A 72,089-nucleotide genomic window follows, 5' to 3' on the forward strand; every position below is an offset into this window, starting at 1 on the left:
GTTTAAGCTCCTGAAAGGCAGAGACAGCCACAGAGGACCAATTCGTTACATCAGCGCCTTTCTTCATCAAATCGGTCAGGGGTTTAACCACACTGGAGAAGTTAGCAATGAAGCGGCGATAAAAATTAGCAAAGCCCAAAAATTTCTGAAGGCTCTTCTTCACGGATGTGGGCTGAATCCAATCATGAATGGCTTGAACCTTAACCGGATCCATCTCTATAGATGAGGGAGAAAAAATGAAGCCCAAAAAAGAAACCTTCTGCACTCCAAAGAGACACTTAGACCCCTTCACAAACAAAGCATTATCACGAAGGATCTGAAATACCATCCTGACCTGTTTCACATGAGACTCCCAATCATCGGAAAAAATTAAGATGTCATCCAAATATACAATCATGAATTTATCAAGATAATTCCGGAAGATATCATGCATGAAGGACTGAAAAACAGATGGAGCATTAGAGAGCCCGAATGGCATCACAAGGTATTCAAAATGGCCTTCGGGCGTATTAAACGCAGTTTTCCATTCGTCACCCTGCTTAATACGAACAAGATTATATGCCCCCCGAAGGTCAATTTTAGTAAACCAACTAGCCCCCTTAATCCTGGCAAACAAATCGGAAAGCAAAGGTAAAGGGTATTGAAACTTGACCGTGATCTTATTCAAGAGGCGATAATCAATACAGGGTCTCAAGGAGCCATCCTTCTTAGCAACAAAAAAAAATCCCGCTCCCAACGGTGAAGAAGATGGCCGAATATGCCCTTTCTTCAAAGACTCCTTAACATAACTCCGCATGGCGGTATGTTCAGGCACAGACAGGTTGAAAAATCGGCCCTTATGAAACTTACAGCCTGGAATCAAGTCAATAGCACAATCACAGTCCCTATGCAGTGGAAGGGAACTGGACTTGGGCTCATCGAATACATCCTGAAAATCAGACAAAAACTCTGGAACTTCAGAAGAGGAGATTGACATCACAGGAACGTCATTATGAACCCCCTGACAACCCCAACTAGTCACAGACATAGACTTCCAATCCAACACAGGATTATGTATCTGCAACCATGGAAAACCCAGCACAATAGCATCATGCAAATTATGCAACACCAGAAAATGACAATCTTCCTGATGGGCTGGCGCCATGCACATGGTCACCTGTGTCCAAAACTGGGGTTTATTTTTAGCCAAAGGTGTAGCATCAATGCCCCTTAAAGGAATAGGGTTCTGCAAAGACTGCAAGGGGAAACCACCACGCCTGGCAAATTCAAAGTCCATTAAGTTCAAAGCGGCGCCTGAATCCACGAACGCCATGACAGAAAATGACGACAATGAGCAGATCAAGGTCACAGATAACAGAAATTTAGGTTGTACAGTTCCGATGGTAACTGAACTAGCGATTCTCTTTGTGCGCTTTGGGCAGACTGAAATGACATGAGAAGCATCGCCACAATAAAAACACAACCTATTCTGACGTCTGAATCCTTGTCGTTCCATTCTAGACAGAATCCTATCACACTGCATAGGCTCAGGCATCTGCTCTGAGGACAACGCCACAGCGCACACAGTTCTGCGCTCCCGCAAGCGCCGATCAATCTGAATGTCCAGAGACATAGAATCACTCAGACCAACAGGCGTGGGAAACCCCACCATAACATCTTTAACAGATTCAGAAAGACCCTTTCTGAAAATTGCCGCCAAAGCATCCTCATTCCATTTAGTCAGCACAGACCATTCTCTAAATTTCTGACAATACAATTCTGCCACTTCTTGACCCTGAGACAGGGCCAACAAGGTCTTCTCCGCTTGATCCACAGAATTTGGTTCATCATATAATAATCCTAGAGCCTGAAAAAAGGCATCTACTTTAAGCAAGGCCGGATTCCCAGATTCCAGGGAAAATGACCAATCCTGAGGGTCACCACGCAGCAGGGAGATGACAATTTTAACCTGCTGAATGGGAACACCAGAGGAACGAGGCTTCAGAGCAAAAAACAGTTTACAGTTGTTTTTAAAACTCAAAAATTTGGACCTGTAGCCAAAAAACAAATCAGGAGTAGGAATCCTAGGCTCTAAAAGCGGAGTCTGAACAATATAATCAGAAATACCCTGTACCCTAGCAGCAAGCTGGTCTACACGAGAAACTAATCCCTGAACATCCATGCTAGCACAAGACTCCTCAGTCACCCAGAGGAAAAGAGGGAAGAAAAGACAAAGCAGACTACAGAAAAAAAAAAGGCTCTTTCTTCCCTTCTTCTGAGATGCATTTAACTCATTGTTGGCCAGTTGTACTGTTATGATCCGTTGACCTTGGAGCCGCATGAGAGACTTTCTCAGGAGTAGGTGGTACCTGTACTGACCGCAAACCCTAAACTAACACCGCAACTAGAAGTAGCCGTGGGATGTAGCTAACACGTCCTAGACACCTCGACACAGCCGGAGGACTAAATACCCCTATAGATGAAATGGGAATTCTATCTTGCCTCAGAGCAGAACCCCAAAGGATAGGCAGCCCCCCACAAATATTGACTGTGAGTATAAGAGGAAAGACACACGCAGGCAGAAAAACAGGATTTAGCAAAAGAGGCACTTCTAGCTAAATAGAAAAGGATAGGACAGAATTCTAAGCGGTCAGTATTAAAATCCTAAAAATATCCACAGCAGATAATACAAATATTCTACATCTAACTAAAGACATAGAAAGTATATCTGCATCTCCTGAGAATCCAGCATGACTGAAAAATCCAAACAAAGTCTAAGCTGGACAAAAACACAATGAATTGCACTGAATTGCAAAGCACACTGCATGTGTGCACAGAGACAAAAAACCAGACACTTATCTTAGCTGAATTGGCAGCAGGGCATGAGGAACCAGAGAGAGATGTGTCATGGTTCTCAATGGCAAGAGACCGTAGTAAAGCATACAAAAGGACTAGCTCTTGGAAGATGGGAACTCGAGCTGACTGTGAGCTAAACCTACCGCACAACTAACAGTGGCCGGGTAGCGTGCCTACATTTTATCCCTAGACGCCCAGCGCCAGCCGGAGGACTGACTGACCCTAGCAGAGGAAAATACAGACCTGGCTTACCTCTAGAGAAATTTTCCCCAAAAGGCAGACAGTAGCCCCCACATATATTGTCGGTGATTTTAGAGGAAATTGACATACGAAGTATGAAGATAGGTTTAGCAAATTGAGGTCCGCTTACTAGATAGTAGGAAGACAGAAAAGGGAACTTCACAGTCAGCTGAAAACCCTTTCAAAACACCATCCTGAAATTACTTTAAGACTCTAATATCAACTCATGACACCAGAGTGGCAATTTCAGCTCACAAGAGCTTCCAGCCTCAGAAATATTCAAACACAGAGAACTGGAACAAAAATGCAAAACAATCTTAGGACTACAAGTCCAACTTAGCTGATAGTAGTCTAGGAGCAGGAACATGCAACAGAAAGGCTTCTGGTAACATTGTTGGCCGGCATAGAAATGACTGAGGAGCAAGGCTAAATAGACAACTCCCACATCCTGATGGAAACAGGTGAACAGAGGAGATGAAGCACACAAGTGCAGTACCACCAGAAACCACCGGGGGAGCCCAGAAACCAAATTCACAACAGTACCCCCCCCCTCAAGGAGGGGGCACTGAACCCTCACCAGAACCACCAGGGCGATCAGGATGAGCCCTATGAAAGGCACGGACCAAATCGGAGGCATGAACATCAGAGGCAGTCACCCAAGAGTTATCCTCCTGACCGTAGCCCTTCCACTTGACCAAATACTGAAGTCTCCGTCTGGAAACACGGGAGTCCAAGATCTTCTCGACAATGTACTCCAACTCACCCTCAACCAACACCGGAGCAGGAGGCTCAACGGAAGGCACAACCGGTACCTCATACCTGCGCAACAATGACCGATGGAAGACATTATGAATAGAAAAAGATGCAGGGAGGTCCAAACGAAAGGACACAGGGTTAAGAATCTCCAATATCTTGTACGGGCCGATGAACCGAGGCTTAAACTTAGGAGAAGAAACCTTCATAGGGACAAAACGAGAAGACAACCACACCAAGTCCCCAACACAAAGACGAGGACCAGCACGACGACGGCGGTTGGCAAACTGCTGAGTCTTCTCCTGGGACAACTTCAAATTGTCCACCACATGCCCCCAAATCTGATGCAACCTCTCCACCACAGCATCCACTCCAGGACAATCCGAAGACTCCACCTGACCGGAAGAGAAACGAGGATGAAACCCCGAATTACAGAAGAAAGGAGAAACCAAGGTGGCAGAACTAGCCCGGTTATTGAGGGCAAACTCCGCCAAGGGCAAAAAGGCAACCCAATCATCCTGATCCGCAGACACAAAACACCTCAAATAAGTCTCCAAGGTCTGATTAGTTCGCTCGGTCTGGCCATTAGTCTGAGGATGGAAAGCAGACGAAAAAGACAAATCAATGCCCATCCTAGCACAGAACGCTCGCCAAAATCTAGACACGAATTGGGTTCCCCTGTCAGAAACGATATTCTCCGGAATACCATGCAAGCGAACCACATTTTGAAAGAACAGAGGAACCAGCTCGGATGAGGAAGGCAATTTAGGCAAGGGGACCAAATGGACCATCTTAGAGAAACGGTCACACACCACCCAGATGACAGACATCTTCTGAGAAACAGGGAGATCAGAAATAAAATCCATGGAGATGTGAGTCCAAGGCCTCTTCGGAATAGGCAAAGATAACAACAATCCACTAGCCCGAGAACAACAAGGCTTGGCCCGAGCACAAACATCACAAGACTGCACAAAACCTCGCACATCTCGCGACAGGGAAGGCCACCAGAAGGACCTAGCCACCAAATCCCTGGTACCAAAGATTCCAGGATGACCAGCTAACGCAGAAGAATGGACCTCCGAGATGACTCTACTGGTCCAATCATCCGGAACAAACAGTCTACCAGGCGGGCAACGATCAGGTCTATCCGCCTGAAACTCCTGCAAGACCCGTCGCAAGTCTGGGGAAACAGCAGATAATATCACTCCATCCTTAAGGATACCTGTAGGTTCAGAATTACCAGGGGAATCAGGCTCAAAACTCCTAGAAAGGGCATCCGCCTTCACATTTTTAGAACCCGGTAGGTAAGAAACCACAAAATTAAACCGAGAGAAAAATAACGACCAGCGCGCCTGTCTAGGATTCAGGCGCCTGGCAGACTCAAGATAAATCAAATTCTTGTGGTCGGTCAATACCACCACCTGATGTCTAGCCCCCTCAAGCCAATGACGCCACTCCTCAAAAGCCCACTTCATAGCCAAGAGCTCCCGATTACCAATATCATAATTTCGCTCAGCGGGCGAAAATTTACGAGAAAAGAACGCGTAAGGTCTCATCACGGAGCAGTCGGAACTTTTCTGCGACAAAACCGCCCCAGCTCCGATTTCTGAAGCGTCGACCTCAACCTGAAAAGGAAGAGTAACATCAGGCTGACGCAATACAGGGGCGGAAGAAAAGCAGCGCTTAAGCTCCCGAAAGGCCTCCACAGCAGCAGGGGACCAATCAGCAACATCAGCACCCTTCTTAGTCAAATCAGTCAATGGCTTAGCAACATCAGAAAAACCAGTTATAAATCGACGATAAAAATTAGCAAAGCCCAAAAACTTCTGAAGGCTCTTAAGAGAAGAGGGTTGCGTCCAATCACAAATAGCCTGAACCTTGACAGGGTCCATCTCAATGGAAGAGGGGGAAAAAATGTACCCCAAAAACGAAATCTTTTGAACCCCAAAAACACACTTAGAACCCTTTACACACAAGGAATTAGAGCGCAAAACCTGAAAAACCCTCCTGACCTGTTGGACATGAGAGTCCCAGTCATCCGAAAAAATCAAAATATCATCCAGATACACAATCATAAATTTATCCAAATATTCACGGAAAATGTCATGCATAAAAGACTGAAAGACTGAAGGGGCATTTGAAAGACCAAAAGGCATTACTAAATACTCAAAATGGCCCTCAGGCGTATTAAATGCGGTTTTCCACTCATCCCCCTGCTTAATTCGCACTAAATTATACGCCCCACGAAGATCAATCTTAGAGAACCACTTGGCCCCCTTTATTCGAGCAAACAAATCAGTAAGCAGTGGCAAAGGATACTGATATTTAACCGTGATTTTATTCAAAAGCCGATAATCAATACACGGCCTCAAAGAGCCATCTTTTTTAGATACAAAGAAAAAACCGGCTCCTAAGGGAGATGACGAAGGACGAATATGTCCCTTTTCCAAGGACTCCTTAATATATTCCCGCATAGCAGCATGTTCAGGCACAGATAGATTAAATAAACGACCCTTTGGAAACTTACTGCCCGGAATCAGATCTATAGTACAATCGCAATCTCTGTGCGGAGGTAGTGAACCAAGTTTAGGCTCCTCAAAAACGTCACGATAATCAGATAAAAATTCCGGAATCTCAGAGGGAATAGATGACGAAATGGAAACCAAAGGTACGTCCCCATGAGTCCCCTGACATCCCCAGCTTAACACAGACATTGCTTTCCAGTCGAGGACTGGGTTATGAGATTGCAGCCATGGCAATCCAAGCACCAACACATCATGTAGATTATACAACACAAGGAAGCGAATAATCTCCTGGTGATCCGGATTAATACGCATAGTTACTTGTGTCCAGTATTGTGGTTTATTACTAGCCAATGGCGTGGAGTCAATACCCTTCAGAGGTATAGGAACTTCCAGAGGCTCTAAATTAAACCCACAGCGTTTGGCAAAGGACCAATCCATAAGACTCAAAGCGGCGCCAGAGTCGACATAGGCGTCCGCGGTAATAGACGATAAAGAGCAAATCAGGGTCACAGATAGAATAAACTTAGACTGTAAAGTGCCAATTGAAACAGACTTATCAACCTTCTTAGTACGTTTAGAGCATGCTGATATAACATGAGTTGAATCACCACAATAGAAGCATAACCCATTTTTCCGCCTAAAATTCTGTCGTTCGCTTCTGGACAGAATTCTATCACATTGCATAATCTCTGGCGCCTTCTCAGTAGACACCGCCAAATGGTGCACAGGTTTGCGCTCCCGCAAACGCCGATCAATCTGAATAGCCATTGTCATGGACTCATTCAGACCTGTAGGCACAGGGAACCCCACCATAACATCTTTAATGGCATCAGAGAGACCCTCTCTGAAATTCGCCGCCAGGGCGCACTCATTCCACTGAGTAAGCACAGACCACTTACGAAATTTTTGGCAGTATATTTCAGCCTCATCTTGCCCTTGAGACAGGGCCATCAAGGCTTTTTCAGCCTGAATCTCTAAATGAGGTTCCTCATAAAGCAACCCCAAAGCCAGGAAAAACGCATCCACATTGAGCAATGCAGGATCCCCTGGTGCCAAAGCAAATGCCCAATCCTGAGGGTCGCCCCGGAGCAAGGAAATTACAATCCTGACCTGCTGTGCAGGATCTCCAGCGGAGCGAGATCTCAGAGACAAAAATAATTTACAATTATGTTTGAAATTCTGGAAGCGAGATCTATCCCCGGAGAAAAATTCAGGTAAAGGAATTCTAGGTTCAGATATAGGAGCATGAATTACAAAATCCTGTAAACTTTGAACCTTCATAGCGAGATTATCCAAACCTATAGCTAAACTCTGTGGATCCATTTTAATCAGGTGAAATCAGAACCATTCAAGGATTAGAAGGAGAGAGAGACGAAGGCTGCAGTAAGCAGAGATGCAAGTGAATCAACTAATGAGCAAACTCACAAAAAAAAAAAAAAAATTCTCTGCAGACTTCTTTTCTCTCCTTTCTTCTGCCAATTATTTTAACCCTTGGCCGGCCAAACTGTCATGGTTCTCAATGGCAAGAGACCGTAGTAAAGCATACAAAAGGACTAGCTCTTGGAAGATGGGAACTCGAGCTGACTGTGAGCTAAACCTACCGCACAACTAACAGTGGCCGGGTAGCGTGCCTACGTTTTATCCCTAGACGCCCAGCGCCAGCCGGAGGACTGACTGACCCTAGCAGAGGAAAATACAGACCTGGCTTACCTCTAGAGAAATTTTCCCCAAAAGGCAGACAGTAGCCCCCACATATATTGTCGGTGATTTTAGAGGAAATTGACATACGAAGTATGAAGATAGGTTTAGCAAATTGAGGTCCGCTTACTAGATAGTAGGAAGACAGAAAAGGGAACTTCACAGTCAGCTGAAAACCCTTTCAAAACACCATCCTGAAATTACTTTAAGACTCTAATATCAACTCATGACACCAGAGTGGCAATTTCAGCTCACAAGAGCTTCCAGCCTCAGAAATATTCAAACACAGAGAACTGGAACAAAAATGCAAAACAATCTTAGGACTACAAGTCCAACTTAGCTGATAGTAGTCTAGGAGCAGGAACATGCAACAGAAAGGCTTCTGGTAACATTGTTGGCCGGCATAGAAATGACTGAGGAGCAAGGCTAAATAGACAACTCCCACATCCTGATGGAAACAGGTGAACAGAGGAGATGAAGCACACAAGTGCAGTACCACCAGAAACCACCGGGGGAGCCCAGAAACCAAATTCACAACAGAGATGCAATCCCTCCAAGAACAATGGACAACTGGCCAGGACTCATGGATCCTGCAAACCTAAATACCTAGTAGAGCTGCAATCAGCAGAAACATCTGCCCTGGATTACAACCCCAAGACAACTGCACTACCACCAACAACCACCGGAGGGAGCCCAAGAGCAGAATTCACAACACCCCACAGCCCCTCATGTGATGTCCCCCATAGCTCCTCTTTTGGTGTACTCCACAGCACCTTATGTGATGTACCCCACAGCTCCTGATTTGGTGTCCCCCCACAGCTCCTCATTTGTTGTCTCCCACAGATCCTCATTTTGTGTCCCCCATAGCTCCATATACAGTATGGTCATCACAGCCCCTCATATACTATGATGTTCTATAGTTCTTCTTGTGATGTCCCTCACAGTTCCTCATGTGATGTCCTTTACAGTTCCTCATTTGGTGTACCCCGCAACACCTCATGTGATGTCCTTCACAGCTCCTCATTTGGTGTTCACCATAGCCCCTCATTTGATGTCACCCACAGCCCTCATGTAATGTCCCCCACAGCCCCTCATTTTCATTTGATCTCCCCCACAGCCCCTCATTTTATGTCTCCAACAGCCTCTAGTATGATGTGCACTACAGCCCTTTATTTGCTTATACTCACCTAATGAAAGCTCATTGTACACTACTGCTGCCATTTCCTCTTCTTTCTTAAATAGCAATGGACGGTGAGATGCAGTGTCATCATGCTGCCGTACATTGCCTGTGTATGCCATCTCCGACAGGGTGAAGGCCAGATGTAGCCTGTGGTTTATTGGCGCTGCTGGAGGAGCAGGTAGCTGATAACCGCTCATCTGCACCTGTCCGGGACAGCGCTCACATGTATTGAATTCACAAATACAATTGAGTGCAGGGAGGAAGCAACGGCAGGAGTGCAGATGGAGAGCACGGTGATTGGTGTCAATGACTCAATTGCTCACATGAGTGTCTGCGCCCCAGCTGTCAGTGTGTCCCACCAGAACCGTCACGAGTACATGAATATGTCACTAGAATCACCATCAGTACATGAAAACTAAACCAGAACTACCATTAGTACATGAATATATCACCAAAACCACCTTTAGTAAATTAAAACATCGCCAGAACAATTATAAGAACATGAATATGTCACCAGTACCACCATGAGTACATAAGAACAGAAGAAGCACCACAAGCAGCTTTTAATATCCAAAATTGAAAAAATACTTTATTAAATATAAAAGAGACAAACAGGTACATAAGGAACATGGGATAACATGTAAGAACACGGTATAAAGAGCCGTGGACGATCGATAAAAGGCCAAGTTATATCATAGCATGATCTTATATATAATATAATACTACTGGACTCCCCTGGTCAAATACATGTCAAGAGTATAAAGTGATAAAATACACATATTAATAAAGTGACATACCAGGGTTGCACGTCCGTCACCACGCCGTCCACCGCTATCCCCGACGCGTCTGTAATGCTGTATTTTTAACCTTGTATTTTTATGTTGTCTATAGGCCTTTTGGGGTTCGTTTTTGGAGGTATATTGTCGACAAGGATATTTCTACTCCATCTCATGTGTGGGAGATTATTCTATTCGGTGCATCCATCTGTCCATCTGGAGTTATCACCATTTCGAGACTGTTTGGGACATATTATATACACTAATATTGCACACTCTGTATATTGCCTAAGATTATTTTATTTATTTTTTTGCCCAAATGTTCTATGGATGTTCACCTGTAAATCCCCAGTTGTGATTTATGTTTAAATTTTGTGTTATTATTGTATTTTGATTTATATTTAGTTTAGATTATCATAGTAATCTTTATACCTCGATACGCACTCCATAGGCTAATTTTTCGCTCCTTTTTTGTTGGTCCGTCTGGTTTTATGAGTTTGGTTTATACTATATGGGATATTTGAGCACTGGGACTCCGCCCCTTTGTCAGTCTGCTGTTCGGTCTCATGGGGCCCCATGTGTTCCGGCATCAGCTGATCGGGTAGCGACGTATCCGGTTGCTTTGGCCGTCTCCATGGCAATGTTTCGTCATTTCCGGTATGGTGCGTCACAGGTTTAGTGCTATAGTGCCTTTATTTTTACGGCGACGTTTTGGCGTTACTTTTGTTACGCGTTGTGTTGGCGTCACTATTTTACATCGTGTCTTTGTATGTTTGCAATGAGAGTCTGCGGTGATGGCATTGTTGCGGTGATATGTGTGTGACGTTGTAGCAGTTCCGGTCGCTTGGTGCTTCCGGTATGGTGTGTACTACATTATAAGAGTACCTGTAACACTTCAGCAACACCTCTGCGACAATTTTGAGGTATACCGCTGTTCTTATTTCGAGTATTTACAAAAGAACTTCCATGGCGTTTTTATCGCTATGGTGACGCTCGAGTAACGCCCCTCTACTTCCGGTTTTCACGTCACTGGTCTGTGGAGGTGATGTTAATGGCGGCCAATTTCCGGTCTTTCTTTTTTATGATACACACTCTCTCTATATAAGACGGCACATGTGAGCTGTTTGGTATGCCCCCTGAGGAAGGTTTCGTAACCGAAACGCGCGTCGGGGATAGCGGTGGACGGCGTGGTGACGGACGTGCAACCCTGGTATGTCACTTTATTAATATGTGTATTTTATCACTTTATACTCTTGACATGTATTTGACCAGGGGAGTCCAGTAGTATTATATTATATATAAGATCATGCTATGATATAACTTGGCCTTTTATCGATCGTCCACGGCTCTTTATACCGTGTTCTTACATGTTATCCCATGTTCCTTATGTACCTGTTTGTCTCTTTTATATTTAATAAAGTATTTTTTCAATTTTGGATATTAAAAGCTGCTTGTGGTGCTTCTTCTGTTCTTTAGTATTTATTGCAGTTTGTCCTAACATTGTCCATATATATGATGGGGATTACGCTTTGGCCTGACCTTTGAGCCTTATGTCTTGATATTGGTTCCCCCTCTGTGTAGGATGTCAATTTTAGTGTATTTACCACCATGAGTACATGAATACAGCACCATAACCACCATCAGTAAATGGATATATCACCAGAACCACCATTAGTACATGAAAACATTACCAGAACCACAATCAGTACCTGAATACATCACCAGAATCACCTTCAGTTTTGTGCAAACTACTGTATTACTGTCGCATGAAGGATGCAAAAAGTGTAATATGTAACCATTTATCTGTAATTGGGGTCTGTTTAATTTCCATTACGGTATCCCCCAAATGCTGGACACCTTAATTGAAGCCAAACGGCCTCCATAATAATTAAGCTATAATGTTTTCCATGGCTATCCTTGGGTCTAACATTTACAATAGTATGTGTTAGGGGTCGAGTTCCTGCCGCTGCACAGGGGGAATCTCGAGCCATGTCTGCTGCGGTCTCCTATTCTGCATCAGCCGCAGTGGAGCCTGCTCAGCGGAGACATCAGTCCCACTCAGCCTGATACTGTGCAAAGGGTTACTGCTGCCTTTCCAGGCTCTGCTTTTGTAGCCAGCACTGGTCAACGGCGAGCAGGCTTTTCTGGGACTAAGCCATGCTTTGCACACAGCATGCCCATGGGAGGACCTCTCATTGGAGGTTGGGGATCACATGCTCAGGTCCTGTAGCAGCTCCAATTGGACCACTAGGAAGGTCCTTGTCTGCTGCAGCTATATAAGGTTCGCATGGCCGTGCGGCCATGCGCTAGTATCAACCTATGTTATGAGCTTTGCTGTTATGATCCTTAGTGGTTGAGGATAACAAATTACTCCAGCTAAGTAACAAACATAGGACAAGCTCTAGGGAGGTGGCAAACTGGACTGACCGCAAATCTGAACCTATCCAAACACACTAGAAGTAGCCGGTGAACGTGCCTAAAAATCCTAGACGTCTCGAGCCAGCCTGAGGAACTAACTACCCCTAGAGAGAAAGAAAGACCTCTCTTGCCTCCAGAGAAATAATCCCCAAAGATATAGAAGCCCCCAACAAATAATAACGGTGAAGTAAGAGGAAGGCACATACACAGGGGTGAAAGCAGATTCAGCAAATGAGGCCCACTAATACTAGATAGCAGAAAATAGAAAAGGGAATCTATGCGGTCAGTAAAAAACCCTTACAAAATATCCACTCTGAGATTTCAAGAACCCCCACACCAACTAACGGTGTGGGGGGAGAAACTCAGTCCCCTAGAGCAACCAGCAAGCGAGGAAATCACATTTTAGCGAGCTGGACTAAAAACATAATGAACGCTGATAATCAAAAAATGATCAAACAAAAACTTAGCTTGTCTTGGAGAGACTGGGAGCAAGGTAGACACAAGGAATCTGAAGAGCACTGAATACATTGATAGCAGGCAAGGAACTGAGTATCCAGGTGAGCTAAATAGGAAACCAACCAGGATAACGAACCAGCTGATGCTGCAACCTGCAGAAAGACAACACTACACAGTACCGCTTGTGACCACTAGAGGGAACCCAAAAATAGAGTTCACAACAGTACCCCCCCCTTGAGGAGGGGTCACCGAACCCTCATCAAGACCCTCAGGGCGATCAGGATGAGCCGCATGGAAGGCACGAACCAAATCGGCCGCATGAATATCAGAGGCGACAACCCAGGAATTATCCTCCTGACCATAGCCCTTCCACTTAATCAAATACTGAAGCCTCCGTCTAGAGATACGAGAATCCAAAATCTTCTCCACCACGTACTCCAATTCGCCCTCGACCAGCACCGGAGCAGGAGGCTCAACAGAAGGAACCACAGGTACCACATACCTCCGCAACAAAGACCTATGGAACACATTATGAATGGCAAACGATGCTGGGAGATCCAAACGAAAAGACACCGGGTTAAGGATTTCCAAGATCTTATAAGGACCGATGAAGCGAGGCTTGAATTTAGGAGAGGAGACCTTCATAGGAACATACCGAGAAGACAGCCACACCAAATCCCCAACACGAAGTCGGGGACCCACACCGCGGCGGCGGTTGGCAAAGCGCTGAGCCTTCTCCTGTGACAACCTCAAATTGTCCACCACATGGTTCCAAATCTGCTGCAACCTATCCACCACAGAATCCACCCCAGGACAGTCAGACGGCTCAACCTGACCCGAGGAAAAACAAGGATGGAAACCAGAATTGCAGAAAAAATGCGAAACCAAAGTAGCAGAACTAGCCCGATTATTAAGGGCAAACTCGGCCAAAGGCAAAAAAGTCACCCAATCATCCTGATCAGCAGAAACAAAACATCTCAAATAAGTTTCCAACGTCTGATTAGTTCGCTCGGTTTGGCCATTAGTCTGAGGATGGAAGGCCGACGAAAAAGACAAATCAATGCCCATCTTAGCACAAAAAGTCCGCCAAAACCTGGACACAAACTGGGATCCTCTATCAGACACAATATTTTCAGGAATGCCGTGCAAGCGAACCACATTCTGAAAAAATAGAGGAACCAAATCGGAGGAAGAAGGCAACTTAGGCAAGGGCACCAAATGGACCATCTTGGAAAAATGATCACACACCACCCAGATGACAGACATTTTCTGAGATACTGGAAGATCCGAAATAAAATCCATGGAAATGTGCGTCCAAGGCCTTTTCGGAACAGGCAAAGGCAAAAGCAAACCGCTGGCACGAGAACAGCAAGGCTTAGCCCGAGCACAAATCCCACAAGACTGCACAAAGGAACGCACATCCCGCGACAAGGAAGGCCACCAAAAGGACCTAGCCACCAAATCTCTGGTACCAAAAATCCCAGGATGACCCGCCAACACCGAAGAATGAACCTCGGAAATAACTCTGCTGGTCCATCTATCTGGGACAAACAGTCTCTCTGGTGGACAACGGTCAGGTCTATCCACCTGAAATTTCTGCAGCACTCGTCGCAAATCTGGGAAATGGCAGACAAAATCACTCCCTCTCTGAGAATACCAGCTGGCTCAGAAACTCCCGGAGAGTCAGGCACAAAACTCCTAGAAAGTGCATCAGCTTTCACGTTCTTCGAACCAGGCAGGTATGAGACCACGAAGTTGAAACGGAAGAAAAACAACGACCAACGTGCCTGTCTAGGATTCAGGCGCTTGGCAGATTCAAGGTAAATCAGATTTTTGTGATCAGTCAAGACCACCACATGATGTTTAGCTCCTTCGAGCCAATGTCGCCACTCCTCAAATGCCCACTTCATAGCCAACAACTCCCGATTACCAACATCATAATTCCGCTCGGCAGGCGAAAACTTTCTTGAAAAGAAAGCACATGGCTTCATCACAGAGCCCTCAGAGCTTCTCTGCGACAAAACAGCCCCTGCTCCAATCTCAGAAACATCAACCTCGACCTGGAAGGGGAGAGAGACATCTGGCTGACATAAGACTGGAGCTGAAGAAAACCGGAGCTTCAGCTCCCGAAAGGCCTCCACGGCCGCAGGAGACCAATTAGTCACATCAGAACCCTTCTTGGTCAAATCCGTCAAAGGTTTAAACACGCTAGAAAAATTAGCGATGAAACGACGGTAAAAATTAGCAAAACCCAAGAACTTCTGAAGACTCTTAACAGACGTGGGCTGAGTCCAGTCATGAATAGCCTGGACCTTGACTGGGTCCATCTCCACAGTAGAAGGAGAAAAAATAAAACCCAAAAAGGAGACCTTCTGTACTCCGAAGAGGCATTTTGAGCCCTTTACAAATAAAGCATTAGCACGCAGGACCTGAAACACCATCCTGACCTGCTTCACATGGGACTCCCAATCATCAGAAAAGACCAAAATGTCATCCAGATAAACAATCATAAATTTATCCAGATATTCTCGGAAGATGTCATGCATGAAGGACTGAAACACAGAAGGAGCATTAGAGAGTCCAAAAGGCATCACTAAGTACTCAAAATGGCCTTCGGGCGTATTAAATGCTGTTTTCCATTCATCTCCCTGCTTAAGGCGCACAAGGTTATACGCAACACGGAGATCTATCTTGGTGAACCAACTGGCACCCTTAATCCGAGCAAACAAATCAGACAATAGTGGCAAAGGATACTGAAATTTGACTGTAATTTTATTCAGAAGACGATAATCTATACAAGGTCTCAAAGAACCGTCCTTCTTGGCCACAAAAAAAAATCCTGCACCAAGAGGGGAAGAGGATGGGCGAATATGTCCCTTCTCCAAAGACTCCTTTATATAACTCCGCATCGCGGCATGCTCTGGTATAGACAAATTAAAAAGTCGTCCCTTAGGGAATTTACTACCAGGATTTAAATTTATAGCACAGTCACAATCCCTATGAGGGGGCAGGGCACTGGACCTGGGCTCATCAAATACATCCTGGTAGTCAGACAAAAACTCAGGGACCTCAGAAGGAGTGGAAGAAGCAATAGACACCAACGGAGTATCGCCATGAATTCCCTGACAACCCCAACTTGACACAGACATAGCTTTCCAATCTAAAACTGGATTATGAGCTTGCAGCCATGGCAGACCCAAAACGACAACATCATGCAAATTATGCAGAACAAGAAAGCGAATCACCTCCTGATGTACGGGAGTCATGCACATGGTCATTTGCGTCCAATACTGAGGCTTATTCTCAGCCAATGGCGTAGCATCAATTCCCCTCAGAGGAATAGGAAATTCCAAAGGCTCCAGGACAAAACCACAGCGCCTGGCAAACGACAAATCCATCAGATTCAGGGCAGCACCCGAATCCACAAAATCCATAACCGGGTAGGACGACAAAGAACAAATCAAAGTAACAGACAAAATAAATTTAGGCTGTATAGTATCAATGGTGACAGGTTTAGCGATTTTTTTTTAAGCGTTTAGAGCATGCTGAGATAACATGAGTAGAATCACCACAGTAAAAGCACAACCCATTTTGACGTCTATGACTTTGTCGCTCAATTCTGGTCAGAGTTCGGTCACATTGCATAGACTCAGGTCTCTGTCCAGAAAATACCGCCAAAGGATGAGCAGATTTGCGCTCCCGCAAACGCCGATCAACCTGAATGGCTAAAGCCATAGAATCACTCAGACTTGTAGGGGGGGAAACCCCACCATAACATTCTTAACGGCCTCAGAAAGACCTTCTCTGAAATTTGCAGCCAGGGCACACTCATTTCATTGAGTAAGCACCGACCATTTCCGAAATTTTTGACAATACACCTCTGCTTCATCCTGACCTTGAGAGATAGCCAGCAACGCTTTTTCTGCCTGATTCTCAAGATTAGGCTCCTCATAAAGCAGTCCAAGAGCCAGAAAAAATGCATCTACATTAAGCAATGCAGGATCTCCTGGCGCCAGAGAGAAGGCCCAATCTTGAGGGTCGCCACGCAACAAGGAGATAACAATTTTAACTTGCTGAGCGGAATCACCAGAGGAACGAGGTCTCAGAGATAGAAATAACTTACAATTATTCTTAAAATTTAGAAACCTAGATCTATCTCCAGAAAACAATTCAGGAATGGGTGTCTTTGGTTCTGACATAGGGCTATGAATAACAAAATCCTGAATACTTTGCACCCGTGCAGTAAGATGATCCACACTAGAAGTCAGAGTCTGAACATTCATGTCTGCAGCTGAGCTCAAAACCACCCAGAGTTCAAGGGGATGAAAGAAGCTAAACAGACTGCAGCAAAGGAAAAGCGGGAGGAAAAAAAAAAATGTACTCAGGTCTTCTTTTTATCCCACTTCTGCGATGCATTAAACACTTTGTGGCCTGCTATACTGTTATGATCCTTAGTGGTTGAGGATCACAAATTACTCCAGCTAAGTAACAAACATAGGACAAGCTCTAGGGAGGTGGCAAACTGGACTGACCGCAAATCTGAACCTATCCAAACACACTAGAAGTAGCTGGTGAATGTGCCTAAAAATCCTAGACGTCTCGAGCCAGCCTGAGGAACTAAGTACCCCTAGAGAGAAAGAAAGACCTCTCTTGCCTCCAGAGAAATAATCCCCAAAGATATAGAAGCCCCCAACAAATAATAATGGTGAAGTAAGAGGAAGGCACATACACAGGGGTGAAAGCAGATTCAGCAAATGAGGCCCACTAATACTAGATAGCAGAAAATAGAAAAGGGAATCTATGCGGTCAGTAAAAAACCCTTACAAAATATCCACTCTGAGATTTCAAGAACCCCCACACCAACTAACGGTGTGGGGGGAGAAACTCTGTCCCCTAGAGCAACCAGCAAGCGAGGAAATCACATTTTAGCGAGCTGGACTAAAAACATAATGAACGCTGATAATCAAAAAATGATCAAACAAAAACTTAGCTTGTCTTGGAGAGACTGGGAGCAAGGTAGACACAAGGAATCTGAAGAGCACTGAATACATTGATAGCAGGCAAGGAACTGAGTATCCAGGTGAGCTAAATAGGAAACCAACCAGGATAACGAACCAGCTGATGCTGCAACCTGCAGAAAGACAACACTACACAGTACCGCTTGTGACCACTAGAGGGAACCCAAAAATAGAGTTCACAACACTTTGCTACTTGATGGTCATGTCTGCATGTGGTCAGGGTTGGCTGAAATAAGCCCCTAGAATACCGGCACCTCAGGTGAGGAGTTTTGTTTGCTTGGATTCAGGGCCCAGCTGAAATAAGCCCCTAGAATACTGGCACCTCCGGTGAGGAGTTGTTTGTGTGCTAGTGCATGACCACTCTTTGCTTTGCTCAGTTAGGTAGCTGTGATCCTCTGTGAGGTTAACAGGGCACAGCGTTTTCATATCTTTGCGATTCTGTGAAGTTAACAGAGTTCGCTTATACCGCCATATAGTGCCGCCAATTACTTTGCAGCAGATATCTCGGCACGGTGAACCCCGGGCTGCGAACGCACCTTGTTGTTTCCTTCCTATACTCGGTGCGTTCCGCTAGCCCTAACTAAAAAAAATGCCCTCCACTATGCAAACCGATAGCTGCTACTGCGCATGCGCCACCATTTTCAAAATGACTTTTCTTTTTTCCTCACTCAAGTAAATCTGCAAAAGGGATTATTAAGTGCACAGTAACCATGTGATTATGCTGCAGCACAGGTGCCACGACTAGCACTTGCCTGCAGAAGCGTTTTTTTTCTCTTCACTATGCACATATATTCATTATGCAAACTAGGGGTCAGGTCAGTGATAATATACCATACATGTGTCAGCAGTCTGCATTATGCATACATAATCAGAGCACCGCATACACCAGCCCCACCTTAGGGCACAAGAATCTCATTAACACAAAACTGAAAATAAAGATTAAGAAATAACCGTAAGACGGATTTCATCAACCAAGGTATCATATTATTCAGTATAACAGTGCCGACCTGACACTGTCTATAGGTTACTATGCACAACCCTCCTGACAGGTTCCCTTTAAGCAATGAACTTTGTTATATGAGGTTACTTGCGGGATTTTCTGTTGTTTTGGCACCTCAGGGGCTCGGCTAATGGAGCCCACAATCTAATCAAACACAATCTACATTCCAAAAGCCACGTAGTGCTCCTTCCCATCCAATCCTTGCCATGTGCTCTAACAGTAGTGTACAACCACATCTGGGGTACTGCCACATTTGGGAGAAATTGCATAACAAATTATGGGGTCAATTTTCTCCTATTACCTTATGTGTAAATTATACATTTAGTGCTAAAACAGTATTTTAGAGGAAAAAAAATGTAGCTTTCTGTTTTCACGTCTAAATGGTATAAAGTTTTGTGAATTTTCTGTAGGATATAAAGGCTCAGTACATCCAAAAATCAGTTCCTTGATTGGTCTAGTTTCCAAAATGTCTTCACTTGTGGGAGGTTTCTGTTGTTTTGGCATGTCAGGGGCTCTCCAAAAGCAACAAGGCATGCACAATCTAGTACAGACAAATTTATACTCCAAAAATCAAATAGCGCTCTTTCCTTTCCTAGCCCTGCCATGTGCCCAAACAGCAGTTTTCGACGACAGATGGGTAACTTTGTTTTTGTAAGAAATTGAGCAACAAATTATGGGGTCCGTTTCTAATATTATCCATTGTGAAAATTACAAATTTGGTGCTAAAACGACATTTTAGCAGAAAAAAATTAATTTTCGTTGTCTCATCCATATTTTAAAAAGTTATGTGAAGCACACATGGGGCTTACAAGCTCAACACCCCCTTAGATGAATTCCTTGATGGGTCTAGTTTCAAAAATGGTGTCTCTTGTAGGAGTTTCTGCTGTTTTGGTAAGACAGGGGCTTTGCAATTGAGACATTATGTCTGCAATCTATTCCAACCAAATTTACATTCCAAATCCCAAATGTCGTTTCTTCACTTCTGAGCCCTGCCGTATGTCCAAACAGAACTTTTAAACTACATGTGGGGTATCGTCTTGCTCAGAAGAAAGTGGGTAAAATCTTTGCTGTCCACTTTTTCATATTACATCTTGAAAAGGTGAAAAATTTGGAGCTAGAGAAACATTTTCGTGAAAAAAAAATAAAACTTTCAAATTGATAGCTTAATATTATCAAATTTATCATTATTATTATTTATTATTATTATTATTTATTTATATACAGTAGCACCATTAATTCCATGGTGCTGTACATGAGAAAGGGGTTACATACAGAGTTATAGATATCGTTTACAGTAAAAAAGTTTACAGTGACAGACTGGTACAGAGGGGAGAGGACCCTGTCCTTGCGGACTTACATTCTATGGGGTTGTGTAGTACACTGAATAAAATCATTGAGGAGTATAGTTTCTGAAAATGTGGTCACTTGTGGGGTTTTCTGCTGATTGGGCACCTTAGGGACCCTGTAAACACGATAAGGCTCCTGCAAACTATTTCAACCAAATTTGTTTTCCAAAATTCAAATCGTGCTCCTTTCCTTCCGAGCCCTTTCCAAACAGAGGTTTTTGACCACATGTGGGGGTATCAGCCCTCTCAGAAGAAACTAGGTAGCTAAAGTAAAAAAAACTGGGGCTAAACCAACATTTTAGAGTAAAAATTACAATTTATTTTTTTTCATTCAACTTTGCATTAATTTCTGTGTTGCACCTGAAGAGTTAAAAAATTCCCTGACAGCAGTTTTGAAGCATTTGAAGGGTGAGGTTTTTAAAATGATATCACTTTTGGGGAGTTTCCAATATATAGTCCCCTCAAAGTCCATTGAAATCTGAATAGGACCCTAAAAAATAGATGTTGTACAATTTAAAATTGATGCTAAAATATAACCCTTCTAACATTCTAACAAAACAAAATGACTTTTGAAAAATTATGCAAATGTAAAGTAAACATTGGAAATTATATTTATTAATTGTTTTGTACAGCATGACTAATTGGTTTAAGGATATAAAGAATGAAAGTTTGAAAATTGCGTACTTTTCTACATTTTCAATAAAATTCCGATATTTTCACAAATAAACCCAAAACATATTGACCTAAATTTACCACTGACATAAAGTACAATGCGTCAGGAAAGAACAGTCTTTAATCCCTGGGATATATTAAAGCATACCAGAGTTATTACCACATAAAATGACACTGGTCAGATTTCTATGATTTGGCCCGGTCATTAGGGTTAAAATTGACTTGGTCACTAAGAGGTTAATAGCAGATCATATGAAATAAAGTGCTATGAAAACAACTTCTGGGTTCACAGTAGCCTTTTTGCGGCACTTTTTTTGTTTCCTTTTACATGATTAGCTGTTTGCAGGGGTGGATTAAGGGTAGTCAGGGCCCCGGGCTGTTCAGACACTGTGGGCCCCCCGGTCATGTGACGGAGTAATGTGATGGGGTCATGTGACGGTGTCATGCTATACCTGAACCAGATAATTCCAGAAAAATAGTTGCTGTGTGAAACTATAACCTGTCAAACATCCATTGATCTAGTCAATTTACCCTTCAGTTAGGAAGAAAAAAAAACAAAAAAACAACACAATACTATCACCATAAGTGCCAGTATTCACAGGAGATCTGTACTTAGTATGCAGTGTCTGTGTAGAGGTAATACAGTGATCACTGGTGACATTATACACAGGACCTCTGTATATAGTATACAGTGTATAGTGTCAGCGTATAGGTAACACTGCCTCACCAGTGACATCTCTAGGTGAAGTCCTTCATCTTTCATCCAGCACAGACCACCATCACTTCATCCAGCCAGGACTCGTCTCTGCAGGAAATAACACAGTTATCTCGAGCTCCGCTTGAAGAACACATTACCTAATTTTTCCCAACTTCTATATTACACCACATGCAGAAAAAAAAGGCGACATAGTGTCACTCTACACAGTAACAGGACCGCCCCCCCATTTAAAACAGTGTCCTCAAAAAATAAAATAAATACATCTCTGCAGTAATAATATCCCTTAATTAGCTCCTATGGTAATAATGCCCCAGTGTGTCCTGCATATTGCCCCCAGTGTGTCCAGCATTCTGCCCCCAGTGTGTCCTGCATATTGCCCCCCAGTGTGTCCAGCATATTGCCCCCAGTGTGTCCAGCATCCTGCCCCCAGTGTGTCTTGCATATTGCCCCCCAGTGTGTCCAGCATATTGCCCCCAGTGTGTCCAGCATCCTGCCCCCAGTGTGTCTTGCATATTGCCCCCCAGTGTGTCCAGCATATTGCCCCCAGTGTGTCCAGCATATTGCCCCAGTGTGTCCAGCATTCTGCCCCAGTGTCTCCAGCATATTTCCCCCAGTGTGTCCAGCAATCTGCCCCAGTGTGTTCAGCATATTGCCCCCAGTGTGTCCAGCATCTCTGCTCCCAATGTCCAGCATACTGGCCCGGGCCCCCCGGATTGCCGTTCGCAATTAAAAAAAAAAAAAAAAAAAAGAGTTCTCCTCACCTGTCCGGGTTCCAGCGGCGAAGCTCCCTCCAGCAGCGCGCGCACGCTGGCGACTGACAATGACATCAGACGCCAGCGACCTGCGTGCTGCGGCTGATGTCAGCTGCCAGCCTCTGATTGGCTGGCGGCTGTTAACTATTGACGTGCGGGCACGCACCAGCACATCAATAGCATTTAACTGTCGCAGCGCCGGTAGGGGCCCGGTGAGCAGATGAGATGGTGCCCGATGCGAGCCCCCTCTGCCCACCGGGCCCATACGCCAGTCAGGGCAGTAATGCCCTGATGGCGGCAGGCAATCTGAGCGGTAGCCCAGGGCCCCCCAAACCAATGGGCCCTGGGCTACCGCCCAGATTGACCCTGTTATAATCCGCCCATGGCTGTTTGGTTAGTGCATTCGGATCAGATAAAAGCATATTTTTGGATAATTGACAAATTAATAAAACTGTTGAGAGAAGTGATACAAAGAGTAAAGGGGACAGGGGCTTATTAAGTAAGTGAAGCAAAAGGGAATAAAACTAGATGTTATTTGTTATTTTTAGGGTTGAACGGAAGTGGATGAGTCTATTCAATGAAGGTCAGGGAAGAACCAAACATCACCAGAGCAAAATAGTCTGAGAGGACGTGCGCATTTTGACACAGTGGTAAATGTGTGGATTACAAAAAACACTTACACAGCAAAAACCTGCAAAGCCATATACCATAGTTGCACACATAATATACCATACATGCGTCTCATGTGTGTCTTTTCTTGAGGTTCAGCACTGTATTTAACTATCACACCCAAAAGTGTTAGTTAAAGTGTACCTGCACTTTGATTTCTGTCTTTCTTGTAAGCAATTCCAATTCACTCATGTATTTTACATGTTAATAGAACAATGCATTTTGAGCTCTGATAATAAAAATAATTAGTTAATGAATACATGAATTTTCATATTAATAATTGACGCCTCTCTGCTAACGCCCTCTTGGAATCAAAATTTTAAATGCAAATATCTTCACAACAGAGATGAGAAATTACAAAACAAAATCTACGCTTTACTCAACTCTTCAGCCACTACTCCATCATATGGCCAGTTCAATATGCTCAAAATGATGAAAGGTCCTCTTTAACGCTGCCCTACTGCTGGTGTGAGTGTCTGTGTTGTAGATCTGAAGTGTGGTCTCCTTGTCCCAAAGTGAGTTAGCCTATGTGAAATAAGTTTTATCAAATAATTAAAGCGTGGACATAGCGCTTGAGGAGCGGTTTATGATTTTTGTGACTGGTTTGCGATTTTTTTCTGGAGCAATTGCTTTGACGAATCGGGGCCATTGTGTGTACTGTAACTGATGAGATTTTGTGCCTCATTTGAGTGAAGGACATAAATATATGTTGTGCCTCCTAATGTGGCAGTAATCAAATGCTTAAGGTACCTCTGTGTCATCAGTTGTGTTCAGTAATAGTGAATCATTTTCATCACACTGGTCTTTAAGGGAAATTACTCAACTAAATTGCACTTTACATTCCATACTTGTTTATATCCAGTTATAGGTGTTCTGTTATAAGTGGCATACATAGAAATCATGGGGCCTCACAGAAATACCTAATTGGGCCTGTCCCTCCCTACAAAAAATATATGGCAGTGTAGATGTGGTCATATCGCATAGGTGCAGTCACAAAAGGTCATAACCTCCCAGGGAGATGGACATATATTGCGACACTTACAAAGCTATTTTGTCTTTATTGAAGCCTCTAATTGTTATCACCCATTATGATACCTCTTTCATAGCTTCCCTAGAGTATGATGTAAACAAAAGTGCTTCACAAACAGTGAATTTCCCCACACGCACAGTATGATGACTCCACGGTGGCCCCAACATGGTACGATGTTGCCACAATGCCCTAACCCAATATGATGCCTTCAGTGTCCCAACACAGTATGATATCCCTACATATACCCCACACACATATCGAGCCTCCAGTGACCAACCAAACACAGTATTATGCCCTCAGAGTCCCCCCCACTCAATATGATGGTCCTCTTAGTCCTCACTCACAAAATAATGCCCCCCCAAAACAGTCCCTACATACAGTATGACTACATCCAATATGGTGCCCCTTCAGCCCCTACACACACTATGATAGATTAAAAATAGCCACATAATATTATTATGATGGCTCTTACAGCCCACCACAGTATGATGTCCCCCACCCAATATGATATCCCCACAAATCTCACATGTAGTATGATGGTACCAGAGCCCACCACAGAGTATGATAGTCCCATTGTCCCCAAACACTGTATGATGACCCATACAACTCCCCATACGTTATGATGACCCCCACAGTTTGAATACTCCCACTTGGTACTAGCACCGATCATGGGCACCCGCACCCGATCGTGTCGGCGCTCAGCATGAGGCCGCGTGATCACTGCACTGTACCAGTACTGCTGTTTGCAAGAATACAATTCTCGCAGAGCAGTACTAGTACGGCGCATGTCAGGAAGGGGTTAATATGAGACATACAGGTAGGACTAGACTAATATTTCTATCACCTGTATGCCCCTAGTAATAGGTCATATACCATCCAGGGGGTGACAGATTCCGTTTACGGTCACCATACAAATCAGACTAACGTTGGCTGAACCAACTGATATCGGCAAGTTCGGATGACAATTGAATGTGCATGGGGTCTACACAATCTCCTTTGACAGATAGTCTCAGAGGAGATAAGTATCTGCCATGCCTGATTTCGAAGGAGATAAGCTACTGACAGAGGAGTCTGGCAGCTGCTCTCTCATATAGAACATAGGAGTGCTCAATAGCATGGAGGAGTCGGGAGAGATTCAGTACCTGCCAGCCCAGTAATCAGCCAGCTGAAAGCTATCTATTATTTATTTGACCCCTTTAATCCAGGTGAAACTAAGCTGGAAAAATAAATACTTGTGGCTCCCTTCAACAGATGGATGTTTTCATGTATTCCTCCAAAGACATATAAAGCTTTGTTCAAATGTCTGTTTCTCTTCTTCCATCATATTTCTATTATTTTTTGACAGTAAGACTTCAGATCTTATCATCTTTTTCCTATGTATCGCGGATGCTGTAAATACAGAAACTTTCATACCGGTGTAAACAAAGCCTGATGCAATGTGTCTTCTCCCAGCTTCTGATGTTCTGACTTTCCTATACTGACACCCCCGGAAGAAGCTGGTGGCGAAACGACATCAGGGTGAGGGGACGCCTAGCAGATACTCAGGACCTCTTGTTATCTGTAAAGTTTTACTGTGCATACCATTTTCTTCATAGCCACTTGTGCACTGTGGCAGTCTCATAATGTCTATTATTTTGAGGACCATTTATATGATATGTAGACCTTTACATTAGTATATATACAGTACAGACCAAAAGTTAGGACTATGAAAATTGTACATTCACTCTGAAGGCATTAAAACTATGAATTAACACATGTGGAATTATATACTTAACAAAAAAGTGTGAAACAACCGAAATTATGTATTATATTCTAGGTTCTTCAAAGTAGCCACCTTTTGCTTTGATGGCTGCTTTGCACACTCTTGGCATTCTCTTGATGAGCTTCAAGAGGTAGTCAGAAAAATCTTTAAATGAGAAGGTGTGTCCAAACTTTTGGTCTGTACTGTATATCCTCCTGTATGTTGTATATTTTGTGTCACTTCAGGCACATGGTTTGGATACATACACATATATTTATACACCTATTTGTCTATGTCTATCTTACTTTCTGTAATATTCCCTTTTTTCTGCTTGGTGTCCCCGGATGGCATTTTGCTTTTGTAGATTATTTTAATTTGATATTTAATAAAGTAAACATATTTTTTTATCATTATTTGCTTGGGATCTCTTCATATTCTCACGAGTATTACATCTTTTATGGGAGTTTTTTTGTTGTAGTTTCTTGTACCAACCAACTGTAAGTATAAATCCAACCAACTGGAGCTATGCAATGAAATAGACTGTTGTGGTTCAGTGTCCTGGCTAAGTGATCACAAGTGTTTCTTAAATGGTACCAAGTCAAATTTTCCAAGCAGCAGATTAAATATTACCACTATATGACAGAAGGAGATGAGTTTAAGGGTTCCAGATCAACGGGAAAGTGGCAAGACTGTTGTGACTGTAACCCATGAGTAATACACCCTGGTCACCAGCTGGGCCATGCATCTAGGACAGTGTTTCTCAACTCCGGTCCTCAAGACCCACCAACAGGTCAAGTTTTCAGGATCTCTTAGTATTGCACAGGTGATAATTCCATCATCTGCTCCAGCATTAACTCCATCACCTATGGAAATCCTGAAAACATGGCCTGTTGGTGGGTCTTGAGGACTGGAGTTGAGAAACACTGATCTAAGAGGAGCAATGATCAAACAGCTCTACTTTATGAGTGGACGAATTTGACGAGGTGTAAACTGTAGATGTGCTATAACCTGCTGATGTCATAATTACAGTAAAGTGTGAAATGCTATGTAGCGTTAGAGAGGTGTGTGCTCTGCTGGGTTTATCTCTGGACACTAAAGAAGTGCTGGGGTTTTAGAACCCTATAAGCTTTTAAATGCTGAGATTTCATGTTGATGTGATGTATGCCAGAACTAATGACATGCTATAAAATGATGAATTAGGTGACTACCGTGTGCCTACCATTATCAGCAGGAAGAGAGTTAATCCTGACGTTTGTTTGCAAGTGTTGAAAAAGCATTTCCAAGGGAGAAGGAAGACAGCATATGTGAAATTGGGGAGGTGCGCTATCATTCTAGTAGTGGAGAATGCATTGTAGTGTACTCGTATTTCTATATATTTCTATATATTTCTAAAATACTGCGCTGAATTGAAAGTCCTTTGTGGGCCAACCATCTAACATTGAAAGTCACAATCAAGAGATTTAATTAACCCTTAAACTGAGGATACTTGGGGTGGTTGAAGCAATTATCAGTTCTCAAAAATGTAATACTTTTAACATAAGAGAATTAACATACAACTATGTTGAGGGATCACTGTATTTCCAACGTAGACAGATTTAATCAAAATAAAATTTATTTACAATCTGAAAACTATATAAATATTCACATTTACAAGTATTCCAGCTCCCACATGTCAAAGGATGGAAAACATTCCCAGATGCTTTAAAATAATTTGGACTTTATTTTTTCTTTCCCTGAATATAATATGAATAGACTGAAGCAAACCAAGGTGTCTGAGAAACACAAAGGCTGTCAACAATTAAAGGGGTTTTTCTATTTTTTTTTTTTTAGAAAAGTGGACCCCAAACGTTTCCATAAATGTAAAATAACAAAATCAGATAGTATTCATTCTCTCAGGGTCAGGAGCTTATGTCATCAACATCAGTCGAGCCAGATAAGCTTATGGATTGGGTGCATCCGTGAAGTGAGCTGTAGCCAAAAGACTGATATTGGAACAGTGGCGGTGAGGCAGCATGGGACCTGAAAATATTTGAGGTCAACTATTCTAAAACTTTATAGATAACTTTCCAATCACTTGAGGTCTGACTGCTAAGACCCCCCACTGATCCTGAGATGGGAGCTCTGAACAACTCCATCTGAAAAAAGCAGAGACTGATCATGCAAACCTCTGCTCCGTTAATTCTCAATGGGACCGCCAGGGATACCTGAGCGCTGTGCTCGGCTTATCTCTGACCCTACCATCAAGAGTGAATGAAGTATATATGCGCATGCTCGACCTCAGCTCCATTCAGATCCCCCTTCTCACAATCAGTGGGAGTCCTGGTGATCAGACCTCACTGGGATGGGCATTTCATAGCACCATTCTTCTGATTCTGGGGCTCAGAGCCGTCACACCCCCCACTGATTTGCAAGTCATCAAATACCCTTTTGATAGGTGGTAACTTTTGAAAGGTGATCAGTCACTCGTCATAAATTTTTAAATGTGTAAAGTTTATAAATATCAAAGTGATCTAAATGCCACCGTTTTCCAAAATTTACTTAGGAAATGTTGCTTTTTTTGTTCCTTAGCCTTTCCATTCCCAGGATGTGGCAGGTTTCTCCTTTTCCTCTATGTATGTAAATCTAGTTTTGTTAGCCAAGGGGGTTATCCTAAGCCCTTCTCTTAATCTTCCTGAGGATCATGTTACCTTGAATAAGACTAGATATTTTATTTGGAAAGTAAAGTCACATAAAAAAAACCCCCAGAACACTGGCATTTACATCAAAGTTATGGCAAGTTCTCCGTAATGGATTTGTCAGCAGAACAAAGCCCTATAATAAAATGAGATTCACATATGGAAAACTGGACACTTTTTTTACTTTACAAATGTATATTTAACACTAAGAATTTTAATATTTACAATAGTTTACACTGTGTTGCGGTCAGTGTCAGTGGCTCTGTCAATAATCGTTATGTTACACAAGAAAAAGAGCGAGGTATACATACTTCGCCCATCAAAATGACTCTCATATTGGCGGAACCTGCTGTGTCCCATTCTTAGACATTCAGGTTTGTTTGTGTAACACAACCATTATAATAATGTTTCTGTGTATAATATGAACAGGGCCTTACTTATATCATACAACTGTAATGTGTCACCTTACACAACAGATAATCACAAAGCAGTTTTCATTTGTCAAAAGCAGGTTAACAAATGAAAGGTAACCTCTGACTGGTTACAATGTTTTTACCATAGATCAATGTCTCCAATTAAGTTTTGTACAGTGGGGGAAATAAGTATTTGATCTCTTGCTGATTTTGTAAGTTTGCCAACTTATAAAAACATGAACAGTCTATAATTTTAAGGGTAGGTTAGTTTTAACATTGAGAGATAGAATATCAAAAATAAAATCCATAAAGTCACATTGTACAAATTATATAAATTTATTTGCATTTAGCAGTAAAACTAAGTATTTGATCCCCTACCAACCATTAAGAGTTCTGGCTCCTACAGACCAATTATGCTGTAAAGGTTTAAAATCCTGCAGTGACCGCAAGGTCCCCCTGCTCAAGAAGGCACATGTGTAGGCCCATCTGAAGTTTGCCAATGAACACCTCAATGATTCTTTGAGTAATTGGGAGAAGGTGCTGTGGTCAGAGGAGACAAAAATTGAGGTCTTTAGCATTAACTCAACTCGCCGTGTTTGGAGGAAGAGAAATGCTGCCTATGACCCAAAGAACACCGTTCCCACTGTCAAGCATGGAGTTGGAAGCATTATGTTTTGGGGTGTTTCTCTGCTAAGGGCATAGGACTACTTCACCGCATTAATGGGAGAATGGATGGAGCCATGTAACATAAAATTCTGAGTGATAACCCTCTTCTCCCCGCCATGACATTAAAAATGGGTCATGGCTGGGTCTTCCAGCAAGACAATAACCCAAAACATACAGCCAAGGCAACAAAGGAGTGGCTCAAAAAGAAGCACATTAAGGTCATGGAGTGGCCTAGACAGTCACCAGATCTTAATCCCATAGAAAACTTATGGAGGGAGTTGAAGCTCCGAGTTACCAAGTGACAGCCTCCAAATCTTAATGATTTAGAGATGATCTGCAAAGAGGAGTGGACCAAAATTCCTCCTGACATGTGCGCAAACTTCATCACCACCTACAAATAACGTCTGTCTGATGGCTGTGCTTGCCAACAAGTGTTTTGCCACCAAGTATTAATTCTTGTTTGCCAGAAGGATCGAATACTTATTTCTCACTGCAAAATGCAAATAAATTTATATAATTTATACAATGCGATTTTCTGGATTTTATTTTTGATATTCTAGCTCTCAATGTTAAAATTAACCTACCCTTAAAATTATAGACTGTTCAAGTCTTTGTCAGTGGGCAAACTGACAAAATCAGCAGGGGATCAAATACTTATTCCCCCCACTGTATGTGGAGACCACAACTGACGTTTGCTATAAGAAGTGAGTTTTCCATCTAGTGCCAAAAATGTTGTATTGACACACAGGTACCTAGACTGAAGTGCCTTGGTTTAGAGCACGAGTTGCTGAGCGTGTACGTCTCAGACTACTAGTGACAGTGCTAAATTAGTGAGCCTTTGTCGTTCCCAGGCGTCACACTTTCCATAGGGTAGCTGTATGTTTCCTGTATGAGCCAAACAATGTATGTGTTCAACTCCGTTTGTAAGTAGCTTACATTGCCTAATAAATTGTATTGCAACATTTACACTCTACAATTACAAGTCTTAATGGCTAGGACAGAGCGTATGTGTCCATTTCTGCTTCTGAACGTATGTGTCTCATATTCCTGTGGTATACAACCATTGCCTGATCCTTCAGCCCATACCAAACAGTGATCCCTGTTCCGAGAATCCCTAAAAGAATAACAAAAGTTAAAATATTAGAGAGCTTTGTTACCCCCACCCCAAGAAGTTCTGTTATAAAAATACAAATGCAGTACAATATGAAAATTATAGGTAGTAATAAAAAGCTCAATATATTTTGAAAAAAAAAATCAGACAATTGGTCCAAAAGTATAAAGTCTCTCCTATCTAATTACTAACTCATCCTATTAAAAACTGGAGAACTGTTTAAAATGACAATACTAAAATCTTTACTACATATAATGACATTTAAAAAAAAAGCATAAGGGTCGCAAGGTAGTACATGATAAGACAACACATGGTACACTCTAGAACAGATATGGCATACATTCATACAATAAAGGATGCTGTCTTATTACGGCACATAGAAGGTAAGTTTCCTTTGTAGGTCATATACTATGTCTTCAAATCAAATATACATATAAAATTTCAGAAAATGTTTACACATGGATTATAGTAAAGTTTTCTAATAGAAAAGTTTTTATTTTTTATATATAGAATCATAAAGCTGCTTTTGCAAAAGTGCATTTGAAGACGATCAAATAGTGCAGGGTAACCATCCCAACAGGGCACATAGAGGGTTAAATAGACATAGTGTTTACCAATAACTCTGTAACAGTGGACCACATGCAGAGACCCTTAACATGCGTTTTGTGATAGCATTTTAAACAAGAGTTCTAAAGTTTTTAATAGGATGAGTCAATATATTTTGAGTTGAACTATATAATACTGTATAGAATATAGACACTTTATCTACAAATTGATACATTGATATATTGAAGACTATTGTTCAACACTAATCCTTAAAAACTTTTTATTTCCTGCTTCTGAACCAAGGTAATAAAGGAAATAAGACCCTGTGGGGATTGGGAGGGAGTCAGCCAGCTGTGCTTACCTGAGTAGACAATGATTTCCTGATGGACAACCTCCTAGGCACTGGCCTACATCAATTTCCTAGAGGATTTACAAGACAAAGAAGTTGAAATCAAATCCCCATTACTGCATACAATACAAGAGACAACTACAAAAGACTCATTTGCATTCGTAGAAACCTTCCTGCATATCAAAAACTGTTTGTACAATACCAAAATCCTTTAAACACAGCTGGTTGGGTCAAAATACAGCAAACAAAGGGTTTGCCCATCAAAAAATGAAACCTTGACTAATATTACAGCACTCTGACCAATGCGGACTCTAGAAAGATAAGTAACTAAATAATAATAGATAGATAATATATAGGTAGATAAATAGATGGATCGGATAGATAGATAGATAGATAGATAGATAGATAGATAGATAGATAGATAGATAGATAGATAGATAGATAGATAGATAGATACGGGATAAAAAAAAAAAATATATATATATATAGATAGATAATTAGATAGAGGGATATGGGACAAATGGATATTGGATAGATGGATAGATTGATATGGGATAGATGGATAGAGATAGATAGTAAGTTAGATAGATAGATAGATAGATAGATAGATGATAGATAGAAACAGAGACGTATCGGGGGGCAGGCGAGACATCTGAACCCAGGCACAGCCATGGAATGGGAGTCAGCCATTGTCAGAGAAGATGCAGCTGGAGCTCTCAGTGAACAATTGTGCTTGTGTCTTGACCGCGTAACGCCAAGACTGGGTCTTCTCCGTACCCAATCCTCCTAACCCCATACCCTGCCCCATTTAAAACTCCGCCTGCCAACTAATAAAATTAAAACAAAACACATAAATTTCTTTGGATAAGTTGGCCACAGCGGCCATTTTATTAAGCAAACAATTACATGAATAACAACATGTACACCATTGCATATGTAAAACCTTGAGGGGAGGGTTCTTGGAGCTAAAAATCTGGCTCAAGAATAGGCAGAAAGCCACCACAAAATTTAAAACCAAACACTTTTTTACCCTCAGCCGTGACCACCAGCTCGAGGGCACCATGTAACCCGTTTCGGGCAAACCAAACCCCAAAGCTTCCGAGGTAAACTCCCCGTCCAGAGCCCGTAAACAAAAGCCAGATCAACCCCATAAAACGTCATCATCAACTCCAAGAACCCCACCCCCCGCCAACCGCCACTGTGACAATATTAACAAAAATCCCCCCCCCTCGAAGTTGACCTGAACTATAAAACAAAACCTTCCCCAACACTACCCCCACCGAAAAGCTGTTCAACTCAAACTAACATGAAAAAAGAGAGGGAGGGTGGGCTTCTCTCCTCCTCAGTCGCCCACTAGTGAATTCTTCCCACACATTTTCCAGCCCCCGCCTCCTTATGACACCAAAAAATGCCCCCCCCCATTCAAACCCCACCAATCCCGTGACAATCCCTTGTTATTATTCAAGCTGCAAACCCCTCCTCTCGGCAACGCAGTCATGTGGGGCTTCCATCCAGCTGCGCCCCTTACAGCCCCCCTCTTTCAGATGCCGAGTCAGGGTGATGTCAGCAGTGTGATCAGGTTATGTGATTATGCTGCTGATGAAACCGCAGTGTGGGAGGAATTTGAAGACACAATATGAGGACCAAGGGGGGAGATTGAGGGCATGTATGAAGAAACAGTAAGGGGGAATGGGTGCAGAAACAGTGTGGTGAATGGGAGATAGATGCAGATACATTATGGTGAATGGTGGTAAGGGTGCGGACACAGCATGATGAGTGGGGGGCTGAGTGAGTACACAGTATGAGGAGAGAGGGAATGTATAAGGGGGAGATGGGTGCAGACACAGTACGGTGTGTGAGGGAATTGGGGTGGACACAAACTGAGGTGGATGTGTACGAACTCAATATGGTGAGTGAAGGGGGGAATGTATGTTACCACAGTTAGAAAGAATAGAGGTACAGAGAGTAACATCAAGTGCATGTATACTAATGCCAGAAGCCTCGCCAACAAAATGGACGAATTAGAACTAATGTTGTTGGAGCATAATTATGACATGGTGGGGATATCTGAGACGTGGCTGGATGAGAGCCATGACTGGGCTGTTAACTTGCAGGGCTATAGCCTGTTCAGAAATGACCGTACAGATAAGCGAGGGGGAGGGGTGTGTCTATATGTAAAATCTTCCATAAAACCCATCCTGCGTGATAATATAGGTGAATTTAATGAAAATGTGGAGTCCCTGTGGGTGGAGATAAGGGGAGGGGGAAAAAATAATAAATTACTGATAGGGGTTTGTTATAAATCTCCAAAAATAATGGAAGCAATGGAGAATATCCTCGTAAAGCAAATAGATGAAGCTGCGACTCAAGGAGAAGTCATTATTATGGGGGACTTCAACTACCCTGAAATAGATTGGGGAACAGAAACCTGCAGTTCCAGCAAAGGTAATCGGTTTTTGACAACTATGAGAGACAATTACCTTTCACAATTGGTTCAGGACCCAACAAGGAGGGGGGCACTGCTAGACCTAATATTAACCAACAGGCCAGACCGCATATCAAATATAAGGGTTGGGGGTCACTTGGGGACTAGTGATCATAAAATAATAAGTTTTCATGTAACCTTTAATAAGATGGGTAGTAGGGGGGTGACAAGGACACTAAACTTCAGGAGGGCAAATTTCCAACGGATGAGAGAGGATCTTGGTGCAATTAACTGGGACGGTATCCTGAGACACAAAAATACACAAAGAAAATGGGAGACGTTTATTAGCATCCTGGATAGGACCTGTGCACAGTATATACCGTATGGGAATAAACATACTAGAAATAGGAGGAAACCAATATGGCTAAATAGAGCTGTTAGGGGCGCAATAAGGAACAAAAAGAAAGCATTTAGAGAATTAAAGGAAGTAGGTAGTGATGAGGCATTAAATAAATACAGAAAATTAAATAAATTCTGTAAAAAGCAAATCAAGGCAGCAAAGATTGAGACAGAGAGACTCATTGCCAGAGAGAGTAAAAATAATCCCAAAATATTCTTTAACTATATAAATAGTAAGAAACTAAAAAATGACAGTGTTGGCCCCCTTAAAAATAGTCTGGGTGAAATGGTGGATGAGGATGAGGAAAAAGCCAATCTGCTAAATGCCTTTTTTTCATCAGTATTTACAAAAGAAAATCCCATGGCAGCCAATATGACTAGTGATAAAAATTCCCCATTAAATGTCAACTGCTTAACCCAGCAGGAAGTACAGCGGCGTCTAAAAATCACTAAAATTGACAAATCTCCGGGCCCGGATGGGATACACCCCCGAGTACTGCAGGAACTAAGTACAGTCATTGATAGACCATTATTTTTAATCTTTAAAGAGTCCATAATAACAGGGTCTGTACCACAGGAGTGGCGTATAGCAAATGTGGTGCCAATATTCAAAAAAGGGGCAAAAACTGAACTCGGTAATTATAGGCCAGTAAGTTTAACCTCTACTGTGGGTAAAATCCTGGAGGGCATTCTAAGGGATGCTATACTGGAGTATCTGAAGAGGAATAACCTCATGACCCAGTATCAGCACGGGTTTACTAGGGACCGCTCATGTCAGACTAATTTGATCAGCTTCTATGAAGAGGTAAGTTCCGGACTGGACCAAGGGAACCCAGTGGACGTAGTGTATATGGACTTTTCCAAAGCTTTTGATACGGTGCCACACAAAAGGTTGATACATAAAATGAGAGTAATGGGGATAGGGGAAAATATGTGTAAGTGGGTTGAGAGCTGGCTCAGGGATAGGAAACAAAGGGTGGTTATTAATGGAGCACACTCGGACTGGGTCGCGGTTAGCAGTGGGGTACCACAGGGGTCAGTATTGGGCCCTCTTCTTTTTAACATATTTATTAATGACCTTGTAGGGGGCATTCAGAGTAGAATTTCAATATTTGCAGATGACACTAAACTCTGTAGGGTAATCAATACAGGGGAGGACAATTTTATATTACAGGATGATTTATGTAAACTAGAAGCTTGGGCTGATAAATGGCAAATGAGTTTTAATGGGGATAAATGTAAGGTCATGCACTTGGGTAGAAGTAATAAGATGTATAACTATGTGCTTAATTCTAAAACTCTGGGCAAAACCATCAATGAAAAAGACCTGGGTGTATGGGTGGATGACAGACTCATATTCAGTGGCCAGTGTCAGGCAGCTGCTACAAAGGCAAATAAAATAATGGGATGTATTAAAAGAGGCATAGATGCTCATGAGGAGAATATAATTTTACCTCTATACAAGTCACTAGTTCGACCACACTTAGAATACTGTGCACAGTTCTGGTCTCCGGTGTGTAAGAAAGACATAGCTGAACTAGAGCGGGTGCAGAGAAGAGCGACCAAGGTTATTAGAGGACTGGGGAGTCTGCAATACCAAGATAGGTTATTACACTTGGGGCTATTTAGTTTGGAAAAACGAAGACTAAGGGGTGATCTTATTTTAATGTATAAATATATGAGGGGACAGTACAAAGACCTTTCTGATGATCTTTTTAATCATAGACCTGAGACAGGGACAAGGGGGCATCCTCTACGTCTGGAGGAAAGAAGGTTTAAGCATAATAACAGACGTGGATTCTTTACTGTAAGAGCAGTGAGACTATGGAACTCTCTGCCGTATGATGTTGTAATGAGTGATTCATTAATTAAATTTAAGAGGGGACTGGATACCTTTCTGGAAAAGTATAATATTACAGGGTATATACACTAGATTCCTTGATAAGGCGTTGATCCAGGGAATTAGTCTGATTGCCGTATGTGGAGTCGGGAAGGAATTTTTTTCCCCATGGTGGAGTTACTCCTTGCCACATGGGGTTTTTTTGCCTTCCTCTGGATCAACATGTTAGGGCATGTTAGGTTAGGCTATGGGTTGAACTAGATGGACTTAAAGTCTTCCTTCAACCTCAATAACTATGTAACTATGTAACTATGTAACAGTATGGGGAGTGAGTGGGGCATATGGGGGATGGGTGCAGACAAAGTATGATTAGTGGGGGGATGGGTGCAGACACAGTATGAGTAGCGATCATGATGAGATGTGGGCAAACACAATATGGGGAGTCAGGGGGATGTGTGAGGAGGCATTATGGATAGTGAGGGAGTAAATATATGAGCAGAAAGTATGGTTAGCAGTGGGAATGTGAGAGGAGACTGTAGGAAAATGGAGGGGGGAACATGTGTAAAGACAAACGAGGTGAATAGTGTAATAGTGCAAGGAGACAGTAAGATGGAAAAAAGTGTGAATGGGCACAGAATATAGACTGAGCAGTGTGGGCATGTTAGGGTAGCATGGGGGGACAGTTTAAGGGCACAGCCAGGAGGGAACAGTATGCCAAGAAGGGGGAATGTGATAAGGGGCACAGTATAGAGGCTGGGCCCTACAGGGGGACACAGTGTGAGAGGAAAGTGTGAAGAGAGGGTCCAATATTAAAAGCAGAGGGCAGTGTAGAGGGCATGTACCATAAGGGAGACAGACTGGCAGTCATATTTGGTGCAGGGAATATAGAGAGGGGAAATTATATATTCAGGGGCTCAGTGTAGGGCAGATATTTTTATTCATTAGCATTATAAGGACAATGCTATTTTTAAGGGCATCATGTTGGAATGTGCAGCAGAAGACAGGAGAAGATGGAAGTCTGCAGAGACGGCTGTGGCTGTGAAAAGTCATCATAGCGTCTGGACAAGATGAAGAAAAGAAAGAGAAAGACTCCAAAGAGAGACAATGTCATATATAAGGTACCTAGATGTAAATCTTTTTGGGATACTGACTAATTCTCATGTTTTTATTTCTGTTAGAAGCATTAAAGGGGGTCCAGGTTTGGGATGAGTCTGCAGTCATTTTACTGTATATGACTGCATAAATTGAAATAAAATTACAAACAATATATTCTGCATTTGTTGAGGTGCTCCCGCATATGTGGGCATGATCTCTTTTCCTCTCTTGGTTGCCATTTTATATGACTGCAGACTTCTGAATTCTCACAGTACGCACTGCATGCTGTCAGGATTCTCTGGTGCTGGCAATTTACATACATGCGGTCAAGTTCCTACTTGATATATGTGGCTTCATTCAATGAACATAAATTGAGCGATGCTGGACATGTCTGGTCGGAATGTGGCCAGAAGTATACAAACCTCCTAGTTGTCCTGACATGACTGTACACTCTTGCCACCGGCAAGGGAGAAACCTAAAAGTGCGCAGTGCATGCATGTGAGAATTCAGAAGCCTGCAGTCACATAGAATGACTTCAGACTCATCACAAACTTGGACAACACGTTTAATATTCCACATAAATAAAAACATGAGCATTAGGCAGTATCACAAAAAATTTACATCCAGATACCTTATCTCAAACCTGGATGCACCCTATAATTATAAAATGAAGCCCAGTAGCCAATCCTAAGAGTGTGTAATATACTCAATGTCAGGATTTAGTGCTGCTTGCTGGTTCCAGCAATCATCATGGCCACTTCACTCATATGCGATTTTCATACTGACGATCACGCAGCAACAAGCTTTTCTTCTGCTTCGCTCAATTTTTAACTGAACATTGAGAGAATTAGGGAGAGCAGCTTGTCGCCTTGTGACTGTGAGTGTGTTAATCGCATATGTGCTTGGGGGGGTCGCCAAACTGAATTCCTGCCCCGAGTGCTGGAAAACTTAGATAGACCTCTAAATGATTATTAATATTAGTTATTATATTATTGTTAACGCTGTTATTTATGACTGTTGTGTTTGAAACTGTAAAGCGCTGCGGAATATGTTGGCGCTATATAAATAAAGATTATTATTATTATTAAATAGATAAATAATACAGATAATTATAGATACATAGATATAGACAGATACATAGATAATAGATAGATAGATATATACACACATGGTCAAAATTGTTGGTACCCCTCGTTTAATGACAGAAAAACCCACAATGGTCACAGAAATATCATATATATTCGAGTATAAGCCGCCCCAAGTATTAGCCGACCCCCCTAATTTTGCCACAAAAAACTGGGAAAACTTAATGACTCAAGTATAAGCCTAGGGTGGAAAATGCAGCAGCTACTGGTACATTTTAAAAATAAAAATAGATACCAATAAAAGTAAAATTAATAGAGACATCAGTAGGTTTAGTGTTTTTGAATAACCATATTGAGTCAGGAGCCCCATATAATGCTCCAAACAGTTTATGATGGGCCCCATAAGATGCTCCATACAAAATACACCCCATATAATGCTCCATACAGTTTATGATGGACTCCATAAGATGCTCCATATTAAAATATGCCCCATATAATGCTGCACAAATGTTGATTATGGCCCCATAAGATGCTCCATACAGACATTTGCCCCATATAATGCTGCACAAATGCTGATTATGGCCCCATAAGATGCTCCATAGACACATTTGCCCCCATACAATGCTGCACAAATGCTGATTATGGCCCCATAAGATGCTCCATAGAGATATTTGCCTCATATAATGCTGCACATGGCCCCATAAGATGCTCCATAGAGATATTTGCTTACAGAAGAAGCAGCTTACAGCCTGTAAAGACCACACGGCCACCTCAACACCATTGCAGCTACTGCAACCCTCGACCTGCTGTCTCCTTAATCCTGGAGGATGTAAGCCCGCAAGGGCAGGGTCCTCTTCCCTCTGTACCAGTCTGTCATTGTTAGTTTTGTTTACTATAAGTGATATTTGTATTTTGATGTAACCCCTTCTCATGTACAGCACCATGGAATCAATGGTGCTATATAAATAAATAATAATAATAATATTTGCCCCATATAATGCTGCACATGGCCCCATACAGATATTTGCCCCATATAATGCTGCACATGGCCCCATAAGATGCTTCATACAGATAGTTGCCCCATATAATGCTGCACATGGCCCCATACAGATATTTGCCCCCATATAATGCTGCACATGGCCCCATAAGATACTCCATACAGATATTTGCCCCATATGCTGTTGCTGCGATTAAAAAAATAAAAAATTACATATCTACCTCTCAGGCCCCCGGCACTTGCTATATTCACCTGTTCCCCGTTCCAGCACCGACCGCCGCTGTGTCTTCCCCGTCCTCTGCTCTGACTGTTCTGGTGCTGTCCCTTCACGTCTGTTCCCCGACAGCTTCTTCCTGTAGTGAGCGGTCACATGGTACCGCTCATTACAGTAATGAATATGCGGCTCCACCCCTATGGTACTGGAGTCGGGTCCATATTCATTGCTGTAATGAGCGGTACCATGTGATCGCTCACTACAGGAAGAAGCTGTCAGCGCCGGGGAACCAGAGAGGTGCTGGGACCGCACCAGGAGCAGGTGAGTATTATTACACAGCTGCCGCTCCCCCTCCCCTGCTGACCCCTGGGTATGACTCGAGTATAAGCCGAGAGGGGCAATTTCAGACTAAAAAAATTTGCTGAAATTCTCGGCTTATACTCGAGTATATACGGTACGTTGAATCTGACAAAAGTAATAATAAATAAAAAATCTATGAAAATGAACAAATGAAAGTCAGACATTGCTTTTCAACCATGCTGCCACATAATATTTAAAAAAAAAATTTATGAAATAGGCCTGGACAGAAATGATGGTACCTCTGAAAATAATGTGACAAAAGGGACATGATAAATCAAGGTGTGTCCACTAACTAGCATCACAGGTGTGTACAATCTTGGAATCTGCGAGTGGGCCTGTATATAGGGCTACAGATACTCACTGTGCTGTTGGGTGACATGGTGTGTATCACACTCAACATGGACCAGAGGAAAGCGAAGGAAAGAGTTGTCTCAGGAGATTAGAAAGAAAATTATAGACAAACATGTTAACGGTAAAAGTTATAAGACCATCTCCAAGCAGCTTGATGTTCCTGTGACTACAGTCGCGCATATTATTCAGAAATTTAAGGTCCCTGGGACTGTAGCCAACCTCCCTGTAGGTGGCAGCAGGAAGAAAATTGATAACAAATCAAAGAGACGGATAACTCAAATGGTAACAAAAGAGACCAGAAAAACTTCTAAACAGATTAAAGGTGAACTTCAAGCTCAAGGAACAGCAGTGTCAGATCGCACCATCCGTCGTTGTATGAGACAAAGTGGACTTCATGGGAGACGACCAAGGAGGACACCATTTTTGAAAAAAAATCATAAAAAAGCCAGACTGGAATTTGACAAACTACATGTTGCAAAGCCACAAACCTTCTGGAAGACGGTCCTATGGACAGATGAGACAAAAATGGAACTTTTTGGCAAGGTACATCAGCTCTATGATCACAGATGGAAAAATGAAGCATATCAAGAAAAGAACACTGTCCCTACTGTGAAACATGGAGGAGGCTCTGTTATGTTCTGGGGCGGCTTTGCTGCATCTGGCACAGGGTGTCTAGAATCTGTGAAGGGTACAATGAAATCTCAAGACTAGCAAGGGATTCTAGAGAGAAATGCGCTGCCCAGTGTCAGAGAGCTTGGTCTCAAGTCACAGGTCATGGGTCTTGCAACAGGATCCCAAAACACACAGCTTAAAACACCCAAGAGTGGCTTAGAGGAAAACATTGGACTATTCTGAAGTGGCCTATGAGCCCTGACCTAAATCCTATTGAGCATCTTTGGAAAGAGCTGAAATATGCTGCCTGGAAAAGACAACCTTCAAACATGAGACAACTAGAGCAGTTTGCTCTTGAGGAGTGGGCCAAAATACCTGTCGAGAGGTGCAGAAGTCTCATTGACAGTTACAGGATTTATTTGATTGCAGTGACCATTGCATGTTTTTCTGTCATTAAACAAGGGGTACCTGCAATTTTGACCATGTGTGTAGATACATAAATAGATATGAGATAGATAGATAGATAGATAGATAGATAGATTCAAATCCCACCAAGGACAACATCTGCAAGGAGTATGTTCTCCCTGTGTTTGCGTGGGTTTCCTCCGGGTTCTTCGGTTTCCTCCCAGATTCCAAAGACATACTGATAGGGAATTTAGATTGTGAGCCCCATCGGGGACAACGATGTTAATGTGTGCAAACTGTATAGCGCTCCCCTTGAGAAAGCCTAAACACCCGCGTCAGCGAAACGCGCGTCGGGGGCCCGCATGGACTGAATCCCGCCAGGCACACACCGCCGTCTGCATACTTTTCCGGTAAGCGCCGTACTGTCATTGGTATTTACCATATGGGAGGTGTATGTCTCTCTCCCAGGGCTAATTTAGTACACACATTCTGGCAGCTTCCCTATTTTTCTGTATGCAGCACACTCTGATTGGGCGGTGCTGGTACTGGGGGTGACTCACTCTGTTTTTACCATTCCTTATACTGTATTAGTTCTGTTTATCTATGCACTGTCTATTTGTATAATTAATAAAATATATTTATACCATTTTTTTGCTCCGGTTTACTCCTTCTTCTCTATGGTTCTTATGGAGCTAACTTGTCCTTGGGACTTTGGGTTCTTGCGGCACTATCTAGTGCTCTAATTTCCCAGTAAAATATGTTGCCTAGTTCTTTTATCAAACTGTATAGCGCTGCAGAATATGTTAGCACTATATAAAAATAAAGATTATTATTATTATAGATACAGTTTTGCTCAAAAGTGTACATACCCTGGCAGCATTTTGGATTTCTTGGCCTTTTTTCAGAGAATACACGGCATTAAGAAATGGGGTATGTGAACTTTTGATCAGGGTCTTTCGGGTGTTTTGGGTTGTCATTATGATTTAAAAAGAGAAAACACAGTAGTTTGACAATAAATGGCTTCACCCAACCACTAACCATGAGGGGAGAAAAAGTTTTGGTGTTATCATTCATATTCTATGAAAAAAGGCCAAGAAAGCAAAAATTCTGCCGGGGTATGTAGACTTTTGAGCATAACTGTAGATAGATCCTGTTGGGGAAAGAAAGGAGCACAGCGGAAATAGCAGTATGTGAGCACATGCCATAGACTGCGAGAAAGAGAAATATCCTATGCCATGGACTTCCATAACCCTCACCATAGATGTGTCGCTATCCATCGTTCATACAGTAACTAACTATCCATCATCCCCACAATCCCTCTCCCTATTCTACACTTGCTTTGGCAAAACTATTGCTTATTTGGCCCTGCCAATAAAGCTTCTTTGAATTAGATAGATAGATAGATAGATAGATAGATAGATGATAGATAGATAGATAGATAGATAGATAGATAGATAGATAGATAGATAGACAGACACCGGTCTACAAAAAAAATTTCAGGTGCCAAGGTTTCTAGAATGGATGTAGGGTACTTTGACGGTGCTGAATTAAACAATCTTATCACTTTTGCTGAATTTGTTCTAGTTTTGAGCAAATTGTCTCTTCAGAGAGGAAGAGGACTAGAACTCTAGTGCCACCTATTGGAAGTAGCAATCCTAAAAGCCAATGTCGACCCTTTAACGAGCCTTGTCACATGACTTAGGAGATTCTGGTCTGGCTATTATCCTAAGTCATATGACAAGGCTCGTTAAAGGGTCGACATTGACTGTTAGGATTGCTACTTCCAATAGGTGGCACTAGAGTTCTAGTCCTCTTCCTCTCTGAAGAGACAATTTGCATATTTCCCAGAGGAGCATTGCGGCTTTAAGTCTCCTCACCTCGACATGCTTATCATGTCACTCTCCGCAAGGAGAAACGATACTTCTTGGATTCTAGTTTTGAGATAATTCATCCATGAAAATAATGCATTCCTGCAATGCGACGTGTGTGATAACAAATGCAAAAGCTATTGGTCTTTTGACTCTTTACAGTGTCCTTGGTAATGAAATATCCCATATAGTTATTTTGTATTTCAATTTGTAGGCTTACAGTGAAATAAAAGCAACTTTTTGAAGCCAGAATTCTACCGAAATTAAATAATTATTTAATATCACCGAAACTAGAGCGAATCTGGAAAAACCCAAGTCCTCTTTTTAATCAGCACCATAAACTTAATATTAAACCGTTCAGACATTGTTGGATGTTAGATAGACAGACAAATAGAGATAGATTATTATAGATAGATAGATATATATAGATAGAAGAATAGATAGATATAAAAATATATATACTGTATATATAGATACAGATAGATATTAGATAGATAGATATATAGATAATAGTTTGATAGATAGATAGATAGATAGATAGATAGATGCAGATATATAGACAGATAGATAATAGATAGATAAGTAGATAGGTATAGAGACAAATAGATAATAATAATTAATATATAATAGATACATAGATAGGTAGGTAGGTAGATAGATAGATATATAATAAGATAGATAGATACATGATAGATAGATAGATAGATAGATAGATAGATAGATAGATAGATAGATACAGTAGATAGATAGATAGATAGATAGATAGATAGATAGATAGATAGATAGATAGATAGATAGATAGATAAAGTGAAAAAAGGGAAGGCAGCACTCTATAGACTTTAAGTGAAAAAAATGTGGATTTTATTCAGACCCACATGGCATGGCGATGTTTCAGCTCACACTGAGCCTTTTTCAAGCTTGATAGATATAGATATATAGATACAGATAGATAGATATTAGATAGATAGAAAATAGGTAGATAGATACAGATAAATAGATATAGATGGATATATAGATATGAAAGCTCAAAAAAAGAGGCAGCACTCCAATTCTTCTGTGAAAATGTGGAAGATTTAATCAACCCACTTATCTGGGCGACGTTTCGGCTCCATCTGAGCCTTTCTCAAGGCTTGAGAAAGGCTCAGATGGAGCTGAAACGTCGCCCAGATAAGTGGGTTGATTAAATCTTCCACATTTTCACAGAAGAATTGGAGTGCTGCCTCTTTTTTTGAGCTTTCATAAACGTGGTGCAATCGTTGGACTGGTTGCCTGGGGTCTTGTACCCGAAGATAAGTAGAAGTGTTGTGCTGTTCCCTTTTGTTTGCTGGATATATAGATAGATAACTAGATAGATAGATAGATAGATAGATAGATAGATAGATAGATAGATAGATAGATAGATAGATAGATAGATATGAGATAGATAGATAGATAGATAGATACAGATAGATAGATACAGATAGATAGATATTAGATAGGTGGATAGATAGATAGAGATAGAGATAATAGGTAGATAGATAGATGTAGATATATAGACAGATAGATAATAAATAGATAGATAAATAGATACATACTTAATAGATATATATAGATAGAAAGATCATTAATATATAATAGATAGATAAGATAGATAGATAATAGATAGAGCCAGATGATGCTATAAATAAAAGACGTGATGCAAAGATAAGTGAGATAATATAGATGGATTACCTTAAGTCTTTCTTCTTTGACACCTTTGGCATTATATATAACTTCATAGTAATATTCAAAATAGGTGACCCTGTAGCAGTTCTCCATCATTTCACACGTTTCCACAGTCTGGACTACGACTGCTCCATTTGCGCTTTCAACAATTACAGTATCAAATTTAATTGGGGCACACCGAAGGCCTGTAAGGAATTTAGTGTAAGTTACTTACTCCATATTGTTAGACCAATAAGAATATGTGCAAAACTCACGAAGACATGTCTGTTTTTTTCTGGTGTTATGGATGAAAAGTGCCAGTACAAGTCTAAGGGTCCATGAAAAACACATACAGCACTTGCATGGCCTCCTTATGCTGTCAGGGTTTAACATTATTTATCCATCAGTGAAACACACTGGTCACACAGTTATGGTAAAAACGGACACACTGATGACACATGTACGGATCACCCAGTGATGGTAAAAATGGACACACTGACGACACTGATGGTAAAAACGGACAGACTGATGACACAATGAGGAGACACTGATGGTAAAAATGGACACAATGATGACACTGATGGTAAAAACAGACACAGACCACACTGGTGACATACTGATGACACACTGATGAGGACACACTAAGGACACATTCATGGTAAAAATGGACACACAGACCACACTGATGACAATTAGATCATTTTTTTCACGTATGTGTTTAAAACGTACGTCTGAATGATGCCTTAGTTGTTCGAAACCAGTGCTAGAACAATCTAATCTTTTAATCACTGCAAAGCTTGCCTCGTATTGTTTAAAATTAGAAATTAATTGAAACATGCTTATTTGCATATTTATGAATGAATAGTTATGTACGGTGGCTCAGTGGTTAGCACTGCAGCCTTTCAGCACTGGAGTCAGGGGTTCAAATCCCACCAAGGACAACATCTACAAGGAGTCTTTATGTTCTCCACGTGTTTGCGTGGGTTTACTCCGGGTACTCCAGTTTTCTCCCACATTCCAAAGATATGGGGATAGGGAATTTAGATTATGAGCCCCAGTGATGCAGTGATGATAATGTCTGTAAAGCGCTGTGGAATATGATGGCGCTATATAAGCAAAGCATAATAAAGAAAAGCAGAAAGTTCAAAGTTCACTATATATAAGTTGTCACACGTTAACCATACCTGAACTATCTGTAGGACTCGAACATTTCCCAACATCCACTGTTGACTCAAAGGGTGTTTCTGGGAAGAAGGTCTTGAGAAATGGCATTCGGATGCACTCTTGTGGGGTGGGATTACATTGACAGTCCTCAATCACCTCCACTTCTTGAATTCCCTGGAATAGCAGAACCCTCTCTAATCCAACCTTTGTTGGTTGACAGCTTGTCTCATGGGGACATGATGGCTCAGAACCTGATGTCAGCGTTGTGTCAGGCATTCGGTCTCGTAACTATAATAAAAGATACCATTGTACAAGATTATTGCAATGCGGATTTAATATATTAAGATGTTTGAAAAGACAATGGAAACAGATGAGCTGTTGGATTTGTATAGAGATTCTAAAAGTCCATATAATTATAAAATAAGTTGACACTACTCACAAAAACAGGATGAACCCATTGAGCTATATTTACAAGTGTGGTGCAAAATATTTGAAAGAGCTTCAGTGTAACATCAAAAAGTGATTAAAAAAAAGCCATTTCATGCACAGAGCTCTTTATCAAGAAAACTTGGTAAAGCGCCATGTGAGCGAAAAAGTCGTAGGCAACTCTTGATCATGCAAAGAAAATAAGTTGGTGAGTGCCCAATCAACTTTTTGTTATGTTAGATTCTAAAAGTAACAAGCAGGAAAAAAGCTAAAGTAAGTAGATAAATAGAATTCTAATATGCATAACCTTTTTATTTTTCAGGAAATCCAGCATTGATGAATGTTTTGGAAGTCCCGGAAATCCAGAATTGTAGGAATTGAATCTTTGAGGGACTCCACAGTGAGATCTGCATAATCCAACATCCACACTTACAGGACTGCCCGATATATCTACAGAAAAACAAGCAGTCTATAAGTGTTAACGCAAATAATATCTTTATATTTTCTTCAATATAGTGAAGAGTTTCTGAGACATCACCATGTCTTTCCACACACGTGTACGTACCCTGTCCAATATAGGCAAAATTACTTTGCCGTTTACAACATCCTCGCTCTGTAAATAAATTCCTTCTGTCGGGAGACCTGTTTATGGCGCCGTCACCTGCAGAGGATGTAATACATTCGTCCACGTTAAGAAAACACACAGGATTGCTCAGCATACTAAATACCTTCCAATGGTGATATTTAGAAGGACATGCTCACTCCACTATGATTAAGAACAGGGCATGAGCACATTCTCTTTGAACGATAGGATAATAGGTAATTGAATAAATAAATAAAAATATGTATTTTTTCAGTAGAAAAAAAATAGAATACTTACAAGCGACACAGAAGAAGCAAAATAAACTGCAGATGATGAGCTTTACCAGCAATGAGTACTCCATGTCTGGTTCCTAATATTGCCTCCAGGATACTAGATGGATTCTACATGTGCAGCCCTGACTTATATCCTTGGGAGAGACAGGTCAAAAGTATATTGGTGCCAACTTCCAAGGCTACAATAAGAGGTTGCTTAGATTGTAATCTTAATACAACACAAAAGCGGTGTCAAGAACCCTTAAACTAATTGAATTTCCCCACTTAAATGTCTCTGAGACTATTGATAAAGTCCACATCAAAGGGTTGTTTCAAATACAAAATTACCCCCTAAGTTTGGGTCACCTTTTGGTCTTATTTACTAGCTCAGCTTGAGGTGTGATCTTAAACTACTTTTGCTTGCCAAATGAAGCCTTAAGTAGCTTCTCCCTTTGAAAAGGAAGAAAAACACTTAAAAGCTATTCCATTGTCAGTTGTCTTTTATATGCATTTAAGAAGCTTTGATGACACTTCAATGTTTAAGTTCACAGCAGTTTTTTGATAAACTGATACTTTGAGGGAGCTACAATTATGCAGAAGAAGAGCTATGCTCACATTTGACTTTTCTTACAAAGTACTGTATGATGCTATAACCTAAAGGATTACTTAAATTATAGATAAGGCTAAAAAAAAAAATTATAGATAAGGCTGACTAAGTACACACCAACATGGTGTATTCAACCTTCTATTCAAATTATTCAAACTTGAGAATTTCATTAATTTGGAGGAGAAGGGGTGACTTAAACCCTACTAGCCCATATTCAACATCAACATCTTCCCCAGCACACCCAACATAGTAAAATTGTACCAATACATTTTCATCACACATTGATCTTGTGGTCACATTCAGTGCATCCACTAGATCAGTGGCAGGAGCTGGGCTATATTACTTAACCTGCTTTTGCCTCAAATACTATGATCAATGCCAGTCTTGATCCAAGCGGCTTACCCTTAAACTCCACGGCTGTCATCTTACTACTTCCATTACATCCTACCAGAGGCATAGTCTAATACCATGCCTTTCCATTCACGGCAGTACCCAGTGTGTTGCTAGAGTCATCTCTGTATGACTACAGGTAGTGCCAATTCATGTTACAGCCATACTAATCTACTCACCAACAACAGATACAAAGCAGGAGAACGTTCTCTGATCAAGTTCAAGAGGAAATAGATAAGATACCAAAAGAAGACTTAATCATTATCATGGGAAACTTGAATGCCAAAATGGGGCCACGGCAAATATGGAACCGTTGTTAGAAACTTTGAACTTGAAGAATGAAATGAAGCTGGAGGAAGATTCATTGACTTTTGTAAGACAAATCAACTGTCCATCATATGAATCACAAACAGAGATTCTACACATGGACACAGGGCCGGTTTTAGACAAATTGGGACCCTAGGCAAAATTCAAAGTGGGGCCCCCATGTCCATATAAAACACATACATATTACACCGATATCGGTGTCACCAGTGTTTTCAATCTGTGTGCCATCCATGTGCCATCCGTGTTTTTCCGGTATGGATAATGGAAATGAAATTACAAAGCTTCTCATATACTTTCCATGTTAAACATGGATGGCACATGGACAGCACACGGACGGCACAAGGACGACATATTTACATGGACTCATAGACTTGTTTTGGCCCTTGTCATCTGTGCTGCTGGGAAAACATGGACATGAGTGCAGCACCGTAGGTCAAATAGGGCACACGTGGCATTTGTGAAAAACATGATTGGTCATGTGACCGATAATAGAAAACAGCAGAATTGCCGTCTTTTCTACATCCTACCTCACTAACAGCAGAATAAAAGCAATAAAAAAAAAAGTCCCCCAACCTACTCTGCTAAATTCCCTGTGGCTCCGAGGCCGATGGTTCAGGGTCCCTTATGGTTATTATTCACTTTGCTGCTATAATATAAGGTGAAGCCACAAGACCCCTGCAGCCCAGTACTCAGACTGGCAGAGACCCCCGGAACCACAAGACTCCTGCAGCCCAGTGCTAAGACTGACAGAGACCTCTGGAGCCACAAAACACCTGCAGCCCAGTGCTGAGACTGGAGAAGACCCCCGGAGCCACAAGACCCCTGCAGCCCAGTGCTAAGACTGACAGATACCCCTGGAGCCACAAAACCCCTGCAGCCCAGTGCTAAGACTGACAGAGACCCTTGGAGCCACAAAACCCCTGCAGCCCAGTGCTGAGACTGGTGGAGACCCCCGGAGTCACAAGACCCCTGCAGCCCAGTGCTGAGACTGGCGGAGACCCCCGGAGCCACAAGACCCCTGCAGCCCAGTGATAAGACTAGCGGAGACCCCTGGAGCATCAGTGCTGGAGCAGCAGGGGATTTATCATTTCATGCTAATTATTTTTACATTCTCAGAAAACCCCCTGTAGAGTCTGTTCACACGCACCATTTTTGCTGTGGATTGATCTACAGTGTTGGCAGGAAATATTCAGCGTTTGTGCAGCCTTTTCACTTGCATTTTTGTGTCCCATTCAGTTGAATAGGGAAAGAAATGCTGAAAGACAACAGCAACAGATTTAAAAAAAAAGTGTCTTCTGGCAGCTGTCCGTGTCTGGCAGAACGCATCGAGAGCAGTAAAGAAAGTGTGAACTAACCCTAAAATAATACAAAGGCATTAGACATATCATATTTTTCGGATTATAAGACGCACTTTTTTCCCAAAATTTTTTGGGGAAAATGGGGGTGCGCCTTACAATGCAATGCAGACATACCTTACCAGCCGCGGTGGAGCAGGGTCCAGGTTTTCTGCAGGCCGCAGGCTGGGATGAAGGGGTGATCGCATGTGCGGGGTGTTCGGTGCTGCGGGGGCTCTGCTGACATTTTGTGAAAGGCCAGAGCCCCCGCAGTTGCATGGTTTCCTATGGGGTGGACTCCGGGAAAATGGCTGCGGGGGCGGCGCATGAGCAGATGGAGATCTCGGCACCATGATCTCAGGAGATTAGATTTCAGCGCTGAGATCTCATCTCCCGAGATCTTGGTGCCGAGATCTCCATCTGCGCATGCGCAGCCCTCGGCAGCTATTTTCCCAGGAGTCCACCGCATAGGAAACCACACCATGCAACTGGGGCAGCATGGTGGCTCAGTGGTTAGCACTGCAGCCTTGCAGCGCTAGGGTCCTGGGTTCAAATTCCACCAAGGACAACATCTGCAAGGATTTTGTATGCTCTCCCCATGTTTGCGTGGGTTTTCTCCGGGTACTCCGGTTTCCTCCCACATTCCAAACACAGGGAATCTAGATTGAGGGGCCCATTGGGGACAGTGCCACTAATGTCTGTAAAGCGCTGAGGAATTAATAGCGCTATATAAATGAGTAAAAATAAATAAACTGCAGGGGTTCTGGCCTTTCACAAAATGTCGGCAGAGCCTCTGCAGCACCGAACACCCGCAGCCGCACATCGGAACACGCCCTCATCCCAGCCTGCGGCCTGCAGCAACGCTCCACTCTTGCCTCCTCCAGCAGCGACCCAGGGACCCCGCTTCACTGCAGCCACCACCACGGTAAGCAATGAGATGCATGGATTATAAGAAGCACGGATTATAAGAAGCACCACCATTTTATTAAAAAAAAAATGTTTTTCCTATTTTTCTCCTCAAATTTGGGTTGCATCTTATAATCCGGAGCGTTTTATAATCCACAAAATACAGTAAATTACTGATTCCTATTATAGTGACACTACAATTACAGAGCTATATACTGTATGCAGCACATATACACAGATACACACTATACATGTACACACATTATATATACTTTATAAATATAGAAACACACACTAAATAAAGTATATACACACAGAAACATTCAGTTTATATACAGTGTATACACTATGATCACATACATATACAGTTTCTATATTTACACAATATACTGCACACATACAGTATACAAATATAGTATACATACACATACTATGGTATACACAGTGCCTTGCGAAAGTATTCGGCCCCCTGGAACTTTTCAACCTTTTCCCACATATCATGCTTCAAACATAAAGATACCAAATGTAAATTTTTGGTGAAGAATCAGCAACAAGTGGAACACAATTGTGAAGTTGAACGAAATGTATTGGTTACTTAAAATTTTTGTGGAAAATCAAAAACTGAAAAGTGGGGCGTGCAATATTATTCGGCCCCTTTAAGTTAATACTTTGTTGCGCCACCTTTTGCTGCGATTACAGCTGCAAGTCGCTTGGGGTATGTCTCTATCAGTTTTGTACATCGAGAGACTGAAATTCTTGCCCATTCTTCCTTGGCAAACAGCTCGAGCTTAGTGAGGTTTGATGGAGATCGTTTGTGAACAGCAGTTTTCAGGTCTTTCCACAGATTCTCGATTGGATTGAGGTCTGGATTTTGACTTGGCCATTCTAGCACCTGGATATATTTATTTGTGAAAAATTCCATTGTAGATTTTGCTTTATGTTTGGGATCATTACTTGTTGGAAGACAAATCTCCGTCCAGACTCAGGTCTTTTGCAGACTCAAACAGGTTTTCTTCAAGAATTGTCCTGTATTTGGCTCCATCCATCTTCCCATCAATTTTAACCATCTTCCCTGTCCCTGCTGAAGAAAAGCATACCCAAACCATGATGCTGCCACCACCATGTTTGACAGTGGGGATGGTGTGTTCAGGGTGATGAGCTGAGTTGCCTTTACGCCAAACATATCGTTTGACATTGTTGCCAAAAAGTTCGATTTTGGTTTCATCTGACCAGAGCACCTTCTTCCACATGTTTGGTGTGTCTCCCAAGTGGCTTATTGCAAACTTTAAACGACACTTTTTATGGATATCTTTGAGAAATGGCTTTCTTCTTGCCACTCTTCCATAAAGGCCAGATTTGTGCAGTGTATAACTGATTGTTGTCACATGGACAGACTGTCCCATCTCAGCTGTAGATCTCGGCAGTTCATCCAGAGTGATCACGGGCCTCTTGGCTGCATCACTGATCAGTCTTCTCCTTGTTTGAGATGAAAGTTTAGAGGGACGGCCGGGTCTTGGTAGATTTGCAGTGGTATGATACTCCTTCCATTTCAATATGATCGCTTGCACAGTGCTCCTTGGGATGTTTAAAGTTTTGGAAATCATTTTGTATCCAAATCCGGCTTTAAACTTCTCCACAACAGTATCACGGACCTGCCTGTTGTGTTCCTTGGTCTTCATGGTGCACTCTGTGCTGCAAACAGAACCCTGAGACTATCACAGAGCAGGTGCATTTATACAGAGACATGATTACACACAGGTGGATTAAATTTATCATCATTAGGCATTTAGGACAACATTGGATCATTCAGAGATCCACAATGAACTTCTGGAGTGAGTTTGCTGCACTGAGAGTAAAGGGGCCAAATAATATTGCACGCTCCACTTTTCAGTTTTTGAATTTCCACAAAAATTTAAAATAACCAAAAAATTTTGTTCAACTTCACAATTGTGTTCCACTTGTTGTTGATTCTTCATCAAAAATTTACATTTAGTATCTTTATGTTTGAAGCATGATATATGAGAAAAGGTCGAAAAGCTCCAGGGAGCCGCATGCTTTCACAAGGCACTGTACTGTATGTACATGTGTATATATATATATATATATATATATATATATATATATATATATACTCACATGCACCACAGATATACACAATCATACTATATACTGTATATATGTACACACATACTATATACACATTGTAGCGTTTCACCCGCTACGGGTCTAGGGGACACTCGCTTAGGTGCGGCGGATGACACTCAGGAGACACGTTTCCTTAAAAGTTCACAGGGTTTATTGCTCCATAAACCACATTGCAACAGGAACAACAGGTAAACAGTCTTACTTCAGACAGGTTAATCCTCAATGTCCATAGTAGAGCTCCGCTCTCTCAGGTCTGTGGGCACACAGACTGTGCTATGTCCAGCACGTAGGCTCTCCAGCCTAAAGATGGTCTCTGTGTGTTGTTCAGGATGTCTGTCCCCACTTGGAACTGTCCAACACACAGGCCACTCTGCAGTGTCCAGCCAGGACACATGGAAGTGTGTCCACCCTGACACACACCCACACACTCACTCCATGTGCTACACACACCTCTTTACATAGGTGTAACCACACCCAGGTACCTGTCACATGGCTAGTCAGGTGAGCGTGACATCACCACAGGTCCTTACACACAAAACCATCTTACGTGTTCGTCAGACACGCCTCTTTGGGAGGGTTTGTAGGTGACTGAACCCACCCATCTCTCCAATCACCTGGAAGCCTTCCCAATGTAAACAAATCCCTCAGCAGTAGATCTGCTTGAGCAAAACATACCCAGGCTTCCATCACAGGGCCACCTACCTCTGCGATACATACCGTCCATTAATCACATGAGCAGTCGCTATTTCATCATAACCCTGCTTCCAAGTGCATCTTGAAGAGCACACACAGCGCCCCCTGGCTGTAACATTGGTCACTACACCACATACCTCCCCCCTTTGTTCAACCCTATCGGGGTGGACACATGACATAAACCTAGGGTTCCGATACCTTGAACCCACGTCACCTTTGATAGGCTTCCCCCGCCCCCAGCGGTCAACATGTAGGCTTTGAGCTTTAGCCCTCAAGTCACAGTCCGTCTGCATTAACAGACCTTTAGTCACCACCTTTTTGCTACAAGGTCTCCCACCTATGTCAGTCATCCCTGAGTCAACTGAGGTGACACTACCTCTAAGTCTTCCTTCAGGCTGGGTACTTCCACCCCTTTGTTTGTCCACATTTCGGGTCGAAAGTGGCCGCCATCTTCCATCAAATGGGCGCAGCAGTCCTGTAAGGCGCCGTCCTTCAACCCTTAACTGCTCCATTTCCTTCAGATATACCATGTGATACTCCAGCAGAGTCCGTATTTTGCTAAGACTCCCCACTGTTCCTAAAACGAAGAAGGGAACCATACCCTTTTCTCGGGGTATTTGGTCTTCATGGACACCAGGTATTTTCAACCTTACCACTCCAGACTTATCCATCATCTCTTGCACGGCTTGACCATTCCTTCCAATGACTTTCTTCACCCTAGAGACGGGTACTTGTATTACATCTTCTCGAAGACTCCGAGCTTTCCTTATATGCTCTAGTCGTCTAGGAGCTTCTTCATTCCGTAATTGGGCCATCCATTTTGTACACACATATCTCAGGTGCATGTCACTCAGGGTAGCTACCCTCTTAGCTGTGACATCAGTTGTGGACAGCACCACTAACTGATTAGTTTCTGGGGACCAATTCACCTTACATGCCCCCACAGCCTTCTTGAACTCTTCATGCATAGACTCCCTGGCACAGGCCTCTCTCAGGTCTTCAGGTACGTCTATCATACATTTGAACAAGGAACTCTCCTTCTCTTCAGCTGTCATTAGACACCCATCTTGTTCAGCTTTCAGAGCCAACTTCCTCTGAACATCACCAGCTTCCAGACGTTTGGCCAGGAAAGACACCTGCCACTCCACCTTCTCCCAGGCTGCTTTATACATTGACTGGCTTTCTTTCAGGCGACCTCTGAGCTCCGCCACCTCTTTCTCTAAGGCATTCACACGACACTCAGCGGCCTGTCTCCGAAGCTCCTCTTGCTTCAAACGAGTATCCACAGCCTCTTGAACCATGCTTAGCTCGCTCCCTCTATCCTCTGGATTGGCTGAGCTTTCATCACGCGAGGTGGTACCTACTTCAGGCCCCACTCCTTTGGTGGCCTCCTCCAGCTCTTCACAAGGTGCAACTGGTACCACTTCTTTGCATCCTTTACATCTCCGGCGACGGGAGGACTTTTCCTTCTGGTGGGGCTCTTCTTTACTGTACTCCCTTACTTCCTCAGAGTCACAGTCACCAGCATAGTCTGTGTCATACCCCACATTATGGTGAACCCCCAAGTCACACTCTTTCCGGGTGTCAGCTCCACATGTTTTATCTACTACATCACTAACAGTCATATTGTGGCACACATCAGGTGACGTCATGTCCGTAAGTTGGGAACCTCCACCATTTTCCTTGGTCACGCCTGACTTAGGACTGTCAACTATAGGGGGTGCATTCTCTGCATTAACTTTCATACGCATCAATTCCACAGACACTTTCCCTTTTATACACCATTCGGCGGAACTCCACCCCTTTTTGGGCAAGTGCTCCGCTTTATGACACCACCCCTGTTCGGGATACAGCCCCCTTTTGGGATTCCACCCCTTTTTGGACTACTACCCCTGTTCGGGTTACCGCCCCTTTTTGGGACTCTGTCCCCTTTTGGGCAACCATCCCCGTTTGGGACACTGCCCACTTTTATGGACACCACCCCTTTTAGGGACACCCCTCATGGACTCCCCCACGGCACTCACAAGCCCCAACAGCTCCACAGTATATATCTCTTTAGGTCGGCACTGGCCCTTTAAGAGTCTGCACGACCTAGTCCAGCAATGCCCTTTTTTTTTTTTTTCTCTTTGCTGCAACCACGCTGCACGGCTCAACTGCAGACTTCGTGGGCCCGCCGATCCACAGCAAGCCGCTTGTCACCTTCGTGGACCTGCCGATCCACAGCAAACTTCGTAACCCCGCCGAGTTACCGCCAGACGCCTTCAGTCTTCGTGGCCCCGCCGAGCCACAGCAAGTTGATCAAAGATGAAAAAAAAAGAAATACATGGACTCGCCGGTCCACAGCAAGCACCTGCACACGTGCTTTATAGAAAAACACAGTCTCTCACTGACCCCGGTCAGAACAACACAGACTCCGGTCTGTTACACACCCCGCTTTACAGCCCAAACACAATTTTTCACTGATCCCGACCAGCATAATACACGGTTTTCAGACCGTTACACACCCGGCTTTACAGCCCAAACACAATTTTTCACTGACCCCGGTCAGTATAATACACGGATTTCAGACCGTTACCCGTTGGCAACTTTTACGGGTTCCTGGACACCCCTCGGCCTCAGAGGTGCCCAGGCGCAATGTCTCTTTTTTCCTTCCAATCTGACCCCGGTCAGTACACCACGGATCTCCATCCGTCACCTGTCTTTGCCACACAGGTTCCCGGATCCCTCTTCTCCTCAGAGGTATCCCATAAACAGCAGTTCTCACTGACCCCGGTCAGTATTTACTCACGGTTGTCAAGACCGTCCACTCTTCTGGCTCAAACCAGCTAGCGCTGCAACCTGTGTTCCTTGGATCGTGGCCCGAATTTGAAACACCAATTGTAGCGTTTCACCCGCTACGGGTCTAGGGGACACTCGCTTAGGTGCGGCGGATGACACTCAGGAGACACGTTTCCTTAAAAGTTCACAGGGTTTATTGCTCCATAAACCACATTGCAACAGGAACAACAGGTAAACAGTCTTACTTCAGACAGGTTAATCCTCAATGTCCATAGTAGAGCTCCGCTCTCTCAGGTCTGTGGGCACACAGACTGTGCTATGTCCAGCACGTAGGCTCTCCAGCTTAAAGATGGTCTCTGTGTGTTGTTCAGGACATCTGTCCCCACTTGGAACCGTCCAACACACAGGCCACTCTGCAGTGTCCAGCCAGGACACATGGAAGTGTATCCACCCTGACACACACCCACACACTCACTCCATGTGCTACACACACCTCTTTACATAGGTGTAACCACACCCAGGTACCTGTCACATGGCTAGTCAGGTGAGCGTGACATCACCACAGGTCCTTACACACAAAACCATCTTATGTGTTCAGACACGCCTCTTTGGGAGGGTTTGTAGGTGACTGAACCCACCCATCTCTCCAATCACCTGGAAGCCTTCCCAATGTAAACAAATCCCTCAGCAGTAGATCTGCTTGAGCAAAACATACCCAGGCTTCCATCACAGGGCCACCTACCTCTGCGATACATACCGTCCATTAATCACATGAGCAATCGCTATTTCATCATAACCCTGCCTCCAAGTGCATCTTGAAGAGCACACACAGCGCCCCCTGGCTGTAACATTGGTCACTACACCACAACATATACAGACACACACACTATATACTGCACATGTACACACAGATACACATATACATGTATACTTACCAGGTTCTGGGACTTCACTTGTACGGATCCATTCCCAGGACAGTGCTAGGAGCAGCCATGATAAGTTGAGAGGACACAGACACACACAAGGCTGCAGGCATCTTCCTCCTGGCCCAGCTCTGACCTCTGTCTGCTGTGCTGTAACCAGGCCCCTCCCCCTCAACTTCTAACCTGACTTCAGGCAGGGAGAAAGAGAGAGAAAGGGGGGCTGGAAGGGGGTTTGGGAGAGACGCTCTGGGACTCACTGCTTATTCACTGCTGTACATCCTCTGAGCACTTCATAAAGGGGCTGCAGAAGCAGGGGGCCCCCTGTGTGAGTGGGGGCCCCAGGCGTCTGCCTGGTCTGCCTGCCCCAAACGTCGGCCCTGCATGGACATGAGGCTTATAAGAATGAGATTGACTACATGAGTGTTCGCCAAAGATGGAGGTCGTCTATCATTACCATGAAAACAAGGCCATTAGCTGACTGTGGAACTGATCATGAACTGTTGACAAAGATCTTGTGTCTCCCCTTTTCCTCATAGTTTGTAAGCTTGCGAGCAGGGCCCTCATTCCTCCTGGTATCTGTTTTGAACTATGATTTCTGTTATGCTGTAATGTCTATTGTCTGTACAAGTCCCCTCTATAAGTTGTAAAGCACTGCGGAATATGTTGGCGCTATATAAATAAAAATTATTATAATTATTATTATATTATGGTCAAGCTGCACAAACGGACTATACAACAAGCTATTTCCAACTTTGTTTTACCCAACATACCTGAAGTTTGTTGGAATGGTCTGCACAACCAATTTCCATCACTGGACACAGATGAAAGAAAACCTGAGGAATTATGGACACATATAAAGACAATTATTACTGAAGAAGCCAGTAACAAAGAAGAGGCAGGAGAGACCCCCGAAGCTATGGTTAACAGAAGAGACTGGAAAGATCATCAAAGAAAGATGAATGGCAAAAACAAAAGGTAACAAGTAGGCAGCAGACAACATCAGTAAGATACTAAAGAGAGCCTTTGGAGCAGACAAAGAATTTTATTACCAAAATACAGAGATAGAAGGTGAACATCTGAAGGGTAAGAAGAGGAATGCATACCTAAAGATTAAATTGATATGAACCAAGAGTGGGCATGTTGAAAGACGCCAACAGGAACAAAGTAACTCAGCCAGAACAGATCAAGGAAATATGGAAACAGAACACGGAGCATCTCTATAAGAACCAATCAGTGATATGGGAAGAAACTGAGACTGGAAAAGATAGAGACCTGAACATCCTGAAAGACAAAGTTGTTGCAATGATAAAGCATCCGTCAAACAACAAAGCGCCTATTGTGTCAATATTCCATTAAGGCTATGTGCACACGTCAGGATTTCTAGCAGAAATTTTCCTGACAAAAACCGGACATTTCTGCCAGAAATCCGCATGCGTTTTTTTCGTGGTTTTTTTCATGCGTTTTTTACGCGTTTTTTGTGCGTTTTTTGCAAATGCATAGAATTGCAGGAAAATCCGCAAAATTAACCCCTTCATGACCTTGGGATTTTCCCTTTTTCCGTGTTTGTTTTTCGCTCCCCTCCTTCCCAGAGCCGTAACTTTTTTATTTTTCCTTCAATTTGGCCATGTGAGGGCTTATTTTTTGCGGGACGACATCATTGGTTTTACCATGTCATGTACTACAAAACGGGAAAAAAATTCCAAGTGCGGTGAAATTGCAAAAAAAGTGCAATCCCACACTTGTTTTTTGCTTGGCTTTTTTTCTAGGTTCACTAAAAGCTAAAACTGACCTGCCATTATGATTCTTCAGGTCAGTACGAGTTCATAGACACCTAACATGACTAGGTTATTTTTTATCTAAGTGGTGAAAAAAAAATCCAAACTTTGCTAAAAAAAAAAAAAATTGCGCCATTTTCCGATACTCGTAGCGTCTCCATTTTTCATGATCTGGGGTCGGTTGAGGGCTTATTTTTTGCGTGCCGAGCTGGCGTTTTTAATAATAGCATTTTGGTGCAGATATGTTCTTTTGATCGCCCGTTATTGCATTTTAATGCAATGTCGCGGCGACCAAAAAAACGTAATTCTGGTGTTTCGAATTTTTTTCTCGCTACGCCGTTTAGCGATCAGGTTAATACTTTTTTTTATTGATAGATCGGGCGATTCTGAATGCGGCGATACCAAACATGTGTAGGTTTGATTTTTTTTATTGATTTATTTTGATTGGGGCAAAAGGGGGGCGATTTAAACTTTTATATATTTTTTATTTTTTTCACATTTTTTTTTACATTTTGTTTCTCACTTTTGCCATGCTTCAATAGCCTCCATGGGAGGCTAGAAGCTGGCACAACTCGATCGGCTCTGCTACATAGCAGCAATCTGATGTTCGCTGCTATGTAGCAGAAATGCAGGTGTGCTGTGAGCGCCGACCACAGGGTGGCGCTCACAGCTAACGGGGATCAGTAACCATAGAGGTCTAAAGGATCTCTATGGTTACTATTCAGAAGCATCGCCGACCTCCGATCATGTGACGGGGGTCGGCGATGCGATAATTTCCGGCCGCCCGGCCGGAAGCGGTAGTTAAGTGCCGCTGTCTGAGTTTAGTTACCTTGAGTTGCGGTGATGCGCCCTCTGCTGGATGTCCTCATATGAACTCGAGCGTGGGAACTTTTCCCAGGCTCCAGTTCATGAGGACATCCAGCAGAGGTTTCTCCATTATTAATCTGGCTTAATGTCACCTTACAATAGCAAGGTGACATTAACCCTTCATTACCCCATATCCCACTGCTACACGGGAGTGGGAAGAGAGTGGCCAAGTGCCAGAATAGGCGCATCTTCCGGATGTGCCTTTTCTGGGGTGGCTGGGGGCAGATGTTTGTAGCCAGGGGGGGCCAATAACCATGGGCCCTCTCTAGGCTATTAATATCTGCCCTCAGTCACTGGCTTTACCACTCTGGCGGAGAAAATTGCACTGGAGCCCACGCCAATTTTTTCCGCCATTTAACCCTTTATTTTACAAGCTACAGCGCCCAAATTTTGCACATACACACTACTAACATTAGTAGTGTGGGATATGCAAAAAAAAAAGGGATATGAGATGGTTTACTGTATGTAAACCATGTCTCATATCCTGGCAGGTTTGTGAAGGAGAAATGAAAAGAAGGCAATTGAATTACCGGCTTTTCACTAACACCGATGCGTATTTCTCGCAAGTCACACGCATGGTCCGTGTGTAATCCGTATTTTTCTCGCCCCCATAGACTTTCATTGGCAATTTTTTTGCGCAATACGGTGACAAACGCAGCATGCTGAGATTTTCTACGGCCGTACAAGACCGTATATTACGGATGCGTAATATACGGCAGATAGGAGCTGGGCCATAGAGATTCATTGGGCCGTGTGCAATGCATATTTTACGGACGTAGTTTATGCGCTCATACGTCCGTAAAACTCGCTAGTGTGACGCCGGCCTTACTTTGAGAAATAGCTGCCAGAAGAACAAGAAGGATTCTGAAAAGGCAGAAGAATATTATTGCTAACATTATATGGATAATGGAAAAGGTAAAAAAACAAAAGGAGATCTATTTTTCCTTTATCAACTACAGCAAAGCCTTCAACTGTGTTGATCACCAGAAACTTTGGAATACCATAAACCATCAGATCAGCCTCATTAGCAACCTTTCCGTAGACCAAGAAGCAACAGTCTGAAAAGATCATGGCGACATGGCATGGTTCAAAGTAGGGCGATGCGTCAGACAATGCTGCATCCTGTCACCATTTCTCTTCATTTTATATGCAAATGCCATTTTCAGGAAGGCTGGACTTGCGGAAAAAGAAGAAGGAATCAAAATTGCTGGACAAATCATAAACAATTTTAAATATAGAAGAAGAAGAAGATAAAACATTGATCGCTACAAGCATAGATGGGCTTCTTACGGAGTGTCAAGCTGTAAAGCTAGATCATGGGACTGCTACTTAATACACAGAAGACAAAGATATTGTCTACTTCTAGGTACGATCGGGACACTTGAAATGGATGTTAGCAAACTGGAAGTTGTAAAAGAATTCAACCTACTCGGATCAATGATCAGTCTAGATACAGCAATGACACCCGAAGTCAATAGGAGAACAGCTATGGGCAAATCAACAATGAAGTAACTGGACAAAGTCTTCAAACTGAGGACTGGCAATGAAGATATGGCTCTTACATACCGTACAGACCAAAAGTTTGGACACACCTTCTCATTAAAAGATTTTTCTGTATTTTCATGACTATGAAAATTGTACATTCACACTGAAGGCATCAAAACTATGAATTAACACATGTGGAATTACAGTTATATGAGAAAGTTTGGGCACCCCTATTAATCTTAAGCTTAATGTTTTCTAAAAATTGTTTTTTTTGCAACAGCTATTTCAGTTTCATATATCTAATAACTGTTGGACACAGTAATGTTTCTGCCTTGAAATGAGGTTTATTGTACTAACAGAAAATGTGCCATATGCATTCAAACAAAATTTGACAGGTGCATAAGTATGGGCACCCTTATCATTTTCTTGTTTTAAATACTCCTACCTACTTTTTACTGACTTACTAAAGCACTTTTTTTGGTTTTGTAACCTCATTGAGCTTTGAACTTTATAGCCAGGTGTATGCAATCATGAGAAAAGCTACTTAAAGTGGCCACTTACAACTTGTTCTCCTGTTTGAATCTCGTCTGAAGAGTGGCATCTCCTCAAAACAACTGTCAAATGATCTGAAAACAAAGATTATTCAACATAGTTGTTCAGGGGAAGGATATAAAATGCTGTCTAAGAGATTTAACCTGTCAATTTCCACTGTGAGGAGCATAGTAAGGAAATGGAAGAACACAGGTACAGTTCTTGTTAAGGCCAGAAGTGGCAGGCCAAGAAAAACATCAGAAAGGCAGAGAAGAAGAATGGTGAGATCAGTCAAGGACAATCCTCAGACCACCTCCAGAGAGCTGCAGCATCAACTTGCTGCAGATTGTGTCACTGTGCATCGGTCAACTATACAACGCACTTTGCACAAGGAGAAGCTGTATGGGAGAGTGATGCGAAAGAAGCCGTTTATGCAAGCATGTCACAAACAGAGTTGGCTGAGGTATGCAAAAGCACATTTGGAGAAGCAAATTTCTTTTTGGAAGAAGGTCCTGTGGACTGATGAAACCAAGATTGAGTTGTTTGGTCATACAAAAAGGCGTTATGCATGTCGGCAAAAACACAGCATTCCAAGAAAAACACTTGCTACCCACAGTAAAATTTGGTGGAGGTTCCATCATGCTTTGAGGCTGTGTGGCCAATGCGGCACCGGGAATCTTGTTAAAGTTGAGGGATGCATGGATTCCTCTCAGTATCAGCAGATTCTTGACAATAATGTTCATCAATCAGTGACCAAGTTGAAGTTACGCAGGGGATGGATCTTTCAGCAAGACAATGATCCAAAACACCACTCCAAATCTACTCAGGCATTCATGCAGAGGAACAATTACACTGTTCTGGAATGGCCATCCCAGTCCCCAGACCTGAATATCATTGAACATCTGTGGGATCATTTGAAGAGGGCTGTCCATGCTCGGCGACCATCAAACTTAACTGAACTGGAATTGTTTTGTAAAGAGGAATGGTCAAAAATACCTTCATCCAGGATCCAGGAACTCATTAAAAGCTACAGGAAGCGACTAGAGGCTGGTATTTTTGCAAAAGGAGGATCTACTAAATATTAATGTCACTTTTCTGGTGAGGTGCCCATACTTATGCACCTGTCAAATTTTGTTTGAATGCAGATTGCACATTTTCTGTTAGTACAATAAACCTCATTTCAAGGCAGAAACATTACTGTGTCCAACAGTTATTAGATATACGAAACTGAAATAGCTGTTGCAAAAAACCATTTTTTATAAAACATTAAGCTTAAGATTAATAGTGGTGCCCAAACTTTTTCATATAACTGTATATGCTTAACAAAAAAGTGTGAAACAACTGAAATTATGTCTGATATTCTAGGTTCTTTAAAGTAGCCACCTTTTGCTTTGATGACTGCTTTGCACACTCTTGGCATTCTCTTGGTGAGCTGCAAGAGGTAGTCACCGGGAATGGTTTTCACTTCACGGGTGTGTCCTGTCAGGTTTAATAAGTGGGATTTATTGCCTTATAAATGGCGTTGGGACCATCAGTTGTGTTGTGCAGAAGTCTGGTGGATACACAGCTGATAGTCCTACTGAATAGACTGTTAGAATTTGTATTATGGCAAGAAAAAAGCAGCTAAGTAAAGAAAAACGAGTGGCCATCATTACTTTAAAAAATGAAGGTCAGTCAGTTCGAAAAATTGGGAAAACTTTGAAAGTTTCCCCAAGTGCAGTGGCAAAAACCATAAAGCGCTATAAATAAACTGGCTCACATGAGGACTGCCCCAGGAAAGGAAGACCAAGAGTCACCTCTGCTTCTGAGGATAAGTTTATCCGAATCACCAGCCTCAGAAATCGCAGGTTAACAGCAGCTCAGATTAGAGACCAGGTCAATGCCACACAGAGTTCTAGCAGCAGACACATCTCTACAACAACAGGTAAGAGGAGACTTTGTGCAGCAGGCCTTCATGGTAAAATAGCTGCTAGGAATCCACTGCTAAGGACAGGCAACAAGCATAAGAGACTTGTTTGGGTTAAAGAACACAAGGAATTGACATTAGACCAGTGGAAATCTGTGCTTTGGTTTGATGAGTCCGAATTTGAGATCTTTGGTTCCAACCACCATGTCTGTCATGATCTCAATGGCAAGAGAACATAGCATAAGCATATATAGGAACTAGCTCTTGGAAGATGGGAACTAAGCTGACCATGAACTAAACCTAACGCACAACTAGCAGTGGCCGAGTAGCATGCCTACGTTGATTCTAGATGCCCAGCCCAGCCGGAGGACTAAATAAAGCTAGCAGAGGAAAATATTAGTCCTAGCTCACCTCTAGAGAAATACCCCGAAAGGAGACAAAGGCCCCCCACATGTATTGGCGGTGAGTTGAGATGAAATAACAAACGTAGTATGAAAATAGGTTTAGCAAATTTGAGGTCCACTTACTACATAGCAGAAGACAGAAAGGACACTTTCATGGTCAGCTGAAAACCCTATCAAAAACACCATCCAGAAATTACTTTAAAACTCTGGCATTAACTCATAACACCAGAGTGGCAATTCCCGTTCACAAGAGCTTTCCAGACACAGTAACGAAACTACAGCTGTGAACTGGAACAAAATGCAAAAACAAACATGGACAAGAGTCCAACTTATCTAGTAGTTGTCTAGGAGCAGGAACAAGCACAGAGAGGCTTCTGATAACATTGTTGACCGGCAAGCAACTAACAGAGCAGCAAGGTTATATAGCGACTCCCACATCTTGATGGGAACAGGTGAACAGAGAAGATGAAGACACCAGTTCAATTCCACCAGTAGCCACCGGGGGAGCCCAGAATCCAAATTCACAACAGTACCCCCCCCTCAAGGAGGGGGCACCGAACCCTCACCAGAACCACCAGGGCGATCAGGATGGGCCCTATAAAAGGCACGAACCAGATCGGAGGCATGAACATCAGATGCATTCACCCAAGAATTATCCTCCTGGCCGTATCCCTTCCACTTGACCAGATACTGGAGTCTCCGTCTGGAAACACGAGAGTCCAAGATTTTCTCCACAACGTACTCCAACTCACCCTCAACCAACACCGGAGCAGGAGGCTCAACGGAAGGCACAACCGGTACCTCATACCTGCGCAATAATGACCGATGAAAAACGTTATGAATAGAAAAGGATGCAGGGAGGTCCAAACGGAAGGAAACAGGGTTAAGAATCTCCAATATCTTATACGGGCCGATAAACCGAGGCTTAAACTTAGGAGAAGAGACCCTCATAGGGACAAAACGAGAAGACAACCACACCAAATCCCCAACAGAAAGCCGAGGACCAACACGACGGTGGCGGTTGGCAAAAAGCTGAGTCTTCTCCTGGGACAACCTCAAATTGTCCACCACCTGCCCCCAGATCTGATGCAATCTCTCCACCACAGCATCCACTCCAGGACAATCCGAAGATTCCACCTGACCAGAGGAAAATCGAGGATGAAACCCCGAATTACAGAAAAACGGGGACACCAAAGTGGCAGAGCTGGCCCGATTATTGAGAGCGAACTCCGCCAATGGCAAAAAAGCAACCCAATCATCCTGGTCAGCAGACACAAAACACCTCAGATATGTCTCCAGGGTCTGATTAATCCGCTCGGTCTGGCCATTCGTCTGAGGATGGAAAGCGGACGAAAAAGATAAATCTATGCCCATCCTAGCACAGAATGCCCGCCAAAATCTAGAGACGAATTGGGTCCCTCTGTCAGAAACGATATTCTCAGGAATACCATGCAAACGAACAACATTTTGAAAAAACAGAGGAACCAACTCGGAAGAAGAAGGTAACTTGGGCAGAGGAACCAAATGGACCATCTTAGAAAAACGGTCACACACCACCCAGATGACAGACATCTTCTGAGAAACAGGCAGATCTGAAATAAAATCCATCGAGATGTGCGTCCAAGGCCTCTTAGGAATAGGCAAGGGCAACAATAATCCACTAGCCCGAGAACAACAAGGCTTGGCCCGAGCACAAACGTCACAAGACTGCACAAAGCCTCGCACATCTCGTGACAGGGAAGGCCACCAGAAGGACCTTGCCACCAAATCCCTGGTACCAAAAATGCCAGGATGACCTGCCAACGCAGAAGAATGAACCTCAGAGATGACTCTACTGGTCCAATCATCAGGAACAAACAGTTTATCAGGTGGGCAACGATCAGGTCTCTCCGCCTGAAACTCCTGCAAGGCCCGCCGCAGGTCTGGAGAAACGGCTGATAATACCACTCCATCCTTAAGGATACCTGTGGGCTCAGAGTTACCAGGCGAGTCAGGCTCAAAACTCCTAGAAAGGGCATCCGCCTTAACATTCTTAGAACCCGGTAGGTATGACACCACAAAATTAAACCGAGAGAAAAATAATGACCAGCGCGCCTGTCTAGGATTCAGGCGCCTGGCGGTCTCAAGATAAATCAAATTTTTGTGGTCAGTCAATACCACCACCTGATGTCTGGCCCCCTCAAGCCAATGGCGCCACTCCTCAAAAGCCCACTTCATGGCCAAAAGCTCCCGATTCCCAACATCATAATTCCGCTCAGCGGGCGAAAATTTACGGGAAAAGAAGGCACAAGGCCTCATCACGGAGCAGTCAGAACTTTTCTGCGACAACACTGCCCCAGCTCCGATCTCAGAAGCGTCGACCTCAACCTGAAAAGGTAGAGCAACATCAGGCTGACGCAACACAGGGGCAGAGGAAAAACGGCGCTTAAGCTCCCGAAAGGCCTCCACAGCATCAGGGGACCAATCAGCAACATCAGCACCCTTCTTAGTCAAATCGGTCAATGGCTTAGCAATATCCGAAAAACCAGCAATAAATCGACGATAAAAGTTAGCAAAGCCCAAAAATTTCTGAAGACTCTTAAGAGAAGAGGGCTGCGTCCAATCACAAATAGCTTGAACCTTGACAGGATCCATTTCAATGGAAGAGGGGGAAAAAATATATCCCAAAAAGGAAATCCTCTGTACCCCAAAAACACACTTAGAACCCTTCACACACAAAGAATTAGACCGCAAAACCTGAAAAACCCTCCTGACTTGCTGGACATGAGAGTCCCAGTCATCCGAAAAAATCAGAATATCATCCAGATACACAATCATAAATTTATCCAAATAATCGCGAAAAATATCATGCATAAAGGACTGGAAAACTGACGGAGCATTAGAAAGACCAAAAGGCATCACTAAATACTCAAAGTGGCCCTCGGGCGTATTAAATGCGGTTTTCCACTCATCCCCCTGCCTGATTCGCACCAAATTATACGCCCCACGAAGGTCAATCTTAGAGAACCACTTGGCCCCCTTTATGCGAGCAAACAAATCAGTCAGCAACGGCAATGGGTATTGATATTTAACAGTGATTTTATTCAAAAGCCGATAATCAATACATGGTCTCAAAGAGCCGTCTTTTTTTGACACAAAGAAAAAACCGGCTCCTAAGGGAGATGACGATGGACGAATATGTCCCTTTTCCAAGGACTCCTTTATATATTCTCGCATAGCAGCATGTTCAGGCACAGACAGATTAAATAAACGACCCTTTGGGTATTTACTACCCGGGATTAAATCTATGGCACAATCGCACTCTCGGTGCGGAGGTAACGAACCAAGCTTGGATTCTTCAAAGACGTCACGATAGTCAGACAGGAACTCAGGAATTTCAGAGGGAATGGATGATGAAATGGAAACCACAGGTACATCCCCATGAGCCCCCTTACATCCCCAGCTCAACACAGACATAGCTCTCCAGTCGAGGACTGGGTTGTGAGATTGCAGCCAAGGCAATCCTAGCACCAAATCATCATGTAGATTATACAGCACCAGAAAGCGAATAATCTCCTGGTGATCCGGATTAATACGCATAGTTACTTGTGTCCAGTATTGTGGTTTATTATTAGCCAATGGGGTGGAGTCAATCCCCTTCAGAGGAATAGAAGTCTCCAAAGGCTCTAAATCATACCCACAGCGTTTGGCAAAGGACCAATCCATAAGACTCAAAGCGGCGCCAGAGTCGACATAGGCGTCCGTGGTAATAGATGACAAAGAGCAAATCAGGGTCACAGATAGAATAAATTTAGACGGTAAGGTGCAAATGGAAACAGATTTACCAAGCTTTTTAGTGCGCTTAGAGCATGCTGATATAACATGAGTAGAATCACCACAATAGAAACACAACCCATTTTTCCCGTCTAAAATTCTGCCGCTCGCTTCGGGACAGAATTCTATCACACTGCATACTCTCTGGCGACTTCTCAGTGGACACCGCCAGATGGTGCACTGGTTTGCGCTCCCGCAAACGCCTATCGATCTGAATAGCCATTGTCATGGACTCATTCAGACCCGCAGGCACAGGGAACCCCACCATAACATCCTTAATGGCATCAGAGAGACCCTCTCTGAAAATCGCCGCCAGGGCGCACTCATTCCACTGAGTAAGCACAGACCATTTACGGAATCTTTGGCAGTAAATTTCCGCTTCATCTTGCCCCTGAGATAGGGACATCAAAGTTTTTTCTGCCTGAAGCTCCAAATGAGGTTCGTCATAAAGCAACCCCAAGGCCAGAAAAAACGCATCCACATTGAGCAACGCAGGATCCCCTGGTGTCAATGAAAAAGCCCAGTCTTGAGGGTCGCCCCGGAGCAAGGAAATCACAATCCTGACCTGCTGTGCAGGGTCTCCGGCAGAGCGAAATTTCAGAGACAAAAATAATTTGCAATTATTTCGAAAATTCTGAAACCCGGATCTATTCCCCGAGAAAAATTCCGGCAAAGGAATTCTCGGCTCAGATACAGGTGCATGACAAACAAAATCTTGCAAATTTTGTACCTTCGTGGCGAGATTATTCAAACCTGCAGCTACACTCTGAAGATCCATTACAAACAGGTGGACACAGAGCCATTCAAGGGTTAAGAGGAGGTAAGAAGCAGCTAGACAGCAATTAAGGGCTAGGCAGCAAAACTCTGAGGGGAAAAAAAAAAAAAAAAAAAAATTTCCCTTCAACACTTCTTTTTCTCCTGCTTCAGCCCAAACAATTAACACTTTGCGGGCCGGTCAAACTGTCATGATCTCAATGGCAAGAGAACATAGCATAAGCATATATAGGAACTAGCTCTTGGAAGATGGGAACTAAGCTGACCATGAACTAAACCTAACGCACAACTAGCAGTGGCCGAGTAGCATGCCTACGTTGATTCTAGATGCCCAGCCCAGCCGGAGGACTAAATAAAGCTAGCAGAGGAAAATATTAGTCCTAGCTCACCTCTAGAGAAATACCCCGAAAGGAGACAAAGGCCCCCCACATGTATTGGCGGTGAGTTGAGATGAAATAACAAACGTAGTATGAAAATAGGTTTAGCAAATTTGAGGTCCACTTACTACATAGCAGAAGACAGAAAGGACACTTTCATGGTCAGCTGAAAACCCTATCAAAAACACCATCCAGAAATTACTTTAAAACTCTGGCATTAACTCATAACACCAGAGTGGCAATTCCCGTTCACAAGAGCTTTCCAGACACAGTAACGAAACTACAGCTGTGAACTGGAACAAAATGCAAAAACAAACATGGACAAGAGTCCAACTTATCTAGTAGTTGTCTAGGAGCAGGAACAAGCACAGAGAGGCTTCTGATAACATTGTTGACCGGCAAGCAACTAACAGAGCAGCAAGGTTATATAGCGACTCCCACATCTTGATGGGAACAGGTGAACAGAGAAGATGAAGACACCAGTTCAATTCCACCAGTAGCCACCGGGGGAGCCCAGAATCCAAATTCACAACACATGTCTTTGTGCGACGCAGAAAAGGTGAACGGATGGACTCTACATGTCTGGTTCCCACCGTGAAGCATGGAGGAGGAGGTGTGATGGTGTGGAGGTGCTTTACTGGCGACACTGTTGGGGATTTATTCAAAATTGAAGGCATACTGAACCAGCATGGCTACCACAGCATCTTGCAGCGGCATGCTATTCCATCCGGGTTGCGTTTAGTTGGCCCATCATTTATTTTTCAACAGGACAATGACCCCAAACACACCTCCAGGCTGTGCAAGGGCTATTTGACCAAGAAGGAGAGTGATGGGGTGCTGCGCCAGATGACCTGGCCTCCACAGTCACCAGACCTGAACCCAATCGAGATGGTTTGGGATGAGCTGGACCACAGAGTGAAGGCAAAAAGGCCAACAAGTGCTAAGCATCTCTGGGAACTCCTTCAAGATTGTTGGAAGACCATTCCCGGTGACTACCTCGTGAAGCTCATCATGAGAATGCCAAGAGTTTGCAAAGCAGTCATCAAAGCAAAAGGTGGCTACTTTGAATAACCTAGAATATAAGACATATTTTCAGTTATTTCACACTTTTTTGTTAAGTATATAATTCCACATGTGTTAATTCATAGTTCTGATGCCTTCAGTGTGAATGTACAATTTTCATAGTCATGAAAAATCTTTAAATGAGAAGGTGTGTCCAAACTTTTGGTCTGTACTGTAGTTTAATTTTTTCTGTGGTAAAATACGGATGTAAAACCTGGACGATAAAGAGACAAGGCAGAAGAATTAATGACTTCGAGATGTGGTGCTGGAGAAGGGTGTTAACACCATAGATGGCAAGAAGAACACACTGCCCCCAGCTCTGATGATGCTTCGTGTGAGTATCCCAGCATGCACTGGGATTCTGAAACAAAAAGTCATCCCCCAGGAAGTAGGGGAAAAATGCAATAACAGTTTCTTTGACCTTAGATCTACCCCTTTAAATGTCTTGATTTTTCTTTCAAACTGTTGGAAGACTGCACTGAATCACATTTTACAGGTCTACAGTGAGAAATGTTGTTCATAGTGGTACTTTGTAAAAAAAAACACTGTATGAGTTTTTTACGTATATCTTTAAACGCAGTAGAGTACTGTTATTTGCTAATACTTAGCCCCTTAAATGCTGGCAAAACATCTATCAACAGCAGCCGTTATGGGACGCTTTCAACGGCACTGAGAAATAAGTGAATAGCGGCTGGTGTTGTAGCTGATCAGGTGCCGATTAACCCCTTAAATACCGCTGTTGCAGTATCTAAGTGGGTAAAAGGGGGTTAGAAGACATTCTATGGCAGGGTCGACCCCCCATGATTTTAATTGTGTGTGCCAATCATTGCAATGGTAGCCTGAGGTCATCTGATGATCCCAGGGTACAGTGGCCTCTGAGATCCATTTATAAGGCAGGTCTCACAGGAACAGCCAATGACTCCCTTAGGGTGCGTGTCCACGCTCAGGATGGCCGGCGGTATCGCCGCAGCGGCGAAGCCGCTCGGCGCTAAGCCCCGCCCCCTTTCTGGGACGCGATGGTGCCGGATGTGTACAGTACACATCCGGGATCATCGCACCCCTCGCCATAGGGCCCTGTGATATATATGGTGTACGGACATGCTGCGATCTGAAAAGACGCGCAGCATGTCCGGAGTCGCAGGGCCGCCGCGTGCGGGTTTCCACGCATAGTGGACACGGGATTTCAACAAATCACCTCCACTATGCTGGAACATCTGGACGCTGCGTGTTTGATGCTGCAGCGTCAAACAAGCAGCGTTTCCTGACAGTGGACACTCACCCTTAGAGGCCTCAGGCACTGCACAGTATAGTACAGTGCAGTACACGAGTATTGCAATGCATGAGATCAACAATCAGAGTAAGAAATGTACATGTCCCCATAGTGAGACTTAGGCTTCTTTCACACTTGCGTTGTTTGGCCTCCGTCGCAATCAGTCGTTTTGGGAAAAAAACGCATCCTGCAAATGTGCCCGCAGGATGCGTTTTTCCCTTAGACTTGTATTGCCGACAGATCGCGAAGTATGACCATACGTCGTGTCCGTCGTGCACTGGATGTGTCGTGTTTTGGCGGACCGTCTTCACGAAAAAACGTTCAAGGGAACGTTTTTTTCGTACGTCGAGTCCTGC

At 43.0% G+C, this 72,089-nt stretch overlaps 1 protein-coding gene across 1 annotated transcript; it reads right to left on the bottom strand.

Moving 5' to 3' along the window:
* Window positions 1-30,285: 30,285 nt before the first annotated feature.
* On the bottom strand, window positions 30,286-47,620 carry LOC143766462 (uncharacterized). Its single transcript, XM_077254208.1, has 7 exons — window positions 47,392-47,620; window positions 47,077-47,172; window positions 46,819-46,961; window positions 46,106-46,373; window positions 44,949-45,127; window positions 31,600-31,658; window positions 30,286-30,695 (listed from the first exon to the last, which is right to left on the bottom strand). Exons 1-7 carry the CDS (start codon window positions 47,453-47,455, stop codon window positions 30,545-30,547), a joined length of 960 nt encoding a protein of 319 aa, XP_077110323.1. The 5' UTR covers window positions 47,456-47,620; the 3' UTR covers window positions 30,286-30,544.
* Between the last annotated feature and the right edge of the window lie 24,469 nt (window positions 47,621-72,089).

The sequence above is a fragment of the Ranitomeya variabilis genome, chromosome 1 (genome assembly GCF_051348905.1).
Source record: "Ranitomeya variabilis isolate aRanVar5 chromosome 1, aRanVar5.hap1, whole genome shotgun sequence".
NCBI classification, from domain to species: Eukaryota; Metazoa; Chordata; class Amphibia; order Anura; family Dendrobatidae; genus Ranitomeya; species Ranitomeya variabilis.

Coding starts and splice junctions, on each gene's coding strand:
- LOC143766462 (XM_077254208.1), bottom strand. CDS start 47,455: ATGGAGTACTCATTGCTGGTAAAGCTCATCATCTGCAGTTTATTTTGC. Junction 46,374..46,818: donor ATTTCCTGAAAAATAAAAAG/GTTATGCATATT, acceptor CTTTTATTATAG/TTACGAGACCGAATGCCTGA. Junction 30,696..31,599: donor GGAAATCATTGTCTACTCAG/GTAAGCACAGCT, acceptor TTATTCTTTTAG/GGATTCTCGGAACAGGGATC.